The following is a 72,089-nucleotide window of genomic DNA, read 5'->3' on the forward strand; positions in this document are numbered from 1 at the left end:
GATCCAACCTGACCATGGTATTGTTAACAGTGCACATTATCTTCTTCTCCACCCCCAAACCCCTGGATCTCCCATACCCTGCTCTACTCTTTCTTTCACCCACAGGACTCCCAGTTCCTGATAAACTACTATATAGTGTTCACGTTTGTGGTTTACCAATTGTCTCCTTTAACAGAATGTAAGCTCCACTACAGTTAAGATCTTTGTCTATTTTATGGACATACCCCAAGTGTCTAGTGTGATGCCTGACACATAGCAGATGCTCAAATGTATTTGATGAATACATGAATGTGTAAATAGATTATACTATGCATATCATTTGCACCTTAACTTTTTCACTAAATGACATATTCATTCATTCAACAAATACATTTTGAAATCTTGGAAATTTTTTATCAGCGCATACATTCTTTCCCTCATTCTTCTTCTTCTTTTTTTTTTTTTTTTTTACAGAAGCTTATTATTTCATTGGAATTACATCATTAAAAAGAGGTACCATAATTTACATAATTCATATAACTGGTTCTATTTAGATTGATTCTAGTCTTTTATTTTTACAGAAGAATACTGTAATGACAATCTGGTTCATGTGTTATTTTACATGTGTAAGAATATCTGCAGGATAAACTGCTAGAAATGGAATTGCTGGGTCAAGGGCTATTTGCTTTTTAATTTTAATAGGTACTGCCAAACTGAATTCTACAGAACTTGTACCAACTTACGTTCCCTCCAGCAATGTATGAGAATGTTTGCTCACACTGTCATCAATGCAGCTTATAATCTTATTATCTTTGCCAGTCTGATAGGTAGACAATGAATTCTCAATGTAACTTTCATTTGCATGCCTGCTATTTTGAGTGACAGGAACATTTTTCCATATGTTTAAACAATGTTTGAGTCTTTTCCATTTTCTGTGGGGTTGTTGATCTATTTCTTATTGCTTCCTAGGAGTCCTTTATATAGCAGAGAAATTAGCCCTTTGTGATAGGAAATGCAAATATTTTTCTCTGGCTTGTGTTTTGTCTTTGGGCCTTCTTATGATTTTTGGCCTAGCAGATTTAAAGAAAATGTTTTTATGAAGTTGAATGCACCATGTTTATTCATGCTTTTTTCTTCTGGGTTTTGCATCAGACATAGATGGCTATCCTCGATCTGATTTATTTGAACATTCTTAAATGGCTTCTTCTAATACTTCTGCAGTTTCATTTTTACTTTTGAACCTTTGATCCGCCTGGAATATCTCTTGATATGTTGAGATAGGAATAGCTAACTTTGCTATGACTACCCACTTACCCCCAAGCCATTAATTGAATAAGCCATTTTTTTTTTTTACTACTTCAAAGTGCCATCTTTGCCCTAAGCTAAATTAATAAGTGATATTAAGGAGATTCAAAATCAAATATTCTGTCATTTGGGACAGCATCCCTAAGTTTTCCCTATACCCTTATATTTTATTCTTTTTTTTAAAGATTTTATTTAATTATTTACGAGAGAGAGAGAACACCCAGGGGGAGAAGCAGAGGGAGAGGGACAAGGAGACTCTGTGCTGAGCACAGAGCCTGATGGAGGGCTCCATTCCACGACCCTGAGATCATGACCTGAGATGAAATCAAGAGTCGGAGCCCAACCGACTGAGCCACCAAGGTGCCCCTATATTTTATTCTAAAATTCTATTCTGTACCATTGCGTCTTGTGTCTATTCATGCCTCAGGATTACTATTTCAGTTTCTAATGGCATATAGTGAAAAGGTTAGTGCCCATCATCATAGGTACTCTCAGAATTTCCCTAAATATTCTTGCTTCTTATTTTTCCGCCTGAAATTTATTTTTATTTATTTATTTTTAAAGATTTTATTTATTTATTTGACAGAAACAGCAAGAGAGCACAAGCAGGGGGAACAGTAGAGGGAGAGGGAGAAGCAGGCTCCCCTCCGAGCAGGGAGCCCGATGCGGGGCTCGATCCCAGGACCCTGAGATCATGACCTGAGCCGAAGGCAGACGCCCAACCATCTGAGCCACCCAGGTGCCCCTCTGCCTGAAATTTAGAAACAACTTGCTATCACCTCTCAAAATAATGCCAGGACCAAGCCCGAGATCAACAACAAAAGCAACACAACAACATGTGATATTTCTCTGGGTTTCTATTACACTCATGCTCTCCAGCTCCAACCTTCACTATTGCCTTTAGCATATTGAAATCACTGGAAAACAGTCTTTTCCTGGTCTGTCTCTCAGCTAATTCTTACTGGAGTTTTGGTTGCAGGGTCACACATAGTTTCATCTCCATAACTGCCTTAGGCTGTTGTTCTGGGTTCTGATCCTCAGCCATCCTGATATCCTTCTATTCATTTTTTCCTTATCAGTTCATGCTATAGCATAATTTAAAGTGGTTTGTTCAAAATCATAATTATAAGGGACTTACCATAATACTCCTTTTATTAACTTCTTTCAGACGGAAGTCTTATAATCCTGAAACAATCTTGCAGTCATTCCAATTCAAACTGTATGTTATGACTCTGTCCTTTAAATTTTAAAGTGTATTTTCCACTTGAGTTCTTAAAGGTTCAGAGACAACTGGTTTCTATGCAACCACTCAGGTGAAGTACATACTCTATCTTGCTGCTTTCCATTCCTTAGTGAAGTGCTTAACATCTGTAGTCAATAAACATACTCTCTGGGATGAAAGAGAAAAAAAGAATTTAGTAAAAGAATTTTAAAATAGCTGTCAGCAGGCTTTTCATAAGATTAAGTTTTTAAAAGCTAAAATAAAAAAAGTTCTACCCATCACAGACTAAATATGCTTTAAAATATACAAGCAGTAGACTATAATTCACACACACAATGCACACACAAACACATAAAAAGACTGAGGAAATAAAATGTAATGAAATCGGTACATCCTACAATTTAGAATAAATGGGCTTTAGGATCTGCATGAGAAATGCAGAACCATATATGTCTTGTGGGCTCATTTTTATAGGGATGAAAAATAACTAACATTTGGAATACTTCCTTTCTCTCAAGAACTATGCTAAACATTCTATTGAATCCTCACCAAGACCCTATGGTCCAGGTTCAATTATTATCTCCACTTTGTGGAGGAAAAACTCTGAGGTTTATAAGCAATTTGTCTAAAGCCAGCCAGTTACCAGCTGGTAGACTAGGATTTACTCCTAGGAAGCCGGACCCCAGATCTCTATGCTGCTACTAGGCACAAATAAGATGCTAGAATGGGAGAATTTGCAGAGTTCTTCCTAAGTGGGGTAATTATAAATGATTTTTAAAAATCAGCTTTATAGAAGTTTAATATACATAATAAAATTCACTAATTGTGTGCACAATTAGATACATGCTAAAAAAATGTATTCAGTGATGTTATCATCACCAAAATTATAATATTGAAAATTTCCATTACCCTCCAAAATTCCCCATGCCCCTTTGCCCCATACTCCCTGGCTCCTGGCAAATCCCACTGATGTCCTTTCTGGTATGAGAGTTTTGCCTCTTCTAAAAGTTCATATAAATTAAATCACACAGTAGTTGTCTTTTGAGGATGAATTTTTTTTTTTTTTTTTTTTGAGAGAGAGAGGTGGGGAGGGTGTAGAGGAAGAAGGAGAGAGAGAATCTTCAGCAGGCTCCATGCCCAGCGTGGAGCCCAATGCAGGGCTCGAACTCACAACCCTAAGATCATGACTTGAGTCGAAATCAAGAGTTGGACGCTTAACCGACTGCCCAGGTGCCCCTTGAGGATGAAATTTTAAATGTATCATAGTGCATCTGAGACTCATTATGTTGTTACACGTATCAGTAAGTTATTACTTTTTATTGTTGAGTGATATTCCATTGCAGGGGTATGCCACAATTTGTTTATTCACCAATAAACATTTGGGTTATTTTCACTTTGAGGTAATTACAAAGAAGGCTGCTATGAACATTTGAATACAAATCCTTGTTTGACATATGGTTTAATTTCTCTTGAGTAAGTACTACAAATACGACTTCTAGGTCATATGGTGTCATGTAGTCATCTGATAAGGTTATATTTATCTTTACAGAAAACTTCCAAATAATTTTTCAAAGTTTGTGAACCATTTTGTATTTCCCCCAGCAATGGGTAAATGTTCTAGTGACTCATATCCTTGTCTACCCTTGGTATTGTCCATATTTAAATTTTAGGCATTAGTGTGTGGGTGTGTGTGTAGTGGTATTTCATTGTGTTTATTGCAGGCCTATTATTTATCATGCATCATGCTATCCACAGGGAATAAAATGGTTAGTAATACAGAGTTGATCCCTCATAGAGTTTAAGGACCAGAGGAGAAGACAAACAAGCAATTATGACAGAGAATGCTAAGCAGTATTGTATTAGGGTGCCTCCTAACACAAACATCTGCCATTTTCTGCCCATCAGCTCTTCTTTTCCATAATCAAAACATTTAGATAAAGTTGCTTAGAGAAATAGAAAAAACAAAAAGACTTTAGTAGAGGTGATTTTAAATTCCATATCGAACACATTCTTACACACATTAGCTGTTTTGTCAGTATTTACATCCTGAAAATCAGTTTGAAAATACACAACTCTTTTAGAACTCTGGAGACAGGTAACCTGATGTTCTTTAGAGCAAAGAACCAAAAATATAAACACAGCATTATTCCTGATCTGTGCTTCTAGGATCCTATAGAATTAATTCTTTGTACGCTGATACTACTTGTGAAAAATCTTTGAAAAGACAAGAGAAGTGTGGTCAATTTTCCAAACACTTATAAATTAGGTTCTAAAGATACACAAGGAGATCTACAGCTTTTCACTCTGGAAGACGATGAAGACACACTAACAGATCACTCCCTTACAGCAGTTAGTATAGTACTACCTGAGCAGAGGTGACTGCAAAGCATAATGTGAACCAAAATGATGGCATTTCTCCCACGAATGGAGAGGACTGGGGAGGATTTCACAGAGGTGGCATCAAGGTCCTGAGTGATGAATTATCAGGTCCAGAGGTAGGATGGAAGAAGTATCCAGGTAGAAGTAGTCGGGTGTATGGCCACTTGGCCTTTATTAAGACATAACCTTCCCAGAATAGCAGACCAGTACCTCTCAGATGTCATAAAAATGATCTGAACCAATAAAATAATGATAAAAAATCTGGTATCTAGAAATTCCTCCATTCAAGCAAAGAAAAGGAGAAAAGCCCTCCCAGAAAATATGGAACTAGGTGTAGCCCCATATTTTCAGTTTACCAAAGCTGGTATTAATCAGCTCTGAACAACTGAGCAGGAAACTAGTCCATTGTTTAGTAGGAAAGAGCGAAAAGATAGCAATCAGTGTGAATAATAGTGTAATTAAGAGAAGTAAACTTGGCAAGGGTACTTAATTTATACTTAATTTGAAGTTTACAAAGCTCTCCTTCCAATTTGGAGGACTATAAAAGGAAAGAAGGTTAAGTTTTTGTCTTGAACGAAAGGACCCTGGGTTAGGAAAGAAAGGGAGTAGCCTAATTTCGTAAGGAAACATAAGCTTTAAGCCAATTCTCCTAAAATTTCAACAGAAGCCAGTGCAATGCATATTCCATTCCATTAAGCTAACATCCATGATGCTTATGAACTGGGACTTACCAGAAAACCCCCTGAAATGTCACTCCAAGTACCATTACTTCTTTGTGGAATGGCTTTTCTTTCACTCTTTAGCCTCAGGGAGGTCCTCAGGCTTGAAAGACTAGCTCTTGTCATTTTACAAATTAGAGGCTGTGTGAGCATAAGCACTGTAAAAGACTAATTTTCCCTATCTGTAAAATGCAGCTAGTACTATCTACTTTGTAGGATTCTTGTAAGGTAAAGTATGTCGAGTACATTGAGTTCTCAGCACAAAGCTGGCCCCTATAAAAAAAGAAACAAGCAAAATGTATTAATCACCAGTCTTTCTGGCCAGGGTACTGCAGGCCTATGATCTGCCAAAAGATACCCTTCAGCAGTTTGACTTATCTCGGAAAGCCGGTTCCCCGGGACACACCCTCCATAGAATCATCTTCTCACCAGTAACATATCTGTGCATCTCAAGCTGTCCTGAAGCACAGGCGCCTGGGTGGCTGAGATGGTCAAGCGTCTGTCTTCGGCTCAGGTCATGATCGGGGTCCTGGAATCGAGTCCCACATCCGGCTCCCTGCTCCGCGGGAAGCCTGCTTCTCCCTCTCCCTCTGCCTCTCCCCCTGCTCATGCTCTCTCTCTCTCACTCTCTGTGTCTCAAGTGAATAAATAATAAAAAATCTTAAAAAAAAAAAAGATATCCTGAAGCATTATTTTCTTCTTACAATAGGGGCTGGGGTTCCTCAAGGTAATTAGAGAAAGAAGGCACATGGGAAGATAATTTAACTGGGAATAAAATTTGCACTATGAACAAAACAAAACACAAAATTCAAATCCTAATCAGTATGGAAAAATCATTTTGATAGAATAGTCAAAAGAGAACAAACCTGAGTTGCACATTGTTCCTTTTATTCAAAGGCTGAATGGTGAAGCCACCTGAGACTTCCAGATTTTTCTTTCTTTTTCCTGTGTAGCCTCTGGTTGTTCCCATTTCAAAATGGCAGTTGTGGCTTTCCAGAGAAATGTTCAGGAGGGCAGCTGACTTGGAGGTAGGTTGCCAGGATTCCTCAACATTAAAACATGTACATAAAGACTCCAGAAGGGAATGTCGGGGCGAGAGGCCTCTGCTGGCTGTTAGAGGCAGGCAGGTCCACGGCTGCATGCTGCCCTGCCTCTGTGCCCCAAAGTCAGTTTTTGGCTGTCTTTTAAAAAGAACCCCTCAACAGATGCTCTATTGAATAACTTAAAAAAAGGCAAACCACTTGTGGTCATTTAACACAATCTCAAAGCCTTGATTGCAAATGATAGTGAGATGGCCAAAATTACCACATGCTGTATCCAAGTTCTCAAGGTACACCACCACTTTTTTTTTTCTCCTGGTGGTCCCATAACCAAGCAGTTGATGTGGTGTTGGGAACTATCGGGGCCCATTTGGAAGACCCAGGTGCCCAGCAGCTCAGGGTCAAAGTGCAGCTGACAGGTGTGGAGTAGCAAGAGGGTGGAGAGCAGCCAGTGGGGCCAGGGACCCACAATGGTGGGGCCCCAGAGGAGAGGAGGAGACAGCCAGAGCCAGAGAGCTGCAGGCTGAGAATTTCACTGTGGCTTTAATTTGCATTTCCCCAATACTAATTTTGAATAGCTTTTCATGTATTTAATTGCCATTTGTATATCTTCTTTAGCAAAGCGTTCACATTTTGGCGGAGGAGGATTGTTTGTCTTCTTATTGAACTGTGAATGTTCTTTATATATTCTGCACTAATGACCTTAATCAGATATATATTTTCCAAGTATTTTCCCTCATTTTGTGGCTTGCCTTTCTAGTTCAAAATATTTTCTAATTTAACTTATGCTTTGTTCTCTGATACATGGGTTCTTTAGAAGTTGTTTAATTTCCAAATATTTAGGGATTTTTCAGATATCCTTCTGTTACTTCTAATTAATTTAAAGAATATATTTCATATTCTTTCAGTCCCTTTAAGTTTATTGAGACTTGTTTCTTGGCCCATTTTATGGTCCTTATTTATGAATATTCCATATATTTTTGAAATGTTAATTAGGTCAATTTTCTTCCTAATGTTGTTCATGTCTTCTACATCCTCGCTGATTTTCTGTCTTCTTTTTTTATCAATTACCAAGAGAGGACTGTTGAAGTTTCCAACTATAATTGAGGATTCATTTATTTTTTTCTTTCTATTCTATCAGTTTTTGTGTCATATAATTTGAAGCTGTGATACTGAGTGAATCCACATTTAGGGTTGTTATGATCTCTTGATGAATCAATCAATATCATTTTGAAATGTCCCTTTTTTCCCCTGGTAAGATTTCTTGTTATTAAATCAACTTTGCTGGTTATTAATATAGCCATTCTACTTTTCTTTCGACTAGTGTTTTCATGGTATTGTCATTTTCCATCCTTTTACTTTTAACCTATCTGTGTGTCTTTATACCTAACTTGGATTTCTTCTGGGTAGCATATGGTTGAGTCTTGCTTTTTATTTTTAAGATTTTATTTCTTTATTTATTTGAGAGAGAGAGAAAGAGAGAGAGAGCATGAGCAAACAGGGGGAGGGAGAGGGACAAGCAGACTCCATGTGGAGCGCAGAGCCTGACAATAGGGGCAATCCCACTACCCCAAGATCATGACCTGAGCCAAAACCAAGAGTTGGATGCTCAGCCAACTGAGCCACCCAGGCTTGCTTTTTTTTTTTTTTTTTTTAATCCAATCAGACAATCTCTATGTTTTGATTAGAGTGTTTGGACCATTTACACTGAATGCAAGTAAATCTGCCATATTGATATTTGTTTTCTATTAATCTCACCTCTTGTTTCTTTCTCTCTCATTTTTTGCCTTATTTTGGATTAACTGAATATATTTTGTGAATATTAATTGGAAACATTATTGGCTTAGTTGCTATACTTATTTGCCTTTCATTTTAGTGGTTGCTCTAGGCTTTACATTGTACATCCTGAACTTCTCATGGTCCACCTTCAAATATTATACCACTTCACACAGGCGTGTAGGGCCTTCCTATGGTATGCTTCCATCTCCTTCCTCCCATTTGGTGGAATTGTTGTCATACATATTACTTCCACATATGTTATAAATCCCACAACACATTATTTTTTTTCTTTAAGTAGTCAATTATGAAGAGGTTAAAATGAGGAAAAATATCTTTTACCTTTACTCACAGATTTATCACTCCCAGTGTTCCTTATTCCTTCACGCAGATCCAACTTTTTATCTGTTATCACTTCCTGCTGCCTAAAGAACTTTCTTCAATATTAATTATATTGCAGATGTGCTAACAATAGATTTTCTCAGCTTTTGCTTGTCTGAAAAAGTCATTATTTTGCCTTATTTTTGCAGAACATTTCACAGGGTGTAACTGGTTTTACTTTTCTCTCAGTACTTTATAAAGATGTTACTACACTGTGGGCGCCTGGGTGGCTCAGTTGGTTAAGCGACTGCCTGCTGCTCAGGTCATGATCCTGGAGTCCCAGGATCGAGTCCCACATCGGGCTCCCTGCTCAGTGGGGAGTCTGCTTCTCCCTCCGACCCTCCCCCCTCTCATGCTGTCTCTCTCTCTCTCATTCTCTCTCTCTCAAATAAATAAATAAAATCTTAAAAAAAAAAGAGATGTTGCTACATTGTTTTCTGGCTTGTTTCTTTTCTGCTGAGAAGCTTGAAGTCCACTGTTATTCTTTACTCCTCCACAGGTAAAATATCTTTTTTCTCCGGTTGCATTTTAGCTTTTTTTCTTTATCACTTACTTTCAACAGTTTGATTTAGATGCTTCAGTGTGGATTTCTTTATATTTTTTTGCTTGGAGTTTATTAAACTTAATAGATCTGTGGCTTTATATTTTCCTCAAATTTGGAAAATGTTCAGCTATCATTTCCTCAAATATTTTTTCTGCACCTCCCACATTTTTTCCCCCTGCGACTCCAATTACATGTGTTAGACTTTTTTTATGTTGTTCCACAGGTCTTTGAGGCTCTTTTAATGTTTTCAGTCTGGTTTTTTGTGCTTCAATTTGGATCATTTATTTCTCTTGCTATAACTCCAAGTTTATCTTTTCCTCTTAATCCCACCCAGGGTATTTTTCATTTTAGATATCATATTTTTCATCTCTACATGATTCATTTGAAATACGCACATACACACAGAGAGAGACAGACAGATAGACACTTGTACCATATACCAGTCTTTGAGAGATGCCTTAGGTGATACATGCACATGTCAGCTTAACTCAAAGGATGTTGAGCTATTCCACTGTGGTCTCAGGAGACCATACTGCTATGGCAGGCCCTTAATCCCTGTGTCCATTTCTCCAGGGTAAACCACTACCTTCTCCCCATTGCAACAAACCCTCTTGCTTTTGCTCCTCCTTAGTGCAACCCCACCCTTATGCACCCACTTCTGTACCCTTCACCCTCTTCCTTAGCCTTCTGGTATCTCCCTTCTCCCCAGTTCTCTGCTCTCACACTCCACTCTCAGGCCATCTTTCTTCAACCCAGCCTCAGGTACTATCTCAGTTCCCAGCCTGATGCTTCCACCAGCCTCCTATTTCCTCAACTTGCATCAACACCTTCTTTTCACTCTTCTCCCAGCACTGAACATTCATTCCTCAGGTGCTCGTAACCCCAGTCAAACTTCGGTCCATTACCCCAGTTCTTCCAAATCAACCTCAAGACCTCCTGACCACCTAACCTCCAGATTCTTTTTTTTTTTTTTTAAAGATTTTATTTATTTATTTTGTCAGAGAGAGAGAGAGAGCACAAGCAGGGGGAGCAGCAGGCAGACCAGGTAGAGGGAGAAGCAGGCTCTCTGCCAAGCAAGGAGCCCAATTCGGGACTCGATCCCAGGACCCTGGGATCATGACCTGAGCCGAAGGCAGACGCTTAACCGACTGAGCCACTCAGGAGTCCCTAACCTCCAGATTCTATTCATACCTCTGTATCCAGCCTAACCTTTCTTTCTCAGGCTGATGTTCACTTTGCTGAGGTTCTGTACCCATCCCTACCGGATTCCTGCCCACTCTTGTTCTTAGCCCTCGGGGTCATCATTACCTGCTCAGACCCTCTTCTCCCCATCTGGTTTTTGCATTTCCACTCTGCCCTGCCAGTCTCTGTGAGGCCATGATGCTTCCTACCTTCTCTCTTTCTTCCCAAAGCATGATGTTTACAAGTAAAAAGTGACTTAAATCAAATACCAAGAAAATACAAAAAACAGTTCTGAGATATGGAGAAATTATGATGATAGTATGCAAGGATTGCCTTTTGTTAACTGATCCAAGGAGTCTACAAAACCATATGAATACAAAGGGGTATCTTTTATTATCAGTTAAGGATTTCAATAATAACTTCCTTTATTTCTTTCACCTCTTATTTGGAAATAAAGAATACTAAATTGTTTTTTATTAATTGTTCAGAAATTAAGGGATAAAATGCAAAACAAAATGAGTGATAATTCTGGCATTTCCTTAACAATATATTGTGCATATTTTCTATGTTGTGAAGTTAAGGTGAGTCATAAAGTCAAGATCAGATACACACTTCAAGTAAACTGAATTACCAAATCCTATTTGTTTGCCGAGAATTCTTCTCAGGGTATTGGTGTCCTTATGGAGGCAGATAAAGGCCTGGAGATGAGACACATGGTGTGACTTGGACATACCCCTTGGAGACCGGCTTGCCTAAATTCCTCAGCAATAATACAGTGGGGTTTATTCTCACAACTCACCAATTACGTTTTCTTTTTAAAAGATTTTATTTGCGGGCGCCTGGATGGCTCAGTTGGTTAAGCTACTGCCTTCGGCTCAGGTCATGATCCTGGAGTCCCAGAATCGAGTCCCGCATCGGGCTCCCTGCTCAGCAGGGAGTCTGCTTCTCCCTCTGACCCTCCCCCCTCTCATGTGCTCTCTCTCTCTCAAATAAATAAAATCTTTAAAAAAAAAAAGATTTTATTTATTTGAGAGAGAGAGAAAGAGAGAGAGCATGAGCAGGGGGAGGGGGAAGAGGAGGGGCAGAGGGAGAAGGAGAAGCAGACTCCCCACTGAGCAGGGAGCTGGACACTATGCGGGGCTCCATCCCAGGACCCCGAGATCATGACTGGAGCTGAAGGCAGATGCTTAACTGACTGAGCCACCCAGGTGCCCCACAATTCACCTATTATGTTTGGGATACTCCCTGGCCAAAGTGCCCTGAGTGTATCTGTGAGACAAGAGAGCATGAAGCCGGACTATGAGCCTCTGGGGCTGCCTGCAACTGAGTGACCATAGTTGCAGGATTTTCTTTTGTATCTTCCTGAGGCCTTCCCCAGAGGCTGGGATTCTCCTTGGATTTCAAAGATTCCAGGGATCATATTTCATCAGATAGGAATCTGTTGGCCTGAACCAACAGAGGAAACAACTATCTACTCTTGGCCACCTGACAGCTTTGAGAAGAACAAATCATGTGAAAACTAGGAAAATTTATCCTTTGGATTGTAGAAGTCACTTTGCTGGGAACAAAATTTGCATCACGCCATTCCTTCAGTAATGTGGGCAGGACTTAGCGCTAAGCAAGAACAGGTGCCCCGAAATATGAGATTATTAAATGATATCCCTTCCAATGCACCAGTGATACAAATAGCCCTGCTTGGGAACCCTGAGTTGGGAGTGAGGGGACAGTATAAAGTGGTACGTCAGTGCACCTGGGTGGCTAGGTGTCTGCCTTCAGCTCAGGTCAAGATCTCAGGGTCCTGGGATCGAGCCCGCATCGGGCTCCCTGCTCGCAGGAAAACTGCTTCTCCCTCTCCTCCCTACTTGTGCTCTCTCTCTCTCTCCCAAATAAATAAATAAAATCTAAAAAAAATAATAAAGTGATATGTCAAGGATACTGTCTGGCTCTGGAGTTTGTTATGGGTTCTCAGCAGAGAGTCCTCTACGGTCTTTAGTCCAGCGGCGGGAAATAGACACCCAAAACAGGTTAAGAAGTAAATAGAGCTGTGAGAAATAGGAAATAACACATATGGTCAAGAATTAAAAAAAAAAAAAAGGCAGACTGAAAGACTTGGATCCTCGGAAGTTTTAAGAGCTAACATGCAGTTGCTATGTACAAACGGATAATTTTAACTTCATTCAACTCAATATTAAAGTGTTTATATTGGGAACTAACTAGAGTAAAACCCACTTATTTTCAATCCTGCAATTTGGAATCAGATAGCAATGGGTTGAACGCATCCCAGCTTCTCAAATAGTGTGACCTTATGCTGAGTGCCTAACCTCAAAGTGCCTGAAATTCTCCACCTGGTTGCTGCGAGGCAGAAGTGGAATAACACAGGTGAGGCACTCACACCCTGCCTGGCTTTCGATAACTGATAACCGATAACTGGACAACAGACGATGATGCTTTCTTCTTTCCTCTTCTGGGTGATCTCAGCCAAGCAAGAAGAATTCGGTCGAACTCCTCTGATCTGTAAGTGAACCTAAGTTTTGCCAAACAGTGTCTACCTGGTGTCTGTGTAAATCAGGCCCCCCAAACTAAATGTATTTAAACAAGCTTTAAATAGGTCACATGGAATCCAAGTTAGAGCGACTTCTTTGTAACATGAAGGTCCACTGATTACTAACTAGCCCAATTCCTGTGCTTTGTGACCAAGCTGGCTGGGGGCTTCTCCACCTTTCCTAGAGGTACTATGCATCTGTTTTCCAGCCTACAGATCTATTTTCTCCAAAAACAAGATTTTTTTTCTTGGTGGAATGACTTCTAGAAAATTAAACTGAAGTCATTTCTTAGGATCCCCAGATTAAGTTCCCAGATGGCCTCCAGGAATTAATATATCTTCCTAAATGTCAGAAACCATGGGAACAGCACGCACTACTATTGTACAGGTAGCGTCTAAGGCAACTAAGAAAAATGCACTCTTTAATTTCTCCTTAAAAGAGTTCTCCAAAATGTTCACAATTTTAATAACTTACATGGGGCTTAGTATCTAAGGTCTATAATGGTCTCTTTAGGTATTGTACTCAAAGTAAATGATACCAGGAGAGTTAAGTGTTATCAAGTTAAATTATGCTTAAAAAAAAATTGGTTCACTCAAGGAATCTTTCATTTTGAAAATAGCCCAATTTAGTCTCAATCAAGTTTCCCTAGAAAACCTTGGAGTAAGGCTCCCACTGAGATTTCAAAAACATACCTCACTTTCAATTTTCACTTGACTTGGAGAGTCTCCCCTTTGAGCTACAGGCAATTGATCTCCGTCCGGAACCCTAGGGGGGATCTTTCCTTTTTGAATTTGGATTGGTGGGAGGGAGTATGCCCCTCCATAAATTCACCCTTGGGGCTTGGTTTCTGGGATAGCTCATCGAGCACGTTTGGGGAAAGTTGTCCAGTTCTGCTCCCCTTCATTCTTGGCTCTCAGTCATGGCCACTGGAACTGTCAGGGTTCTGCACAATAATTCAGAATTGCCCTGATACAATTCCAATGTATTTTGAAAGCAACGCATCATTGGTGGCTACTCAGGTCCTGGGATTGAGCACGATTAGGCTAACGTGCTGTAATTGTAGAAAACACATAGGCTTGCAGCCAAACAATTCTGTGATCTTCAGCAAGTGACTTTGCTTCTCTGAGTCTCAGGTTCCTCATTTTCAAAATGGGGGTCCTCGTAGGTACCTTACAGAGTTGCTGTGAGATTTCAATAAGACAAGGTTTAGTAAGGAGCCTAGTGCACTGATGCACAACCCATGCTCAGTAAATGGTCATTGCTATATATTTCCATTGTGTCATTTTTTAATGCATCAGGATCATCCTTATCAGTGCCATAGGAACAAGAGACTACTGAGAGGGCCCATTGAATGTGGCACTGGAAATATGAGTGATATCTCATTTTTAGTCTACCATCAGCCTTTCCTGATTTTTAGGGCAAATTATGCATCCACTTTGAACTCTAATTCTCAGGGGTATATTATCTGGGAAACATTCAAACTAGGAAGAACTGTGGGTTGAGATGACCAAATCAGGGTGAAGGATTTAGGTAAGAGCAAAGATGATGTTCCTTCACTGTGACCCTGGGAGAGGTAAATCTGAGACCCTGAGTGAGAACAAGAGAAGTGAAAGAAGACCCTCCTCCCATGGTTGGTGCTGACTCCAGACTCTAAAGTAAGTGGCAAATGGGGGCCTGGGATCAGGCAGTCTGTCCTGATAGGCTCCCCTGTGATTACCCCCATGACAGGGGGATGATGAGCACTTTGGGGGAGTGGGCAAGTGAGTCCTCTGGTGGATCCAAATTGCTTTAAAAACTCTAAGGAAGCTGTTGGTTGGGATTGAGGTGGGAGCAGGGACAGGATTATGGACAAGGAAAATACTAAAAACACAGATAATTTAATTTCTTCCAATCAAGTTGAAGACTGAGAAGCTAAATTCCTTTTTTCAAACCCAAAATACATTGTCTGCTTTCTTTTCATATTACTATGTCACTGATGCCAAAGAAGTCATGCTTAACCATGGCCATAGAGTGAATCCCTTCAGAGGACAGTTGCCTTCTGTTCCCCTATGGTATGTGCTCAGATTTGAAACTGGTGGATGACTCCAATAACTCAGATACCACCAATCTTAGGTACAATTTCCTTTGACTTCTATGAGACAAAAATGATGCATGACAGAGAGGACAGACCACGTCCTTCTTGTCCTCATCACAGAACCCACAAAGACACACACTCACAGAGTACCAACCAGGTACCAAGGCCTTGATGTTCAGGCTGAACAAAATAATGACTAAAAGTGTGGACTGAAGACCCACACTCTCTGGCTGTGATGATTACAAGCTGTGTGACTTTGAGAAAGTGACTAAACCTATCTGTGACTGTGTTACTGGTTTGTACCTTTCACAGACCGCTGTGAAAATGAAAGAGTCCTCTTGTGTACCATGTTCAGCGAGCCTGGCACACGCTAGCGCCCCCTAGTGTACTCGATGATGAAAAACTTTAGGTCTCTTAAGCTCTGCATCCATGTGCCTGTGCCTTGTAATATTTTGAACTCTGGCTCTGTCATTAGTTGTGTGCTCTGGGGAAAATTCCTAAACCTCCCTAGCCTAGCTTTCCCTTCCTACAAATAGGGGACAATGATAATTACTTTCAAAAGTCATTGTGAGGATCAAATATCAATGTTCTTAAAATGTTTCACACATGTAAATACCTTGAATACATACATAGTAGTTTTTGTTATCTATTAAAAATAGACTAACAACAACCCCTGTCCTGTCTCATGGATTGTTGTGAGAAGAATGGACATAAAAAGGCAGCATAAAGCACTATATAAATGTTATTACATCCAGCAGGTAGGCAATCAATCAACAGGGATTGTTGCAGTCCTGCAATATCAGGAAGCTAAATACTGAGGAGTCTGTAGTCCATTTGCAATTGTAAACAAATTGCTACTTTTACCATTAGGAAATCGAAGAACAGTCATTGTAAACAAATCAACTTAAGGCTTGCTCAAGAACAGTACTTTTTAATTTACTGAAAAGTGCTTTCCAAGTTTTTATTTTAAAGCCACCAACACAAGGTGGTGATGAATAATTTAAGGATGTTACATTAGAGTGGATAGATTTTTGAAGTTTTTATGGCCTGGGTTTTCTTTCATTTTAATTTAGTAGATGTTGACATGTGTTGGTGCTGAGCATTGTGGTACTTAACAGTCTTCTGCGTTTTAACCCAAAGAAGGTGGGTTCAGAGCGCTCCTGGGCTGGAGTATAAACACAAGAAGACTCCCAATCCCTGAAGCAGGAGACTGCCCTCTACAGGCATATTTTTTCTTTCACAACTGGCCAATATAAATGAGCCCTCTCTGAATTAGTTTATATAGAATTCCCAGAATTTAAATTTTATCCTATTGAATTAGAAGGAAATTGCTTTTTTTCCTACAATGCTATTGCACTTCACCAAATATTAATCTTTACTGGAAATTAGCACACCTCTCCACAATGGGAACAATCTAAAAACATGTCCATTTACTTGTTTTCAACTGCAACAAACACTAAAATAATTACATGTCTGATGTAGACATGAATAAAGCCAGTTATAGAAGTTTGTTTGAACTTCTTCCAAGAAACCTTTTCCCCTCCTAATTAGTTTTGTTCCCTCTCACTGTTTTCTCTCCTCAAATAGACTTAGAACTCAATGTAGCCTGGAATGTGCTTTTTGAATATTTTGGTTTTCCATCAAAATGCCTGCAGCCCCATAGCACCCTATATATAACTGGGGATCAATAAATGGTTTTTGAGTTGATTTATTTAGTCTTTGGAACATTGACATTTGTAGTGAAATTTCAGTCAAAGATTTCTAATCGAGAGTTGTTTCTTTCTCCTGAATAACAAGACTGGAAGGTGTTTTCTTTCTTTCTGGCAAAATAAAATCTGCATGTCCTGGCGAAAGCTTAGGAAACGTATAATTGATATATTTTTGAAATGCTTCCCTTGTTTCCTGTAATTCCTCCTCCAGGAAATCTTTCCAATTTGTCATAATGCGTAGTTGTTTCGCTATGGACAGCAGCTCCCCCTCAGTGTTAACCAGTTTATCCATCACATTTCCAAGCGTGGCCTGATGTGTCTTCTCTGCTTCTTGAAGCACTTCCTGGACCTCTTCTTGCTTCTGCCTCTGAGCCATGCAATAGTACACATTCATTTCATGTTCTTTTTCTTTTATCATTTGGTTCACACTCTTGCTCTGATCCTTCATAACTGTTATACCAGTATTCAAAACTTCCTCCATGGCTTTTCTACAAAAGAGAGGGATTTATAAGTTAGATGGGTTAGCCACTAAAAACAAAAAGATGTTGTCTTTTGCCCCAGATGTATGAGAAACTGTTGCATTGTTTAGATGAGCCATCAGTCTGAGAGAGGTGGGTAGAGATGAGCTTTTGGATTGCAGTAGCTGTTAACAATCCAAGAACATTTTTCAAGCAGGGAGACTGCCCACTGACTTCCCTGCTGGGGACTAGGGTGAGGCCTACTAGCCTAGTGTCTGATGGTAATTTTAGGGACCTGAGTCCTCTGTGGCCAGGAAAATATGAATGCAATGTGATTAAAAATGAAGAAATAGGGTCAGAGTTCTAAACCCCTAGAGAAAGTATTTCTGTGTATCAATCCAGCTACTTCCCTTTAGCCAGAGGGGAGGAAATTGTACTCACAGTTTTATCTGAACAATACTCTGATAGCCACCTCAAACCTTTTGGTCTCAAAACCCCTTTTCACTCTTAAAATGACCAAGGAACCCAAAGAACTTTTGTTTGTATGGGTGACATCTAGTGACACTGACAGTATTAGAATTAAAAGTGAGACATTAAAAAAATATTTATACATTTATGTAAGGTACGATTAAATCTATGGAATATTAAATGTAATTAACTTACCTTTTATGAAAAATACATTTTCCAAATTAAAAAAAATTTGGTGAGAAAAGTGGCATACTTTCACATTTTTTGCAAAACTCTTTACTTGTCTGGCTTAACAGAAAAAAAGATGGATTTTTTTCATATTGTTTCAATCTGTTGTGCCATCACACATCATAAAACTCTGGAAAATAGCACTCTGTACTCATGAGATAATGAGAATGAAAAGGCAAATAATATATTTGTATTATTAAGAAAATAGCTTTGACCTCAGGGCCCCCCTGAAAGGATCTCAGGGACACTGAGCGTTCCTTGGACCACACTTGGAGAACCACTGCTGAATGAGTTCACAGACCTCTGGTTGTAATGTACGAAATTATATGTAATTTATAGCAGCCAACTGTTTTGAATTCTTACCATGTTCCAGGCAAGTAAGTGGATGAGCATCCCATGCATACATTAGCTTAATGTTTCCTCAAAATGAGTCCATGAGGTGGGTTTATGATTCTGCCTATTTTACCGATGAAGAGACTGAGGCTCACAAAGGTTAAGTGACTTGCCCTATTTCACTTTATCAGTACAAGTGGCAAAATGAGCAACCCAGGCAGTCTGAGTCCAGGTCAAAAGCTTTTAGCCACTGTAATGTAATTTTGATGGACATCTCTGCTAAACCTAGTTTCAAGACCTCCCAAGAGGTCTTGAGAATAAAACCTCCCCAAGATTTGAGAATAAAATAATTTATAAATGTTGATTCAAATACTTATGATTGCTCCTGAAAATCCTCCCCCTCTGCCTCCGGGTCTATTACAATCTTCCCAAGACTTAGCACCTGTCCTATCTCCTAACTTCTAACCTCCAAGATGCAATTCTCTCATTGTCTCCGATTCTTTCAACTTGACTTTCAAATGTGATGAACTTCCCTAATCATGAAGTAAACATCAGTTGTCCTTAGCCTCTGTGGCACTATGCAATATTTCTCTCCTTCCTTTTCCCACCAGTCAGGCTACATCTATGACTAATAACAAGGGTTAACATTTACTGAGTACTTACTGTGTCCCAGGGACTGTGCTAAGCATTTGACATGCATTACATCTCATTTAATTTTCACAATAACTGAAGATGGTACAATTTTTATTTATTACCTCTTACTATTCCCATGTAACAGGGGAGGAAACTGAGGCTTAGGGAGATTTAGTTATTGTTCAGTGACACAATTGAGCAAGTGGGAAAGCTCCCGCCCTTAACCATTACCTGCTGCAATAGTGTGAGAGATCATTATATATTTTTTATCGGGAGAACAACACAATGAAAGTAATTATGTTTTAGAATTGTTATTCTGGTAATAGTGGTTAAATTGAAAAATAACGGGGTGAAGTAGAGATATGAACTGGTACTATTTTGCAACATTCTGGGTGTGCAATGATTAGGGTCTGAATTAATGATGAAAAAGAAAGGGGTAGGTAGAGGGAGAGAAAAGGATAAGTCCAAGAAATATTACAAAGCCGTAAGTGCCAGAATTTGTGTTGGCTAGGTTAAAGGGGAGGCAGAAAGAAGAGGAATCAAGACTAACTCCCCGATTCTCAGCCTGGGTCACAGGAGAATGGAGGTGCTATCAGTAGAAATCACACCGAGGCTAGAGCCGGGGGTGAGCCTCTACACACACCCTGAGGATTTAGTCTGATGTTTTATAGAATCTTTGGGATATTGGAGAGTCTGTAAAGGTGGCGACCAGGGACACTGGTGCTTTGATTAGAAGGGACTGAAAGGAAGCTTCCTTGAGCCTGCCTCAAGTCTCCACAGGGGAAGTGGTGCTTCTTCTCGGGAACCGCAGCTCTGTCCCATGCAGGTGCGAGCTTCCTGCTGGCTTCGCCTGGCTTTCTCCCGGCCCACACAGAGGATGTGTTCATCTGTGGGGCCAACTAGAAGGCTCCACCAGAGCTGGTCCTAGGTAAAACTGCTCAAATGAGGTGCATCTTAGATGACTCCAGCTTCCACCCTCTAGAACAGTCGCCCCCGCCGCCCCGGCCCTTAAAACACCTTGCTCTCAAGATCTGTTCTCACTAAAGGGATCTGGTATTTTGGGGGATGTCCCTTCCAACTCCTCCCAGCCGGCATTAGAGCCTGAATTTTTGATCCTGTGGGATTCACTCCTTTTGGTGTAAGGTCAGAGTATCTCTGATCTTTATTCTGATAATTTCCTAGAAATCATGGAATTGAAGCCAGGAGAAAAGTGGGTGCAGGGCATAGAGAAATGGTCTGGAGCACCCGTTCAGCTTTCTGTCTCCCCTGTCTGGCATGGTGCCTGGTGTGTATACAACAGGTAAACAAGAAACAGGTGACTGAATGGGTAGGAGAGATGTAGTTCTCTCCAGGACATTTTTTATGCCAAATAATACTAATTTAAAAACAGCTAAATTAGAGCATTATCAAAGCCTGAAACAATTCATGCTTAAAAAGGATTCTTAGCATAAGCAAAATATTCATCATAAAAAATAGTCACTTCTTGTGGTGTCTCTAAAATATTTTTTGATTTATACAAATTACCCACAATTTTTTTTCTCAAAAGAGGGCCTAGAAATCATATCATATGAGGAAGGACTAAAGGAACTCGTTTAGTACTTTTTGGTTTTTTTTCTTTTCTCCTCCAAATGAATACTTGGAGAATCTTCCTCTCTTCTCAAATATCTGGAGGATCACTATGCATCGGGGAGGGGAGGCAGAGCTGGAAGCCAAGTGTGGATGTGAGGATGAGACCCAGCACATTCTGGATGCACATTAGGAAGCACATGACAAGTAGAGGCATTCAGTATTTTAACCAACCACTTCAACCAGCTGTAAAATTCCTGGAACAGAAGCACTCAGGAGGCTCACCAATGCTTGGCAGGCATCCAGCAGAAGGAACAGCAGGTTCAACGGCCTCCAATGCCCCTTCTGACATGACGCGAACATTTATGCTTCCTTCTGCAAGTGGTGAGGTCCATCTGCCATCTTTCACTTTATGAGGCTCTAATCTTGGGATTTCAAAATTACACACCATATTTACGTGCAGTGCTGGCCACAAATTGAGATTTTTTTGAATAGTTTTAGTGTGTGTCCATATATATCCATAGGATTCAGTCTGATATTTTATAAAATGGGTTCTCAGAGAAGAAAAATAGATTAGTAAATAAAAATAGAATCTAATATATAATAATTCAACCTCATTAGGCTCTTGAGGAAAAAAATAAAGCATGGAAAACCATACCAGCAACTGATTTGTGCTTTGCTCTTGAGGGACTCTCTTATCTCTCTCTCTCTCTCTCTCTCTCTCTCTCACTGTGTTCGAGAGGCTATTGAAATGATTCAAGATACATTGCTCACAGGTTTAAAGAATAATATCTGGCTGTTCCTTGCCTTCTACCTATTAAGTGAAGTTTTCATTTTCCCCATAAATGTTGCTAAGAGCACACTTCTCAATCTCCTTTCTATGTCCATCAGTAAAAGTCTTGGTTCTTAAGACAGTAAGAACCAATACTTCATTTCTCCATTTCTTCAATTCCTAAATTATAAAAGGATTTGTTCCCAAAATTCATTTGTACATCAAGTATTTAGAGTGATATTAAGCATTTGCCTGATGAGCCCACAGTAAACTATTAATCCATTTTTTCACTTGAACTATAGCACTGTTAGCACTATTTTATTTTTTTTAAGATTTTTTTCATTTATTTGATAGAGAGCGAGAGTGCGAGCACAAGCAGGCAGAGCAGCAGGCAGACGGAGAGGGAGAAGCAGACTCCCCACCGAGCAGGGAGCCCGAAGTGGGACTCGATCCCAGGACTCTGGGATAATGACCTGAGCTGAAGGCAGACGCTTAACCGACTGAGCCACCCAGGTGCCCTGGTAGCACTATTTTAATTGGTTATAACCACTGTGTTTGAAGGAAAATATATTCTGACTTTCCACCTAAGAAACAGGGAACCTACTGCACCCAGTCTTGCAGGAGGATTAGTGATACCCCAGACTGAGGTGACAGGCATTGTATAGATTTGGTGGGGGGACATCTCCAGGGCCACCCCTTAGTGGTGCATCTATATCTCAGGGTCATTCATATTCTTAACCTTCCCTTGGTTCTGCCTCATTACACTATCCACCTTCCCCTCTACATGTTTGTTCATTCTGTTCTTACTCTTCCCAGTCTTTCACAAATAGGACCTCCTTCCTTCTCTCTAAGGCCCAAGCCAAGACTAACTGCCTCCAACAAACCCAGCTCACCACATAGCTCACACGCTTGTTGCTTGATCTTTCCAGGACTTTCCCAGTACTTAGTGTTCTTTGTACCCGTCCATCTAGCCTTGGTCTATGGGGTAGCCATGCTTTAGTTACTACACATGTTGAGGAAACACCCTTATTTCCTTGCAGCAGAACTCAAGACCACATCCACAGAAGGCACTTTATAAGCTCTGGTGAAATGAGCAGGATAGTGTAATGGAAGGTCATAAACTTTGGTATGGTATAGACCAGGGTTCACATGGGGCCCTGTCACCTCTTCTCTATGTGACCTTTGGCAGGTTGCTCAATCTCTCTCTTAAAACTCAGGGACTTCATCTGAAGGTATGGAGGATGATAGAATCCCTCAGGAAGGGATACAAAAATTCAGTGAGAAGCATACAAAGGGTCTTGCATGTGCTGCATGTTAAATAAAGGGTAGCTATCATTAGCAATTATAGACATGAACACAAAAATTCCTGAGCAGTCACTTCATTCATGCCTTTGTCTTGGGCTAGAAAACACCTAGAACCTTTCTAAGCAAAACTTGCCTGCTTGCTCTCTTCTCTCCCTCTCCTGCCTCTCCTTCCCTCCTTCCTTCCTTCCTTCCTTCCTTCCTTCCTTCCTTCCTTCCTTCCTTCCTTCCACCTCCCTCCTTCCTTCTCGCCTTCTCTCCCTTCCTTCTTTCCTTCCAGAAAAAGAATACAGTGTTTCCCAGATAATCTATTTAGAATCTAATCACCCCAGTCCACAAAATGTTTTCTGTGAATTTGGCATATTTGTCATAATATGTAAATGTTCTGAATCCTTAATTCTTCAGTGGAAGTCTATAGTCAAATAAAAGATCTACAGTCGAATTCTAAAGAGTGGTCCCTCTCCATATATTCATTTCTGCAAATGCTCTAAAGAACACTGGAATCCAGCAATGTCTAGAAATAAGATCTGATGTGCGGCAGAGTGGGTTCAGCTAATTGGAACAAATTCGAACCTTTGTTTAATAAATATTTAATACATGCATACCATGTGCCAGGCTCTCTTCCAGGCATTTGGAATACATCAATGGACAAAATGGACATTCTAGTTGGATATCCTTAAACAACAGACATAGCAGTTCCCTAATTTTAGTCAACTGACTTAATAAAAGGCAGAGAGGAAAGGGCCAGAGGTGGGGGTGGGGGGGATGATGAAAGCAGCAGAGTGAGGGAAGGAGCAGACACTGTAAGTGTGTGAGGAGTAGACCCAGAAGCTCCTACAGGAGAGGCAGAGTTCCTGCAGATGGAGGGCGGGGAGAAGGGAGAGGGGTACCACCTTTCACTGTATTGGACTACAACTCATTTGGGCATTACCACCTTCTCTAACTTTCTCCCAGAATCCTCTTTCACTTTCCTTTTCAGTCTCAACAATGATTTATAGCCTGTGCATGAAGGAAGGTACCGCTGAAACAGTCACAGCTGCAGCCCTCGCTCTTATTTATCTGCAAAATAAACATCCTACAGGATTTGACCTTTGGCCCTGTTCTAAACAGTTCTAACAAAGAAGATTTTACCCATTAATCACAAACAGATTTGTTCCTTAAGTCAAAGAGCAAAGCAAAAGAGACAAGTCCTAGACTGGAAGGCCAAACACAGAGGTTTCAGTCTTGGTTCTGCTGCTGAAGCTGCATGATCTTGGGCAGGTCACTTAATAGCTGGAAACTGTTTTTCTCTTGGTTCCAATAATCACTAGGGATCCTGACTGCTGTCCTATAAAAATTGGCCAATTCCATCAAATGTTCATTGCATACATAAAAATGGTTACTTTGGTATTCTTTAAAAAAAAGTGATCTGATTTGTGTAGAAATTATTTGTGATCATGTACAAATATAAAGCTGTAATGACATCAAAAGGGCATGGAAGGACAAGGGGCCCATTATTTAAAAATGAATGTCCCTGGGAGACAGGGAAGGTAGGGAAGCAGTGAGTCAGGACTTAGCAAGTTTTGCCCTATATATTTCCAAAGTGTCCATTTCATTTACAGCATGTATGACTTGTGTAATAAGGAAAAGACCAAAAGTAACACATCCATGCTGGTGTATGATATCAGCTAGTGAATGTGAAGATTGACTTTTATGTGTTTATGGGGAAATATTTCTTGATTCCTCTCCTCAGCCTCTTAAAACTGGAGATACAGAACGCAAAGCACATTATTTAGGATGGTAGTTATCTCTTGAGAGTGGGGAGAGGAAGGAAATGTGATTGAGGAAGCGTCATGGGAGCGTCAGAAGTGTTAGCAATTTTCAATCTCTTCAGATGAGTGGTAGGTCTTTGAATATTCATGGTATTTTTTCTTTAAACCACACACACACATACACATACATTCTACAATATATTACATATTGTTCTCTATGTTTGAAATATTTCATAATAAAAATATAAAAACACAGAACCTGGGAAATATCCACCTATGCGCCTCAACCTTATCCCTTGCTTCAAGTTGACTTGGCCAGAGTAAGATACTGATTTGCAAATGTGTTCTCTGGAATACCTTTTCTGGGCCTGGATTGCTTCTTGGGCCATCTGTCTCTCTTCAGCCCTGGCCTTCTCCACAGCCTGGACCTTCTCCCTGTGGCACTCCATCATAATCCTTTGGATTCTATGTACCATGCGTTGTTCTGCAGCCAAGTGTTCTCTCTGTAGTTCATCTTCCATGTTTTGGTGCACCTCAATCTTGGTTTTGGCTGCCATTTCCTTAAGCAACAGTTAAATAGGTTTAGATGTTATAGCTTTTATTTATTTATTTATTTATTTATATTTATTTTTTTAAAAAAAATATATTTTTCTTTTTCTTTTTTAAGTATGGAGCCCAACCCAGTGCTTGAACTTGTAACCCTGAGATCAAGGGTCAGACGCTTAACTGACTGAGCCACCCAGGTGCCCTTATAGCTTTGGTGTTTAAAAATGTACACTAGAAGGTCATGAGTCAGTCTCAGTCTCATAAAAATGCATATTAAAAGGTTATTCGTATTTAACCCAATGGAATGTGCATCTATCAACACTGATGATTTAAAAGAAGAGTGTGGGGGTGTCTGGGTGGCTCAGTCGGTTAAGTACCTGACTTTGATTTCAGCTCAGGTCATGATCTCAGGATCGTGAGACAGAGCCCCGCCTTGGGCTTCACGTTGGGCATGGAGCCTGCTTAAGACTCTCTCTCTCCCTCCAGCTTTCTCTCTCTCTCCCTCCAGCTTTCTCTCTCTCTCCCTCCAGCTTTCTCTCTCTCTCCCTCCAGCTTTCTCTCTCTCTCAAAAAAATAAATAAAAAGAAGACTGTGTATGATATGGAAAACTTTCATTTATACAATGCTAATACCAGAAATGTTGCAAACCACAGAGCATAAATATTTATATAAGTAATATTGGAATATTCCCTAATATGCCAAAAGGGAAAATAGGTCTTTTTTTCCTTGATCGTCCAAATGTTCTATAGTGTCATGTTATCTTTATAGATAATTAGAGATACATAATATGATTCTCCTTTAGGAAGTCAATCCTGGAAAATGACAGAAATAATGACTATGCCTCCTGAGTATCTTCTGGGTAGGAAGGAACCTGAAGCTCAGACAGCTAACAGTTGCCCATTACTGTAGTCACAGAAGCTTGTTTGTCTGTCGTCTTGCCATCTGAGCATTCCAGCTCATTAGCATTGAGGGGTCCTTTCTCCTTCACCAAGGGGACAGGAACAAGTGCTCCATCACTCCAGGGTAGAAGGACCTGTGGATGCCTTTGGCCAAGTAAAGGGAGGAAGCACTAGTCAAAGCAAGACTCAAGAAAAACAGATTCTCAAGGAAAACCCTGTAACCATTTTGGAAATGCCTACTGACCCTGCCATGTGCCAGGCACTGTGCTAGGCTCACGTACTACAAACACAAGAAGGCTGGGATCCTCCTCCTCAAGAAACCAGCAACTTAATCGTGCAATGAGTGTTTTAGTAGAAATGCAAGAAAGGAGGAGCAATGAATTCTGCCTAGAGTTTCAAAACTTTCATTTAAAAGTAAATTTTTACCTCTATTTTAGGGATAACAAGAGAGCATAAAGAAATAAGTTATTTCACATAGTGAGTCAGTGGAAGAACTAGGAACAGAAACAGGATTCTCAATGCCAGTTTCTTGCTTCATCGCTGGCTGTGATGCTAGGGTCTTTCAAGAGATTCATCAATTTATTTTCATTCCAGAAACGCTGTACAATCCTCTAATCACAGTGAACATGTCTGCTTGCTTTCTCTTTCTTTCTTTTGAACTCTATGTCTCAATGGAAGCTGAAACCACTTTAGCTTTTTAGAAAAAAAGTGCCTTAACAATTAAAATATTTGTTAGACTTCAGTTTTTTCAAGAGAAGGAAAGTTTTCGTCTTCTCACTTCGGCTACTCCAAAGGTGACAATTTTAAAAAAGAAATAAAACAACAAAAACAACTTTAAGAATCTCTCCAGAGTGGCCTCAGTTCATGTATTTAGCAAGAAATGTTAAGGAAAACACTGGCTGTTTAGAAAGGCCACTAGGTTTTCCATATGCAGAAGGCTTTGCCTCAGAGAGGACTAGAACTTTTTGACGATAAAACATTTTGCATGGAAATATTTCTAAATGTCTTTAAGATTTATCTTACTTCATAAAAAAAGAGTATAGTGAACATCCTTTAACCTTTCTTGATGATCCAGGCTGGTAGATAAAACAGAATGATTGTATTGAGCTAAATATACTACACTTAGTAATTGTTCAAGTTATTATAGGGCTACTTGTCTCTGTTATAAATGACCCAAGACTACTTTGCTTTTTGAGATCTGATATCTGATTTTTTAAATTTTTCTTATTCTTCACATGCTATTGTGCTGAGGACCCTCTGTTCTCACGGCTGTCTGTAAGCTCCTTTTTGTCATTTCTAGTTTTTGGCATTTAATCTATTTTGGATTTGTGACACTGAGCAGCCACATCTGTTGGGCTCAGGCTGTCAAATAAGTGTAAATAACATTTGAGTGGGGAATGGAAAGGTTCTGCTATGAGTAAGAAGCCTGAGTTTCTGTCTTGTAGTCAGAGGCCTTTATTTAAATTCCTCAGGGATATTTTAAATTATTTCTGGGTTTTCAAGTATATTCTCAGTAATTGAGATTGCTGAATGATTGAGCTTTAGATAGATGAAGTAGTATCATAAAATATTTGAATCACAGAATTTAAAAATGACACCCCAGCCCTTTATTTTGGCTGGGTTCTGAACTGGGATTCAAAGAATTAAACCAAGTCCTTCTTTTATGCAATGATGTATTAAAAGCAAAATCATTTTACTGCCTCACAAAGCATGTGGAATATATATTTAAAGTCACAAAAATAATTCAATGACTGACTGTTTGGCAATGTTCTTATTCAATGGAAAGTCTCCCAGTTAAATTACTTTTACTGAAATACATTTTGAGTAAATCAGCTCATATATTGAGATATTTTAAGAAACAGCCTCATGAAATCCATCATATTTACTGCGCTGATGTGTGACAGACATTTATGACACAATGTCTCCCTTAGGAGAAGTTTCTCTCAGCTATCCCATGTAGAAATATCTGGGCCTCTCTGAGTATCTCATTTGTTTTTGCCTTATGGACATGGTGATTCATGGCATTTTCCTTTTTGCACTGACTGCCAGAAAGTTCAAGACCCAAATAGTGATAATTGTACAGGAACTCATGCATATATACAATTTTAAGTTTTGTTTTTTTTTTTTAAGATTTTATTTATTTATTTGAGAGAGAGAGAATGAGAGAGAGAGAGCACATGAGAGAGGGGAGGGTCAGAGGGAGAGGCAGACTCCCCGCCGAGCAGGGAGCCCGATGCGGGACTCGATCCCAGGACTCCAGGATCATGACCTGAGCCGAAGGCAGTCGCTTAACCAACTGAGCCACCCAGGCACCCCAATTTTAAGTTTCTAATTCACTCCTGACTTCATTATATTTTCTACTCTAATTTTCCCTCAGCTTCATTTTATCATTTGCTCTTCAATATTATTGTATTTGAAAAAGTTAATATAAACATCTTTTCAAAATACTACCTACCTGCCCATTGGATAAGATCTTGAAATTTTGTTTAACGGCAAGCATCTGAGACTTATGCCAAATTCTTAATATCATAAAAGAGTAATTAATACCTGGTGAGATCTACATATCTGAATTTAATGGTATTTGGTTTTAGAATAGCTTGGTTTCTGCTCTACATATTGGCAATCTCAAACTGTAATACGTGTGAGAATCAGATGGGCTGCTGGTTAAAAACCTTGCCCCTGATGGTGTAGGTCAGGTGGGGCCTGGGAATCTGCATGTTAAGCTCCCAGGTGAGTAGATTCTAAAGCAGGTTGTTCATAGACACCACTTGAGAAGCAATAATGATGTGTATGTCTGGGTATCCTAAATTGAAATAATCCTATGCATCCCTCTTAGACAAATCACTCCTCATTACACTAAAAATATCCCTGTACGCCTGGGTGGCTCAGTCGGTTAAGTGTCTGCCTTCAGCTCAGGTCATGACCCCAGGGTCCTGGGATTGAGTCCCATGTCGGGCTCCTTGCTCAGAGGGGAGTACGCTTCTCCTTCTCCCTCTGCTCCTCCCCCCACTTACGTGCTCTCCCTCTCTCAAATAAATAAATAAATAAATAAATAAATAAAATCTTTAAAAGATATGTCCCTGAGATGGAGTATAAATGTGAATTCCCAAACCCTAGACAAATATTTTAGAAAGGTCAACCTCCTTCTAACTTTTCCCCTTTACATTTTCTTAGGACTTCTAGTTCAGCACTAAGTGTATCAACTCCACCCGAAGACCATACGGAGTACAGTCAAACGTGTGCTCCTTGAAACTGGCCTCACAGCTCGGTCATCCTTGTATTTTCAGAACCCAACACCAGGAGTGATGTTCAAAATGTGTATCCTCTGGCTGCAGCAATGGGGCAGGGGCCTGAAGTTCCCCATCACTTTAAAGGGTTGCCCCTTTACACTGCTGGATTGGGGGAGGTCTTAGAGTCTGGGGGAGTGGCCAGGGTGACGAAGAGGTGGTTATCTATCAACTGATAGAGAAGTATTTAAATACTTACGGCCATACCGGCAGATGCCAGTGGTGCAGCAGGTCCACGTAGATTTGCTATAAATGTTCTTCATGTTTTGAACTAAAATAGGGAATGGGCAGTGAACCCCTGCAGCCAACTTCTCGGGGACCATGGCCACTGGAGCCAAGCAGGGAGGATCCCACTACCCTTCCTAAAGGGAACCCTGGGGCAGAGCTCCCTTTCCTGCCAACAAGTTTCCTGAGGACAAGGACAGTCCATTTAATCTTATCTAATACCCGTCTGATACATGGTAGGTGTTCATTACCGAAACAATGAATAAATGGGCCGGTGGTCCCTGAACTGTTTATTAGTTCTGTTTTTATTAAGTTAGGCCGAATCTGGGGCCAGACTTCTGCCACTTTCCCTCCAGCCTCTGCCCATGAATCATCACATCTACACCATGTCTCGTCCTGTCCCTCCCGTGGCTGACATGTGAGAACAGTCCTTTTCCTTTGATCAGATTTGGTAACTGGGGTACTGAACGAAATAATGAATTCCTGCCCCTCTGCCTGGGATGTTGGCCAGCAACCTACAAGTTCCAGGTTAGAAAGGGGACCCCTCTTTTTATGACCTCTGGTGCTGCAGGAAATACTTCAGTAACAGCTCAGAGTCCCCATCGGCACTGCAGTAAATGTAAATTGAGGGGAGAGGAGGCCATCAGAGAGCCCGGGAGAAGGAAGAAAACAGCCTGCTTCCTTTGTTCGGCCACAGCCTGAACATTTGCTAAGCCAAGGCTCTGCTCTGGACACTGGGCTAGAGTGGGAATGAGAGAGACATGCCCTACTGGAGGCTACTGTCGTGTGTGAGGCACAAGTAATCACGCGGTCTATTTAACTGCAATGCTGATGGGTGACGACCGCTATCAAAGGCGACAGGGTGTCAAGGACAGAGCACGGTGGCAGGGCAGAGCTGATCAGGTAAAGCTTCCCTTGAGTAGTGATGTTTGAGCTAAAACCCTTGAAGTGGGGGAAGAACATTCTGGCAAAGACCCTGAGGTGGGAAGAAGGCGGTGCATTCAGGTTTGAGGACCTGAAAAACGGCGGTGAGAGAGAAGGGCTGGGGCAAGAGACGTGGAGGGTAAAGCAAACGGGGTGGCTCCTTTGGGCCTTGAAACCCCATAAAGGTTTGGATTCATCACATCAGAGACCGTGGGATTCTCCCACACCCATCCATCACTGCTGCCTCTCATCTGTGAGTTCAGCATCTCTTCTGTGAAAATCCTGGGTCTCCCAACCAACCTCCATGAAATACCCATCGAGGTTTTACATATTTTGTTTTTTCTCTTATTCCTTTGCCAGAGCTTTTTACTAACCTATGTACCCTTAAAAAGACAACAAACAAGCCATTATAAAAACCTGTAAATCTTTTTGGTGTGCCTCTTCCAGAATCTGAATATTAATTTTGTGTCGGTCATTTGCTTCTTCAAGTGCTTTCTCGATTGCTTGTTTTTGACGTTCATCAGCCTTTGAAAGAAACAGCCCATACTTAATATTTATATATTAATGTATAAACTTATATTAACACAAATTTTTCATGTTTACTGAAAATTAGCAACCGCCATGGGGCCCCTAATTACTTGCTCTGTTCCCATCTCAAATCTCCCACAGCCAACTGGCTGCCTCAGCCAGAGATGCCCTAACACATTCTAACTGACAGCTAACATCACTGTTTTGTGAACTGCTTAAGAGAGTTTTACTGTAAGCTGCTGGGTTGTCTTTTCTTTGGCACTTTATTTCTTGCTTCTTGGTTATCAAAGTAATGTGTGCTCATTGCAGAAAATCTGGAAAATACAGAGAAGTGGAAAGATGCACAAAGCTAGACCTTGCTGAGAAACGAGGCTGAGCACCATCCCTGACCTCCTGAATCAGGCATTCAGAAAGAGGTTTTATTATTTTATTTGAAGAGAATGCCCAGATCATTAGATATGCTGACATTGCTTTGTATTAGGGTGTATAATTAACAGTTTGCAATTGATTTGTATTTTACTATTATTGATAAAGAGAGATGACTACTAAGACTTTTATTCATATTACCCTTTGCACTTGGAGCATTTTGCACTTTCAAAGTACTCTAATACCAAACTTGTGCGGGCACAGATGCTGGACAATTCTAACACTCTTTGCCATGATGTCTATATTATAAAGACACTGAGAAATAATGTTCCAAGCACTGTGTCTTGTCCTGCTCTCACGGAGCATTCATTCTCTTTGGGAAGTTGTTTACATTATTCTATCTATGACTGGAAGGAGGAGAGGCTGGAGGATTGAGATTTTGCTTCAGTTAAGTGTCTGGGATCTGACTGTGAGTCCCAACACACTCAAATTGCCCCTACAACCCTCAGCAGTCATAGGGACAAGGTAAACAAGGACCTTGGAGAGAAAGAAGGAGAGCAGACCATAATACAGAATTTGGCAAAAACAGGCACTTGGTCAGGGGTGTTACAACACCACACAAATGGATGGTCTACATATGAAATAGTAAGCAATAATAAACAATTATTAACAAGGATGTCTTTTTTTTTAAGTTTTAATCCAGTGAGATTAAAGAGAGCAGGAGTCATCCACACAGAGGGGCAATTTAGAAGGAATGAAACCCCTAATGGTGTCTGCTTCTCACTAAAGACCTCCTGTGTGCCAGACACATTATTTCATTGAACTCTTTCAACAATCCTATAGAATCTTATCGTTCCTCTTTTACATTTGAAGAAGCTGAGACCGCAGAGTTGAAGAATTTGCCCAAGGTCCCACAGATAGCCAGGATTCAAAGTCAGTTCTGACTATTGTTTTGGACAAATCCAAAAAGTGAAAGAACTGTAAAGATGCATTTAGGTTGATATCCAACTTCTTTTACCTGAACCCATACGTCAGCTTCTGCTTTTGCAATACGTTCTTTGAGTACTGCCTCTTGAAATTGCTCTTCTTTATTCAGAATATCTGCCCCAATATCTGTGTATTTGAGGAAAAACAATCACAAGAATCCACAGACTGTTTTTTCCTTTTCACTATCACCTAGTTACTTATTAATGTCCTCTAAAAGATATTCTCTTTTATAGATGTCAATCTTTTCTTTAAAGATACCGATGAAAGGGGTAGGTTTTTCCCTAATTAGTGAGGAGGGAGCTCACAGCATCGTTGGGTCTGGAGACAGGCTGTTCCCTTCATCACACTCAGGCCACACAATAAACAACTGGGGAAGTAAAGTGGCAGAACAGCGCACATCCTGCGGTCCCAGAGCAGAACAGTGAGAGAATATTCAAGCTATGTTAGCACATTGTCCTGCTCCCCACTCTCTGCCCTGATCTGGGTGCTGGCGTTGCTTCTCTCAAGGAAGGGGTAGCAGAATGCTCTCTTCACTCTGCTGCATGTCTTTCTTCATGTGTAGGTCTTCATAGGTTAGCTGCTTCAGTTGTGGAGTAAGGGGGGTAGCTGTTTAGTACTTCTCAGTCAATGATCTCATTTAATTTCCACATGATAATATTCCCATAATAGCCTCCCTACTCGGACAAGAAAATAAAAGCCTAAAGAGGTTAGAGGACTACACGGTACCAGATAGCTAGGGACAGAGCTAGACCTGCAGCCGAGCTCCATCTTCACCTGCCAGAGCAGACCGTCAGAGGTGGCTCAGGACCTGTGTGCAGGCGACGAGCCTTTTCAGTGCTCATGGCACACACAGTCATCTTTTCCCCAATCTAAACTCTTATACTACTTACTCTTCATTCCATTTATTTCTCACATCTTAGATTTGTTGAATTATTAACTTTTCATGTGATTAGGTCTTGACGATCAACTTCTGAAAATTACAAAGCTTATCTTATATTGCGGTGTCTCTCTCCCGATACCCAGCTTGGCGATAAGTACAGAGAAGCCATTGTGGACATAGGTGTCTGCCAACATCTCTGCTCTCCCCCTGGTAACAGGACCCATTTCTCTCAAGAATGTTCCTCTCTCACTTCAGGTTGTTCTGGGGGGACTGGGGACTGCACATCTCAGCAGCCAACCTGCTTTGCCCATCATATTGTCACCATCCTCCAGGCCATAATAGTTGGCCCAGGGTTGGGCACATGCTCCAGCCTGGCCAACCAGGCTCTTCTTTACGATTTATATAAGGATGTAAGGAGAAAATACCTTTTTCCTCTGAGATTTCTAAGCTGGAGGTAATAGCCACTTAGAGCAGTTTGGGACCACTTCTACTCTTTTCCCAGCTGCTGGAGTAAGCCTGGCTGGTAGTAAACAATTGAGCCAACTCACTGAGAGCAGGCGTGGATAGATCGAAAGCCCTGGTACCAGATCCCTCTTGGGTTTCTCTGTTAAAGGGTCAAGGAATTCTCTTTTATGCAGAGTCTGTCTGAGTTGTGTTTCTGTCACCTGCAACTGAAAATCCATGTTTGATAGCATTACAAGTCTTTGCTATTAGATTATTAGTGACTCTAAACACATAAGGCAGTGAATACTACAGTAGAGATGGACATATACTACATAGGCTCAACACTGTGTAGATATGATTATGAAAGATCTAGGAAGAAAGGGGACTAAGCATGGACCATCAATGTATTAAACTTCATAAAAATGTGATACAACTGTGGGCTGCTAGTACTCTTTCTTATGCTTAAATTCCATTATTTGATATTAGTTTTTCTCAACCCTGATTGTACAACAGGATTCCTGCATAGCTTTAGAAAAAGTACTCAGGGAAAGCCTAGTAATACAAAGGACAACGTGGATGGATCTCAAGGGCATTATGCTGAATGAAAAAAGCCAATTTCAAAGAGTTACATACTATATGATTCTATTTATATAACATTCTCAAAGGGATAAGATTATAGTGATGGAGAACAGATTAGTGGTTGCCAGGGGTTCAGGGTAGGGTGTGTTAAGGGATAACACAAGGGAGTTCCTTTGTGGTGACAGAACAGTTCTCTGTCCTGATTGTGGAGATGGTTACATAAGCCTACACGTGATAAATTTTATAAAACTATACACCAAGAAAAAAAAATGCATGTAAGGTCTGCACCTGAGTTAACAGTATTGTTCCAATACCAATTTCCTGGTTTTGACAATATACTAGCATTTTGTAAGATATCAATGAGAGAAACTGGAGAAGGAGTACAAGGGAACTCTATTCTGTTTTTAAAACTTGTGAGTCTTAAACAATTTCCAAATAAAAAGCTATTAAAATATGAAACAAATATAAAAAAATAAAAACCAACACATGCTGAAGCCTGATTCTGAAGGTTCTAAGTTAGTGGGTCTGTGTTAAATTAACATTAAGTCCTATGACTCTGTATTTAGATATTTGTAGTAAAAACAAATGTTTTAAAAGCTATGTGTGCTGAGGCACCTGCGTGGCTCAGTCGGTTGAGGGTTTGACTCTTGATCCCAGCTCAGGTCTTGATCTCAGGGTCATGAGTTCAAGCCCCATGTTGGGCTCCACGTTGGGTGTGGGGCCTACTTAAAAAACCAAAACCCAAAAAAACCACAAAAAATAAAAGCTGTGTGCACTGCTAGCGTTGAGGACTACTGCCCTATGCAATATTCACTTAACATTTATACAGACATTCCCACATGCTCCTGAATTTACTTATAAAGAACAGAGAATTTTGACTCTTTCGACTTAAAATAGTCAATGACAAATACAGGTCACTGAATATAAAATATTAATTTCTAACTAGATTTAATTTATCCACATAAGGAATCAATCAATAAACACACATCTAAGAATGGATATCCACTGACCTGGGCGTAAGAAGTCAAATCACTCTAGACATTATAATTAATAAGTCATACTAAACATGTACTGAAAGTTAAAATCAGTTTTGGTATTGATTATTTGTAGAGAATGATTCCAATTTGATCTCCCCTATACTGTAATGTTTTCAAGACATTCTCCATTCTTTACCTTCTCATATTTTCCAAGATCAGGAGTGAAATCAAATCACTAGTTTACCAGGTTACAGGAAGAGAGCATCAGAGAAGTATTTTGAGAGTCCTTAGGAATGCATTTTAAGGTTCAAAGTTAGACTGCAAACTCTGATAGGAATAAGGAGAGAAGTAAACCTGTGATGACAATCTGATTTGCTTAGACAGCAAATAGTCTCAGGTCATCTCCATGTTACCTACATTTATGTCACCAGCTACTAGTAAAGGTTATAGTGTCACCCACTTATTAAGGTGTTACTTAGAGGTGTTTCCTCTCCTATGTGTAAGGAAGGTGGCCAAGTATGGGCAAGGGCAAAAAGAACTCCCATTTACTATTATGTGTCAACAAATATTTCAGTAAAGCCTCATAACCAACCTGCAAATAGGGATTAACATCCTTATTTAATATAGGATCCCTAACATCCCTATAAGAAAACAGATTGAGAGGCTAAGTGTACTGTCTAAGGCACACAACTGGTCAGTGGAGAAGCTAGATTTCAACCCATATTCTTCTGGTGCCAAACAGACACCCCTGCAAGACAAGCAACTTTGATCAGAAGAGCTGATAAAAGTATAGCAGAAAGAATGACATATAATGCTATCAAATATTAGAACAAAGGAAAAGAGCATTCACTTACCCAGTATATCTCTGTGAGTGTAAAAGCGTGTCTTAAATGGCTTGTATTCATGGATCCGTTTGAAGGTTTCCCCAAAAGGGGCTGGTGGAATTATTTTATTACAAACAGCACAGCAAACAAAGCTTGTGTAATTCGGATTTCTGATCATAATTAAATTTTAGATGTCTTTTACTATGTGCAGTTAAATTACTCTTATGATACAAAAAAAAAGTTTTAAGAAAAAGCTAGAAGTTTAAGAAAGCTGGAAGAGGTTCAAGGTTTTAGGACAATGTTAGAGGCTGGTAAGTATGAAATGATTCGCCATCATTAGGTAGTGGTTATGTGCCTAATGGCAAAGAATGGTACTGAAAGCCTTTGCCATATAAAGTATGGGCACTGGATTTGGGAAGATTTAAGCAGTGGCTCTCCTCCAGATTCTAGCATGAAATTGTTAACTTACTTGGCAACTGTTGCTAGGTAAGACAAGCTTTGCTCATAAAAGCAACTAGAAATAATGACCAAAGGAGCATGTTATAGCCATTCATTTCCCAGATACTCTCTGTATGAGTTTCCTTTTGCTGCTGTAACAAATTACCACACATTTAGTGATTTAAAACAACACAAATTTATTCTCTTGCAATTCTGGAGGTCAGAAATCCAAAATGAGTCTTATGAGGCTAAAATTAAGGTGTTAACAGGGCTGGTTCCTTCTGGAGGATTTAGGGGAGAGTCTTTTCTTGCCTTTTTCATTTTCTAGAGGTCACCAAATTCCCTGGCTCATAGTCTCACATCACATAGCCTTTTCTACCCCTGTGTGCATGGTGACATTGCTTCTTCCTCTGATCTTCAGCCTCCTTCTTACAAGTATCTCTGTGACTATATCAGGCCCATATGGATAATAAAGGATAATTTCCTCAGCTCAAAATCCCTAACTTGATCACATCTGCAAAGTCCCTTCTGCCATATAAGGTAACAGTCACAGGTTATAGGAATTAGGATCTGAACATCTTTGGGGGTGGGGTGGGACAGGGGAATCATTATTCAGCCAACCACACTTTCTTTTCTCTGTTCTTTTCTTTTCTCCCCTTTCTTCCATCCTTCCTTCCTTCCTTTCTTTCCACACTTTCTTTTAAATGGTTTATTTAAAGAATTGATTTCTTTTAGGCCAGAAAAGGAGAGAACTTAATTTTTTTTCAGGTTATCTATAAATGTGATGTTTCAGTGTCATGGCAATAAAACTGGGAAACATCACAGTATCTTAAGGGAAAAATTACTTTCCTTTAGTCAGAACTCAAAATTAATAAGCCTGGTTTTTAAAATCACATAGTTAAGTAATTCGTTGTCCTTGTTTTAAAATGGAAAGTCCTGCATCCCAAGAACCACCTCCATGCCTGAAAAACTAGGAAAGATTGGTCACCCTATGGAGCATAAGGCTACAAACCAATAAATAACTTCACTGTTTATTCATGAAATTCTTGAAAACCAATTTATCAATTGAACAGCTTGCTCCTCTGGGAAAATAGCTCTTCTATCAGAACAGATTACTTCCCTGGGCAAAAAGGTCACTTACCGCTTATTAATAGTTTACTTACTGAGACTTGCTTCAAGATCTAACCTATTATGTTACTGAGTTTGGCCAATCTCAACCAGATTCCCACACTGAAAGACCTTCCTTTAACCACTTGAACCCTGACTCCAAAATGCTGTACATCTCATGCCCAGACCATTCCTTTCTTAGACACAACTGACTTTGTCAAAGTGGCATTTTCCCTTAGAGAATGAATGAGAACATCAGTACACAGCCAGGCAGCCTTTGACACTCTGTGTACACAAAGCCTGTGTTGTAACTTGTAACCACCCTGTAAAAAGTATCACAGTTAGGTTATTTGTTCCTAAAATTCAATGTGATTGTTCCCTCCCATTATTTTTCACAGCTGTGCACCTTGCTGAATCTACTGCATAAGTGGCAACAAATATTTCATTACAGCCTCATAACCAACCTGCAAGATAGGGATTATCTATGAGAGAATAACCCAATGCAATTAGAGTTTTTCTTTGGGGGGAAAAAAAGTATATTATACTGAGGTATGATGTTTTTATTTGATTACAACCAAATGTTATCTATTTAAGTTTTTGTAAATTAATGTTACAATGATATTATAAACATAAAATCCAATTTTCTTATGGTTATTTCCCAATAACCAGAAGCAACGACACAATCCTATTTAATATAGGATCCCTAACATCCTTATAAGGAAACAGACTGAGAGACTAAGTGTACTGTCTAAGGCACACAACTGGTCAGTGCAGAAGCTAGATTTTAACACATATTCTTCTCATGCCAAACAGACACCCCTGAAAGACAAGCAACTTTGATTAGAAGAGCTGATAAAAGTCCATATAGCAGAAATGACACATGTGAATATGTATGTATTCACATACATAGATGTCACATGGCTTAAGGCTGCTCTATGCATTTCCCACTGCCCTTCTGTGCTGTGATGGTCTCTTGATAGTTCACCTAACTACTATCTCCCCCCTGCCCCGCCCAAATATCAACTTATTTTGTTGAATAATAGAGGAATTCTAAAAGATGACAGTGTGACATTAAATATGTAAGTTAAAAATAGAAGAATTCTAGCTTAACAGCCAAAGTACACAGGGAAACCAAAGGCAAAAGATAATACTTTAAATTAAAAGGCATTTTATACCACCTAAGTGCATTTTAAACTGATGAAGTGTACTATATAGAGAGATGTAAGAAAGGAATATTTAGGGCTCAGGAATAAAGATTTGATTTAGTTGCCTATACATAACTCAATTAGTTAAGCTCTTTAATATCTACAAACAAGACAAAATTGCATTGTCACATATCTTACACAACCACAATAAAGTACTGGAAATTAAAAGCTCACAATATGATGATAAACCCTGCCATTGTAGTTATTGTTACTTGGCAATAATAAATGAAACAAAATTTCATAGGTGAGATTTATTTCTGAGCCCCAATTTCAGGGATTTGGAAAACTGTAAAAATCTACAAAAATGAAACATGTCCAAAATCCTTGTCAGAAAATTCTAAATTATATAAGGTAAACCCAGGAGAGTAAGAAGACCTTCTTTTCTTATCTGTTGAATAGTTCTAGTTTTAAAATAACCATAAGAAAATTTGTTTTTATGTTTATAATATCATTGTAACATTAACTTACAAAAACTAAAATAGATAACATTTGGTCGGAATCAAATAAAAACATACCTACGTATAATATACTTTCTTTTTCAAAGAAAAACTCCAATTGCATTGGATTATTCTCTCATTTACTCATGTTAGTAGTTGAGTGGGACTACCTTATCAAAGGAAATAAAATTCTGGACCAAAAATAGCTGAAACGGAATGCCAAAATATATGAGTCATCTGTGACTCTGTAAAAATTATCTGTCTTGAATGTTGACTGCAGGCTTTATAATAATTTACAATTTTTCTTTCTTTTTTTCATAAATACAGGTTCTGTGCCAGGAAGAAAATGAACATTGCCTTTACAAATAACAAAACAAAACAAAACCCTCACAACAGTTACAAATGCACAATTCACCTTAAAATATTAAAAATACCCTGCAAATTTGATAGCACTGGGTACTTTTATTATATAGAACTTAATAATTAACAAGATGATTTCCATTCTCCTGGCACTTTGATACGAGGACTTAATAAAAGAACAATATTAAGAAGCTCCCGCTGTGGAGAAAGAATGAGGTAAGGACTGCAGCCTCAAGGCCTGGCTGCAGCTGCTACCTTCTCTCCTCATCAACACGTTCCAGAACAAGAAGCTGATACCAGGCACTCACAAAGTCTTTCCTTCAAAGATTTCAGAGCCCTTTACGAAGCTCCATCTGCGGTATCCAGCACTGTTAATCCCATTTAGATGTTCTCCTCCTCATGTAACTGTGTCCCTCACTATCAACAGCTTCGTATAGGTCCTTTGTATTCTCTTGTGTTGCATGTAGATAACCAATATACGCCACGCAAAGTGAAAGGGTTATCAATCCGAAAGCCATTACAGGTTTGTTCTGCCAAAGAAAAAAAATGATAAATCCTCATTAAGACTAATAATTTGAGAAGACCCAAATATCTGTTGCACTTTCCTCTTGACATACCAAGTCTTTATTACCACACTAGCATTCCTATGGTAATATTTTCCATTATAACAATTTATCCAGTTCCTTATTCAATTAATTCAGCTCCTGATAATTCAGAGATTAGAAAAGACTCTTGCTTCTCCTCTCCAGTCTCTCTCCTGTGTACAGCCTGGATCTCAGGCCTCCACCTTCAGGATGGTGGTGGTTGGGAGAGGGGTGAGGGAAATGAGGCATGAAAATGGGTCTGGTGCTCAGTTTTCACTGTTATCTGGGTGACATGGAGAAGTTGCTTAACTTGCCTGAACCCGAGTTTCCCCACTGACAAACCTTCAATTAGTTAATCTTATTAGGAAGTGAGGAATGAAGTATATATGCTGTTCTTCTTGCCTGACTCCATGGATAACTAGCAAAAAGCCTTTCATTTTCACGTCATATATTAAGTGTAGGAAAAATGACAATGTATACATTCTTCTCTGGGAACCTACTCTATAACCTCAAGAAATTTAGTGATTGAGGCAGATACTATGCTGCTATAATAACCTTGATTAACTGCTGAAAAATCCAAGACCCTAAGAGACAAAGTGATGTAACTTTGAAATTGGAAAAAAAAAATAGGAAAAGATGTTCACAACTCCACAGAAATGTTTTGTCCTGTCTATAGTATAACTCAGATCTTCCTTTTTGTGTGTTCACATTCAAATTAACCTTTCTTAAGGTCAGTGTGAGTGCACAGTAGTGATACAAGTTTCAATTAGTATTTTCTGCTTCTGTCACATCTGTTGTATTACTATTTCAAATCTTAATCATTTGAAGAATAAAGGTCAAATTTTTTTACTTGGATGGACACATAAGAAGGGCCACAAGCTCAAAGGGGTTTAAATCTACAAATTTTGAAATGCACTTGACAATTAAAACAACACATTTGTTCAAAGGTTTTTAAAACATTCTACCTTGACTTAATGATTTGATTAAGTTGACCTATTTAACTTTAAAACAGTTTATACTGGCAACTATGTTATTAATATTCTAACCAAATTCAATATATTTAAATATATTACATAATATTTGATTTCATTTACATTTATTTTAAAATAAATTTATATTTACTTAAAAATAAAATTGGTCAAATGTATTCAATAATCTGCAACAAGAATATAAATAATTAGCTAACTCCCTTACAATGTATGTTTTAAACTTTTCATAACATTTGCAATATCCCTTAAGTAAGAATATTATAATAAAAGCTGGAAGTGTAGTCTATAAGAATGATCAGATTTTCACTTTGTTTTGTTTCAATGGAAGATCTTATTTACTTAATAGTACCTGATCAACAAATATTTCCTTCAAATTAGTGCAACCATTAAAATAAAATTTTAAATAGGAACTTGAGAAGTTGATCTATTAAAGTGCAACTATATTCTGTTAAAGTTCTCAAATACCCTCAAAATAATTAGTTTTATGTGTATATTTACAGAAATAGATAGCATTTAAATTTTTCCTTCCACCTGCTTTTACTCAGAGAGGTCTTATTAGTCAACATAAAATTTTCATGATACAATCAAATGTTACAGGAAAATAAAAACTTTCTATTTCTGATAGCCTAGTTAAACTGAACGTAATGTCTTATCCTGGATATATTTCTTACAGGTTTAATGAAGAGCTCTGGATTCACAGCTCGAAATAAAGTTGTTGTGCGGACCCCTCTGAGCCCTGGGTTTCGAAAGTCTTTCTCCTTGGGTGGTTCCTTTTTGAAGCCAGGAGATTCCGGTGCTGAAGACATCTTCTTGATTAATGATGATTTATTACCTAAAAATAAGAGACTTTTTTTTCCTTCATGACCATGTTTTTTTTTTAATAATGTTCTTTAAAAAATCATTCTGTATTCATTCATTTTTTTGAATTCCAGTCCAAATACATACCAAAGTCATTGCCAATTATATTATTACTTTGTATAACATGTACTTTATAAAAGGTGCTTTAAATTTTGTTTGGTAAAATAGTTATTTTATTTCTCATCTCTTAGAACAAACCAGTGAAGTGGACAAAAGTTGTTTTCCTACTTTCACAGAAGCCTGGAGAATTGTTCCTTGGTCTGAGTCACATTGTATCTTGTTATATGAAAGGCATAGCGGGGGTAGGAGGGGTCGGGGGTAATCCATATCCTTCTTTATTTCCTCCCACTTTCATTCTTCCTCACCTTCCAACAGCTGAAAATGCCGCTAGCATTCCTCAATTTCTCCCACAGCTTCCCCCCTGGCCCATGCTCCTCAGCTGTCTGTTGGCCTACCCAAGCATGAGCACCAAACAGTAAGGGCAAGTAGTTATTTTCACTCATTTGCATGTCAGTGACTTTCTGGGAAGGACTGCTCTGCTATCTTCTCAATCTGAATATCCTTTTTTCCTCTTAATTACTCTAACTCTATCCTATCAAATCCAAATGTGTCTTTTGGCTTCCGGTTCTCCCAGCTGGAGTGTCATTTTGTGAATATTCTCTTCTAGGTATTATTAGGCAAATCTTATTCTTATCATTCCTGCCACCTAACGCTGGGGAGGGATGGGAGAGGGTTGGAAGGAAAGAGGTAGGCAAAGAGACCTTCCAAAGGCTGAAATTAATGACAATACTATAAAGTTCTCTGGGGAAATGCTGTAACCCTACCATATAGTAAATGTTACGAAACAAGAGTCAAACATTCACATTTAAACACTCGTTGCGGCTTTGTTCATACAAGGACTCTTTAAGTCTTCCATTTTACGGACTTTATAAAAGCAGTATTTCTGTACCTTAATTACGGAGAAAATTAGTTCATTTTTTCTTTTATTTAAACTACTTTCTTTCTTTTTTTAAAGAAGAATTATTTGAGAGAGAGAAAGAGAGAGAGCATGAGCGGGAGGGGAGGGGCAGAAGGAGAGGGAGAAGCATACTCCCTGCTGAGCAAGGAGCCCGATGTGGGGCTCCATCCCAGGACCTGAGCTGAGGGCAGACGCTTAACCAACTGAGCCACCCACACGCCCCAGGAATTGTTTTTTCAAAACTGTTTTTGTTGAAGTGGTTACTTCGTCTATACCACTTAGTTGGATAAACACCTCGTCAGAAACACCTACTTGAAGGAAAAGGATTCTCAACGCTCCCTGTATTTGCCAGGGCTTCTGAAATGTTCAGTGTTCCCTGTTCCATCATCCACTGGATGTTATGGCTGTCACTGCTGTCATCATCATCACTTTCTGGCTCCACTCTGACATTAGTTAGCACTCCTATAGCAATTTTTGGATTTGCTAACTCTTGGAAAATAGTTCAACTGCTATCTCTAGCCACAAAGTCCTTAAAATCAAACTGGTTTGGGAGACTAAGAGAGTTACCAATTAAGTACCAGACTATTTCAAACACCATGCTTGGTTTGCAGTCTTCCAAGCTGACCTCAGGGGATTCCACAAGAATCATGCCTGTTTTCTGCCAAAATTTCACTATGTGGATGGCTCTACAGATCACCAGATCTCAGCAATCATTCCAATAGCTAGCTTCATTCAACTTTCTCAGTCTTCTCTTCACTATCTAAATTTAGAAAGAGTTGTTTCAGCAGTGTGCTTACACTGTGAAAATTATACCCCCAGCTGATGGCTTTAGAATGGCTCATGTAGTTCAATGGGAAAAACTCAACACATGCATGATCCAAGCACAGGAGTGTGTTTAGGCAGAGCGACTGTCTGCCAGCAGGAGGATATGGCGTTTTGTTCCTTCCATTCTCTTGCCAACATTTCCCAGCTATTCATTAAACAAACCTCTCATCCTTCAGGTATGTGTCCTGGCTTTGTAATCACAGGGGAACAAACGAGCATTTCTGAAGCACTGAGGGTAAACTAACTTGCCAATGACAAGTAGTCTCACCCTTTCCGTCCCAGATGCATTACAGCAGAATAGAGCAATAATCAATCTTTATTTCTTTTGCAAAGTCCACCTTTGCCCATGAAGTATATGAGATAGCAACTCATAAAACACAATTCATTAGCATTTCAAACATCATTCAAACAGTAACTAGCAATTGTTTTTTTTTTTCATTTCTCTTATATGCAAGTTACTCATTTTCTCCACTGGAACACTGGTTTTGTTTTGTTTTGTTTTTCCACTACAGACAACTTATGAAACCATTCCATAACATGCCTGAAATTTGTTCAGCCAGAATACACTTGCTTGAAACTCATCATGACCAAAGCTGACAAAAAATCCACTGCTTTCTGCTGACCAAGAGGTCCACCTATGTGCCTGAATCCTGCACTAACTTTTAAAAAAAAATTTTTTTATGTTTATTTATTTTATAAGTAATCTCTACACCTAACATGGGGCTCAAACTTACAACCCTGAGATCAAGAGTTGCCTGCCCTTCTGCCTGAGCCAGCCAGGTGCCCCGTCCTAAACTAACTTCTTGATACCACACAAAAACAGCTATAATAGGGACCTGGCATTTGCTTCTGCTTTAGGTCGAGAATCCCTTTAACTTCCTCTTCATTTACAGCCTAATCTTTCAATAATGTCGACAATATAGGAGGAGGGATGGTAAATTCCTTTGCTACTCCTCCTTTCTTGTGGCAACAACCTACTCCTATTGCTTTCATTTCCTTCTATGAAAACTGCTGGCATTTCATCTTTGCCTCTCAGCCATGAGAGCAGGGTAGATGGCATGTACTAATGCATTTAGAATTTAAGTGACAAATGTTGGTCACCAGATGCCTAAGCTAAGTGCCAATGATGTTTCTACTCAAGTTAATAACATGACTGACTGTAACATGGGGAAAGAAAATTCTGAAAGAAGCAATCATTAAAGTGGAAGCAATATTATAGAGGGTAAATCGGCTATGCCCATAAAAAAAAAAAAAATGTGAGGCAGGAAATAGTTAGCACAATAGCCATGTTAGGACTAAATCACAGCCTGAGTGTACTGCTAATTGAAACTGGGGCATTAGATAAAAATACTAGGAAGGGGGCGCCTGGGTGGCTCAGTTGTTAAGCATCTGCCTTCGGCTCAGGTCATGATCCCAGGGTCCTGGGATCGAGCCCCGCATCGAGCCCCGCATCAGGCTCCCTGCTCAGCGGGGAGTCTGCTTCTCCCTCTGCCTCTGCCTGCCCCTCTGCTTACTTGTGCTGTCAAATAAATAAATAAAATCTTTAAAAAAAAAAATACTAGGAAGGCCTGAAAAAGCAAATACACAAAGGTCAGTCATTTTAACCATAAACTGACAAACTGGCATTTTCCTTCAATTATTGAGAAACTGCTGCATGTAATTAAAACAAAGATATTCAGTAGACTATGGTTTAAAATTGTTTCTTGGGAAGAAAAACAAGGTAACGGGGAAGGTGGGTAAAGAGGACACATACTGTAAAGCACGGAAGGGTCCCCCGATCACAGTTAATCACTTATATTCTGTGTTGATGAAAATGTGCCAAGAATTGGGCACCTGGGTGGTTCAGTGAGTTAAGCGCCTGCCTTCAGCTCAGGTCATGATCCCAGGGTCCTGGGATCAAGCCCCACATCGGGCTCCCTGCTCCGCGGGAAGCCTGCTTCTCCCTCTCCGTCTCCCCCTGCTTGTGCTCCCTCTCTTGCTGTGTCTCTCTCTGTCAAATAAATCAAATCTTTAAAAAAAAAAAAAAAAAGTCATTTGAAATCTGGGACAGAGCACTTTAAAAATTTAAATTAGAAGAAACAAGTTTGGGATAGAATCAGAGGGCTTTATGTCTTGAGGGAATTCAGCATAGCCTCAAATTCCAACTTTGCTACATATAGGCTGGAGGTCTTGGAGTAAGTGACAACCTCTGCGGGCCTCAGTTTCCACCTAAAGGGGTAATGTTATCTATTGCATAGAACGGCTGTGTGGATTAAGTGAGATAACACTTTTTAAAGGATGTTAACAGATGTTCCATAAATGATAGCTATTGTCATGCTCACCATCTAGTCCAATTCCCTTTTTTAAACAGAGAAACCTAGGGGCACCTGGGTGGCTCAGCCATTAAGCATCTGCCTTTGGCTCAGGTCATGATCCCAGGGTCCTGGGACCGAGCCCCACATTGAGCCCCACATCGAGCCCCACATCGGGCTCCTTGCTTGGCAGGAAGCCTGCTTCTCCCTCTCCCACTCCCCCTGTTTGTGTTCCCTCTCTCGCTGTCTCTCTGTCAAATAAATAAATAAAATCTTAAAAAAAAAAAACAAAAACAGAGAAACCTAGACCCAAAGAGATTGTCTTTGCCAATGGGAGTGAGATAATCCAGGTCTCTCAATTTCCAGCCCACCCCTATTCCATTACTTTACCCCCACCATACTCCAAAATTGATAAGGCGCTGCATTTACAAGTTATCACCAGAATTACGAAACATAAAAGCGTATCACTTAAATTTTTTAAATGGATTCTGTATTTGTTGTTTTGATGTAAAAAAAATACCGTTTAAAAAAGTGTCTTTCCATCTCTTGAATTTACTGTACCTGTGTAAGGGAGAAAGGTTTTCACAATGGCTGTTACAATCTGCGGGCTGTCAAGTCTTATCGAGGTCTACTCCCCTCCCCATATTGTGGTACCTACACTACAGCTGGCTATTACTCAAAGACAGATGCATTTGAAGTCTCCAGAAAAAGAAACTCCATTCAATTAAGTTCCAGACACTGTGTTGGGGAATTGCAAGGGGAACACGTGACTTTTAACACAATTACTGCTCAACAATAACCCACAAGCCTCGGACCAACTTAAAACAATTACTGAAGAAAAGAGGCACTTCATGTGAAAACAATTGCAACACCACTTCCCTCTAAATAGGAGTTTGGTGAGCTGGGACACCAAGAAACTGTCCAGGAAATGGTAGGGTGTCTGAGGTGGAGGGTGTCCATGACCAGTGCCAGGATCTTGGCACGTGACGGGCGGGAAATGGGCCCTATGGGGTCAGGGATCCCAAAGACCGTTCAGGGCACCCAGGAGTGGCGACGGTTCGGGGTGCTCGGGAGAACGCCGTCAGGTCCTACGCACCTGGGAGTGAGGCCCGCAGGACGGCCGCCCCGCCAAGGCCAGGGACCAGAGCGTGGCGGCGGGGCGGCCACCCTGTTCCCCGCCGTCACCCCTCAACCGCCGCCGCTCACCTGCCGCGAGGTCACCTCCCCTGCGCGTCCTCTCAGCTCCGCCTCGTCTCCGCCTGCGGAACAGAGCGGCCCGCCGCGCCCAGCAGGCTCAGCGCTACAGCGGCCCCTAGAGCCCGGAGGCTGAAAACGCCGGGGCGCGTGCACTGCGGGACCCAGGCCAACGCCGCTCCTCGACCTCCCAGGCCCTGGCGCCGCCCACGGATTCACCTGCTGGAGTTTGCAAGGGGCGTTTTTAGTTTCTTCCTTTTTTACCTTTAGTTTTCAGCCTCCCAGGGTTCTAGTTTCGTGTGTCTGTGTTTTGTAGAAATAAAAGAAGACATCTAGAAATATATATTTATTTAATGGAAGGGGTAAGCATTCTGAGGTGGGAAAGAAGGCTGGGATCTGCCCGGATTTTAGAGGCACAGTCATTCAAATGTACAATTAATACTCTGTCATTCTATTAGTGTCTTGACATTCCAAGATGCAAGGTGTGTGTAGCTATGGTTGTGATAAGAATAGATACAGTTGGGCGCCTGGGTGGCTCAGATGGTTAAGCGTCTGCCTTCGGCTCAGGTCATGATCCCAGGATCCTGGGATCGAGTCCTGCATCGGGCTCCCTGCTCGGAGGGGAGCCTGCTTCTCCCTCTGCCTCTGTGTCTCTCTCTCTCTCTCTCTCTGACTCTCATGAATAAATAAATAAAACATTAAAAAAAAGAATAGATATGGTTACTGGTTTTTACATACTTTACTGATGTTAAAGTTTGTTGGTATACCAGTTGCATTAAAACAAAACGGGGTGCCTGGGTGGTTCAGTTGGTTAAGTGTCTGATTCTTGATCTCAGCCCAGGTCTTGACCTCAGGGTCCTAGTTCAGGCCCCATGTTGGGCTCCACACTGGACCTGGAACCTACTTAAAAAAATAATAATAATTTAAAAAATAATTAAAAAAAATAATAAAACAAATGAAAGAGAATGCAGGTGCCCAGATTTGAGCAGGAATCTGTGTAAAGTTTGGGCAAATAAATTTTTTTTTTTTTTTTTGGTTTTGAACTGTTAATGAGAAAAAGAAATATATTGAGCTCAAGAACACGGTGTTTCGTGTGTCACTGGGTCCAGGTTTGGGGATACACGACAGACCTAGCAAACAGGATATACATCAACAAAAACATTCCTGGTTACAGACTGAAAAACTAGCGCCTGGCACGATTAAGTCTCGGTTTCCTCATCACTCAGCAGCATGTTGGGAATCCCGCGACTGATGGGGAACAGACGTCCAGACTCTGGGCACTGCAAGGTGCCCTCCAGCGCATCCACCTTCAGCAGCACGTGGTGCATCTGCCTCAGGAATTTCTCATCATGCTCATACCCTTCAATCGGCCCTTTGGGCACCTCGACCAGATGCAAGGTATCCGCCGCCTCCAGAAGCGCCACCCACTCCACCTTGGGTATCATACGCGCCACGAAGTCGGGGTTGAACTCCACCGGGTTGATGCGGACCTGAGTGGCCTGGAGGCGCAGTGGGAAGCCACGGGGCCCCACCCCCCGCACATGCGAGCTCAGCAGGTTGTGCGTGAGCAGCTTCATGTCGCCTCAATGCGCTCTCAGCAAGCCTGGGCAAATGAATTTTTAATTTCAAACTTGTTCATTCAAGCCGAATTAACTTTATATTCGACTTGAGGTTTAATTTCTAAAAGTTCATCAGCATCTGGTATTACTAGACAATCTTTCCGACAAAATAAGTTAAATTTTTAACTAAAAAGCTATTTGTGACATGAAAAGGTGCTCATTATCACTAATCATTGGGGAAATGCAGATCAAAACCACAATGAGATCACCTCACACCTGTTAGAATGGCTATCATGAAAAAAGACAAGAGATAAGTGTTGACAAGGATGTGGACAAAAGGGAATGCTTGTGCACTGTTGGTGGGACTGTGAATTGGTGCAGCCACTATGGAAAACAGTATGGAGGTTCCTCAAAAAACTAAAAATAGAAATACATATGATCCAGCAATTCCACTTCTGGATATATATCCAAAGTAAATGAAATTACTATCTCAGAAAGATATCTGCACCCCATAATGTTCATTTGCTGCATTTTTACAATAGCCAAAACATGGAAACAACAACCTAAGTGTCTGTCAATGGGTGAATGGATAAAGAAGATGTGGTATTTATGTACAATAAAATATTATTCAGCCCTGAGAAAGAAGGACATCTTGCTGTTTGTGACAACATGGATGGATCTTGAGGACATTATGCTAAGTGCACTAAGTCAGACAGAGAAAGACAAATACTGTATATCAAGTATATGCAGAATCTAAAAGAGACAAATGTGTAGAAATAGAGACTAGAATGCTGGTTACCAGGGACTGAGGGCATAGGAGAAATGGGGAGATACTGGTCAAAGATTACAAACTTCCAGTTAGAAGGTGAATAATTTCTGAAGATCTAAAGCACAGCATAGTGATTACAGTTAATAATACTGTATTTTATACCTGAAAGTTGCTAAAAGAGTAGATCTTAAATATTCTCACCAAAACAACAACAACAACAACAACAAAAACCAAACAAACTAGTTGATGCTATGGTGGTTATCAGTTTGCAATTTATATATGTGTTAAATCAAGACATTATACATCTCAAACTTGCACAATGTTATATGTCATTTATATCTCAATAAAGCTGGGGTGGAGGGGAAGTTGCCCACAAAATCAGGCAAAGGACCTACATACTAAACACAATACCAAACTTCCAGATGATGTTCCAAACTCTTTCAAAGAAAAAAAAAAAAGCTATTTGTGCAGTAGCCACACAACAACTGAGGGTTACAAAATGTTCCTGTGCTGCATTATCAACATACCCATATTTTCTCCTTATCCCTTAGGGTTGTCCTCCCTAATCAGTAAAATGCCAAGTATCACTATGGAAACAAAAGTACCTTTACTGTCATGATCAATCCAAAATGATCAGGTAAAAGAAAATGAAACTTAAGAATGTAAAAAAAAACGGGCGCCTGGGTGGCTCAGTCGTTAAGCGTTTGCCTTTGGCTCAGGTCATGGTCCCAGGGTCCTGGGATGGAGCCCCGCATCGGGCTCCCTGCTCCGCGGGAAGCCTGCTTCTCCCTCTCCCACCTCCCCCTGCTTGTGTTCCCTCTCTTGCTGTGTCTCTGTCAAATAAATAAAATCTTAAAAAAAAAAAATGTAAAAAAAAAGAGCATAAACTGTAGGTAAAGACAGTAGAGAAAAGCCTAAAGGCCCTGCCAATGTCATGAATATGAAAACAATGCAAGTGATGTGAATAAACAAGAGTTCTTTCTATTTTATCATGCTTTTAAGAAATTACTTTGAAGAATGAGGCCAGTCTGAAATCAGCTTTTATAATCATTTTAAACAGAACCATCAATACTTAATAATATTTAACAGGAGATTTGGTATTTGCTAGGATTAGCGATTTTATATTTGATGGGATTAGCTGCATAAAACAAAAGTTTATCTGTGTGACACTGCACTCAAATTTTCAAAATATATCTACTTTCATCCGGAGTTCATTAAGTGTGTCAGGGACAATACTGGTGGTCTGGGAGCCTTCTCAAGGGGATCTCTGATGTGCTGGTTCTTTTCTTTTCAGGACATGAATTAATAGTTGACTTACAATATTTAATAAAAAATCATACATTAATTTATTGGTGTTTTATCAAAAGCAAGGGTTGCTTTGTTGTTGTTGCTGTTGTTTTTATAAAACAAATGCTGGCTTCTTTTCCCTAGCATTAAGCCAAGCCAAAGTAGGTGATATAATTAATGTGGGCCATGGGGATATGACTCCATTGAATGAATTATTAGCTGAGAAACTGGAAAAAAATTAAGCATGTGTGGTATAATACAAAAATGATCCCAATTCTCTACTCCTCTATACCCTCCCCCTCACCCTTGTGTCCACTCCCACTCTGATTCTGGGATCGGCCTTGTGGCTTATTTTGGTTAATATGACATTAACAAGTATGACACAAGCAGAGGCTGAAAAGGTGCTTGAACTGGTGAATATGCCCCAACTAGCCCACTGGAGATGAAAAACACATAGAGCCAAATCAAGTCATCCTCAACATTCCAACCGAGGCCATCCTAGGCTGGCCCCCACACATGTGAGCAAGCCCAGCCAAGATCAGCAAAGCTACCTACCAAGATCAGACAAGCCTGCCCAGATCAGCTGAGCTTAAATAGGTGTGTTGGTTGTTGTGCAGCTTCACTGTGGCAATAGATAATTGACACAATGTCCTCCATTGCAAATTCTCTGAAATCAAAGAGCATTTGATTTGCTTGGTAGCTTGAGGAGTAATCCGCTTCCAGTGGGAACTGTAAGAAGAACAAATGTTTGTTATTTGTAAAAACTATATTGTGGTCTAGCATCATAGAAATATCTGCTATGGGAAGGAAATGAAATCTATCAAATGGTAGGAAACATAAATGAGTTAAAAAAATTGAGAATGGGGAACTGATATTATTTCTTCCATATAATATTTTTAGCAAAACTGGTTTTGATACTTTCCATGTCAGGTCATCTTATATTTATTTTTATCCCATTTCCAAATACTAGAAAAAATAATGATTTATTCAATATTAATTTTTCTAAAATCTCATAATCTCAAAGCATCTTAAAAAAGAAAAATTAAAAACATTTTTATTCCAATTTTTTTTCATTGAGTGAAGGAAGCATCTCAATATAATGTGATAAGTGATAACATAATGATGTGCACAGGTTTCTTTGGAAGCACAGAGAATGGTATGTAGCTTGGCCTGGAAGGGCTGATGACTGAGCTGAGAGAATCAGAAGCATTAACTAAGGCAAGGAAGTTAGAAAGGATGTTTCAGGGCAGGGGAAACAGAATGAACACAGTCTTCAAAGCATGAAACCATACAATGTGATGGGGTGTGTTACGTATTCACCAGAGAGTGAATAATAAAATGGAAAATGGGAAGAGATGAGATTGGAAAAACAGATAGGGGCCAGTCCAGGAGGGCTCACATCCATGGTAAGGGACTGGTAAAGTATTCTGAAGGTCATGGGAAGTTACTGAAGCCATTTAAACCCGGAGCTACATGATCAAATGTATGTTTCACATAGATTTCTCTGAGAACAAGGTGGGCTAAAGGGCAGAGAACTCATTAAAAAGCCAATGCAGTATTCCAGGAGAGAGGGAATGAAGGCCTGGATTAGGACAGTAATAAGAAGTATAGAGAATATGGGATGGATTTTGGTGATATTAGCGGGCAAAACTGGTACGACTAGTGATTGTTTTGGGTTGGGGTAGAAGAGGTAGAAGGTAAGGGGAAAAAGGAAACTAGGAGGATGTAGTGGAGCCCATGGTGCTCTGCCCAGAATCCCCCTCTTTGGGGCAACATGGAAGATCTGCTGCTGACACCCTCCAGCTGCTCCCTCCAGCTGGGCATTCTCATGGCTTCAGGAAACTGTCTCATCCAGTGCTTCAGGGGTTGCCTGTGACCAATGACAGGCTGATATGGGTGTTGGGTATATGTGTCTGAAGTTCGGGGGGAAGGGAGATAAAGATTTAAGAATCATCAAATACAGAATAGGTAAAACCATGAGAGTGGATGTGAACATGTAAGGAGAGGAAGCAGAGAAAGAACGGTGGGCCACAAGACACTGGGAACATCAACAGTGCAAGAGTGAGCAGACAAGAGGAGATCAGGAAAGGGTTTGAGAAAGGATGGTCAGAATGGTGTGAAGAAAAACAGGACAGGATTGCCTTGGAAGCTAAGGGAGTTGAGATGATTAAGAAGAGAATAGATTAATGCACAGGTTTCTTTGCCATCAGCCAAACTCCCCTCCAAACTATTGGCCTTCTTTCTAAAATACAAGTCTAATCATGTCACTCTTCTGCTCAACATTTCCTGCTGGGATGCCCTTTCCTGTCCTTGCCCTTTGCCTCACTCCTTATTCCATAAGGTTAATCAGAGGAGACATCACACCCACAGCTCAGCCATACTTGAGGTGTAAAAATTATCTTCCTGGAAGCTGACTCTTGGAGAAGAATCATACCTATCCAGAAGAAAGATTCCCCTTTTTGGATTCTCGGGTAAGGCTAAGAGGCTACATTTATTTCGTTTATTTTATAAGCCAGAAGTCTAGCAGGATAATCTTGAGCCCCTGCAAAGACTGAGCACAAGGAGCCAGCAAACCCTGCCCCCACCCATCTAAAAACTCTGGTGTCAATATGTAGGAGGTGATACGTAAGAAGATTGTCTTTCTTGATTAAGTGGGAAGGATGAGATTTGTGCATCAGCTCCTAGATAGAGAAGAAATGGAAAGAGCAGGGTTACTTGTTCCGTGGCCAATAAGAAACAAGATCTGACCCCCTGGAGACATGGTAGAAGCAGAAGGGAGGATTTTTTGGATATAGGATCCTGGGAGACTCAGCATACAACTGTTATTGCAAATCACTGAAACTAGCTCAAGTGCAAAAAGATCTGTATTAGGTCATGTAATGATAAGTACAAGGAGAGAATTGGTTTTGGGAACATTGAGTTATGGGACATCCAAATACATCAACAAGGCTCCCTTGTCTCGCCTCTTAGATACACTTATTCCATATACTGGATACATACTTGCTGGCAGTTTTAGGCACCTACCATGTTGAAGTACATCCAGCTAGAAAGGGAGCTTTTCTAATCATTCATATATCAAATCTTATAGAAGGGCTCTAATTAGCCTTCATGACCTTTGGGTCATGTGCCCTTTTTCAGGACAAATTGCTGTGGACTGGAGGAAGGGGTGCCATGGCTGGTCAGGGCTGAGTCAAGTCATGTTATCATAGTTGTGGAGGAGCAGTTGCCTGGGGGTTGGGATGGCATAGAGGTGCTAGGAAGACAAAATCAGCAGATGTCCTCCCAACAGGTGGACCTGCTTTCCAGTCCAAGTTATGCACAGCTGGGGCAAGGAGTGTGCTCCTGAAATACAGCAGCCAGCAGGGACCATAGAACAGAGCTTTTCCACTGAGTGGTGCTGCTGCCATATTCTCACATGGTGGTAAAGAGAGACCTTCTTCCTATCATGGCTAATGACAGGAGATGGCCAGAATGGAAGAGATAGGTGGGCTGGTGCCAAATGCACATGAGAGAATCCCAAGGGACTTTATTTATTTATTTATATTTTTAATTTGACAGAGAGAGACACAGTGAGAGAGGGAACACAAGCAGGGGGAGTGGGAGAGGGAGAAGCAGGCTCCCACCAAGCAGGGAGCCCGATGTGGGGCTCGATCCCAAGACCCTGGGATCATGACCTGAGCCAAAGGCAGATGCTTAACGACTGAACCACCCAGGCGCCCCCCAAGGGACTTTAAAAGACAGTGTATCATGGGGTGCCTGGATGGCTCAATCTGTTGAGCATCCACCTCTTGGTTTAGGCTCAGGTTGTGATCTGGGGATCGTTGGATTGAGCCCTGTGTCGGGTTCCGTGCTGGGCAGGGAGTCTGCTTGGGATTCTCTCTCTCTCTCTCCCTCTGCCCTCTGTCCCCACCCCCATGCTCACTCACTCTCTCCCTCTAAAATAAATAAACAAATCTTAAAAAAAATTACCTGACATCACAAAGTTTATTTCTTTGTTGTCTTTCTTCTCCGTTAGGATGCAAGTTCCATGAAGGCACAAACACTCCATGAAAGCTCCATGAAGGCTCCATGTTTTGCTCATAGCTATATTCCCAGACACATTGAAAAGCTCTGGAAATATCCGCTGAAGCAGTGCTGAGTGAACTAGGGAGATGTTCAGGAGGAGATATAATGAGGAAGCAAAGCCAACCAAAGCATTACTTTGGGCCTATGGACCATGAGAATGAGGGTGGGAGTGAGATATTGTGAAAGGGAGCCCTAGTGGAGGAGAGTAGAGCTGCCAGGGTAGGTCGGCAGGTGACAGTTGATTCAGTCTTTAATAGCACCAAGGGCTACAGAAACAACTTCTCTCTAGATACTGAGGCATAGATCCTTTATTCCTTTGTCAACCTGCTCCCATCACTGAACAAAAACACAACCCTTCAAACTACCCTTCTTAATCTTCCACCCCTGCACAAACCCAATTTCCAGAAAAGAGGGAGGGTCTTAGACATAGAGTCTTTCTGAGTCTCCCCAACACTCTGTTTGCTATTCTCTGCCACTCGTACTACCCAACAAACTTCTTCCACTTTCTCCAGCTCACGTTTGATTTCTATCCTGAGTGAAGCCAAGATCTGTCCTGGCTGGTCCTGCGCCCCCTCAACTGCCCCCAAGTCCTCTGATCCACCCTGTCTGCATCAGTTTCTACTTTGGGGACAGGGATGTGTGACATTCTAACTTAAGAAATTCCTCTGAATATTTAAATATCTGACCCAATAGATCAGACTTAGCAAAGCACACAAAACAACCATTTCAGATGATGGAGATTTAAGTATAGTTGGTATTTATCATAGGTCAGTATGGATTATGATCAGTGAAAATAAAACTGAGTGGGACAATTTTATTTGGGTGCAATGATACTTAATCATGAGAAGGTCCTTCCTAAGACTTGAAAAATACAGAGATGTTAGGAAATTTAGAGACTCTCTTCTAATTATTTTTACCCCCATCCTTTTAGAACATAAAGCAAATAATTGAGTTAGTTGGGTGTGTAGCCAGGGCACTGGGTTGCAAGAGCACCTGGCTCCGGGGGTCCCACACAGACCAGGTTCAGCCACTGGCCACTAACAAAATCAAAAAGCAGAGAAATGAGTGGTAGTGAAACAAGAAAGGAATTAATTTCAGTGAGGCTGACACCAGGAGGACATCAGACTAGTGTTTATAAGACTGTCTCCAAAGTGCTGAAAATACTTCCAGGTTTGTATGAGGAAAATGTGGGACAAAGGTCAGTGGGCAGTGACGGTCAGATGGATCATTGTCATGGGCGGGGTCTTGCTGGCTCTGAGCAGTCCTTATTGCTTGAGGGGTAGTTTTAGTTTCCATCAGGGCATGCTTTGCCCACTGGGTCTTTTGCCTGAACTAAGACATGAGCTGGAAAGAACTTAATCACTTAGAAAGTACAGACTGAGGTCAAAATGGAGGTATAGTTGAAGTCTTCTTTCAGATGCATAAAATATAATAAAGGCCTTTACTGTAATAGTTCTATAGGATGTCCTGCAATGCCATAAACAACAATGAAAGGTCTCTTTAAATTCAAACAAGTAATAAAGATTCCCTTGTCTTCTATTTTCCTTGATTTTCTCCCTCTCTTTTTTTTCTTTTCCTCTTCCTTCTTCCCTTCTAAAACACTTGGGAGCTTTCCTCAAGTCATTTGGAAGGTGTTCTACAACAGACGATGCACAAGGCAGGCTTATTTGTGGATTACAGTTAAGTGTTTGTATTTACAAGAAAGCTGCAAATGTGCTGAATTAAGGTAACCTGCTGACAAGCTAAGTGCTTTTCTTCATTAATGATAGCAGTCGTTAAAAATCCACAGTAAAAAGATTAAAATCTCCAGAAGAGGAGCGTCTCATATGTTAACAAGAGTCGGGGTTTTCTATCCTGAGCAAGATGCTCACTCTCTTTTTGTTTTAGATCAATAAACCTCTACCACTCACTCCAAGCAACCAAGAATGTCTTCCAGCCATGTCTCATAAATATATTTTACGCTTGTTTTTGTTTTTGCAAGAGGTAGAGTTTTGATCAATACAATTTGAAAAAGCAAGCAAGGAAAGAAAGCATTAGCCCATAAATGCCTGATGGAGGGAGGCAAAATGACACAGTCACAGAATAATGGAAACTGGGTGAATCAAGTCAAACAGGGTAACAGGATTTTGTAATTTTGAGGAATTACTTCCTTTTGTTCAAATTTTCTTTAATATTGTTGTTGCATTTATTTTTAATTACAATCATTTAAGATATAAACTGGTACTAGAATTTAGGCCTTTCCTTTACCCACCTCTATTTTTTAAGTAATCATTTTGTTTAATTGAAGCATAACATAAACAGAAAAGCATGTAAGTCCTAAGTGTACAACTTGATGGATTTTCAGACTGAACACCCTCAAGTAACCACCACCCAAAATAGGAACTAGGACTATCACCAGCATCCCAGAATCCCATTATACTTCCTCTCAGTTACTATCTCTCCCCTCTGTTAAGTGCTATTTTGATTTCTATCACCATATTAATTTTTTAAACTTTATGTTTTAAAATTTATTCATATTGATGCATTTATCAGTTTTTCATTTCCATTGTTACAGAGTATTCCACTGTCTTAAGAATTGAGATTACCTGCACCAACATAAACTTAACTGATGGGACTGATGGCTGAGACCACCTATGTCAAATTACTGCCTTTAAGCCCCAGGGAATTCTTGCCTCAAAAGAGACACAATAGCAGATCAATAAAATACTTCAGTGTTAACATCAGGATGACTTTGCAAACCAATTCTTATAAGCAAATAGTTTTCTTATCTGGGTAAACAACTCACTTATCAGGACAATAGTTTGCTCTTCATAAAACTCATCTCCAGATTGTAACCTTGCTATGACCAACAATCCTAAAATACTGTGTCATGAACTTCACCCAGTCCCAAACAGTTCCCTACCATGAAAGACCTGCCGTAAACCTGAGTTCAGAATCCCCAAACCTACAAATACTCTTCCCGAACGCCCCCTTTTAGAGACACTACTGTCACCAGCTAGACCCTAAGACTTGACCTTTAATGCCCACCTGCTTGTACTCATTGATCTTTGTCCCATATTTTTCCTTAAGCTCTTGCTTCCAGTTTATCTCTTAACTCAGGCAAATGGAAAGCAAAACCACCCATGAGCAATAGCGATTGTCCTGACAAGACCTCCCAGCCAGCCCAGACCAGCCAGATCTGTGTGAGCTAAACCTCTGACTCGCACCTGTGCAGGTGGACCATGGCGTGACCTCTAGAATGGCCGATGACGACCTTTACCTCATCATAATACTAAAATCTTTACCCAAAGAGAAGCCTCAGCTCCATTTACGTAACACACAATGTGTGTATAGGCATGTTTCCTTAAGGCACACATGCAGCCTTATGTCCTCTCTACTTACAAAGACAAGGCTTTTTGCAAATCCTCCAGAGAGGTTGTTTTTTTTTAAGCTTCTGAGACTCAGTTAAAACAGGATCCTATTATCTTCATCTAATAAGGAATTGATCTGATTCAGAGTTGAGTCCCAGCCTTTTAAAAGCCTTGTCTATTTCTTGTTTCCTTACTGAAAGTCTGGGAGTCCGCACCAGGACCTCTATATCTTGGCAAAGCCTGAAGACTAATTTTAACTCCCTATAACTATGAGATGCCAGTAGCTCTGGTTAGGTTCTCAGTCTCATAAAACTTTCTTTACAGTTCTCTTTCTCCTGGTCTGTGCTGCTTCCATATCACTACCTGGTCAAGGGAAACAGAGAAGTTGAATATTGACTTACCTCAGTGAGTGTCCTTTCTTTAAGGGATCTTGGCTCCTTAAGTCGTGGTTACGTTGGTGGTTCTCTGATGCCTTCAGATAATTTCGTCTGTTTTGTTTTTGTATTGAATTCAGCTTTCCAGCTGTTCTCAACTAGATGGACGATCTGCTACAAATTAATCTGCCATAGTTGAAAGGAAGAGTCTCCTGCTATTTCTTTTGATTCTGTCTTTGACTCTCAGTACCTGCATTTCCTTGGTTGGAATTGATCAGAACCTTTAATTCTGGTGACAACGTTGTACAGACACCTTTTATCTCCTCCCCTTGTCCATGGCCACCTCTTCTCTGGAGAATCTTTATAAGAAAAATAAATAAACAGAAAAAATGGCCCTGCATTCAAGGGTCAGTTGAACTGTCCCCACAAAATTCTTAAGTCCTTAACCTTGCCTGTCCAGTAGCAATAAGGAACATCATTGACTCAGTGCTTATCTCTCATTACACTGTAATCATGTGTGTAAGCCTGGGAATGTCTCTGTCTTCCACTAGACTGAGCTCCTTAAGGAAACTTTATTGTCTGCATACTCTTCTGTTGCCTCTCCCTATGACAATAACTTCAATTTTCTCCAGATAATACACAGAGACAATCCAATCATTTCTCTGGCATAGTTGTTCAAAATTTGCTTTTTATTATTGATAATTTAGAAAACTTAAGTAATCAGAATTTTTCTGATTACTTTCTACTAATAGCATATACATTAGAGATTATTGCCAATTTGCGGGAAAGCCTCCATGAGGTTTCTTCATATTTAGAAGAATTTTCCAGACCAAAATCTGCCCTGATATATTTCAAACTTCATTTCTCTTCCAAAACCCAAATCCTTCTGGTCCTGGGTTTTACTAGACATATTCAGATTGCAATGAGACCACAATCTCTGCACCTTTGGCTATAGCAATGGGTGAGCGGGCACAATGGGCAATAGGATGATTCTTGAAAACTATCCCTACACCAGAACACTTTGTAACAACTTAACTCTAAACAAAAGTGAATGTGAACTACACAAATATATTTCACTAAACCAAAACTAAGTCTAAAACAACATTCCTTAGCTAGATCCTCAAAATATCCACAGCCACTCCAAACTCTGATAGGAGGGGAAGTGCAACAAAGGAGATATTGTAGTAGTAGAAGGAGACAGCAGTCTCAATTGATTATCTTATCAGTTAATACATCTTAAATTTGCAAATTTTATAGAAACATATGCCTATGAAAACATGTTACTGGGGCCATTTCCAGGGCCTTGGAGGGAGCTATGCTGGTGAGGAGGGGCTTTGTTAGCTTCGGAGTAAATCTACCTTGTATTTAAATATTATTTATTTAATCACCCCCACAGGGTAGCTTATTTAGAATGTGGACTCTGGGAAAAAGGAAACTTACTGCACTGTTGCTGGGAATGCAAACTGATACAGCCACTTGGAAAACAGTATGGTAGTTCCTCAAAAAAATTAAAAATAGAATTACCATATGATCCAATAATTCCACTACTGGGTATTTACCCAAAGAAAATGAAAACAATAATTTGAAAAGATATGCACCACTATGTTTATTGCAACATTATTTACAATAGCCAAGACATGGAAGGAACCCAAGTGTCCATCAACAGATAGATGGATAAAGAAGAGATGGTACACACACACACACACACACACACACACACACAATGGAATATTACTCAGACATAAAAAGAATGAAATCTTGCCATTTGCAACAACATGGGTGGACCTAGAGGGTATAATTCTAAATGAAATAAGTTAATCAGAGAAAGACAAATACTATATGATTTCACTCATATGTGGAACTTAAGAAACAAAACAAATGAACAAAGAGAAAAGAGACAAACAAAAACCCAGACTCTTAAATATAGAGAACAAACAAGTGGTTGCCAGAGGGAAGGTGGGTAGGAGGATGGGTGAAATAGATAAAGGGAATTAAGAGTACACTTACCATGATGAGCACTAAGTAATGTATAGAGTTGTTGAATCATTATATTGTGCACCTGAAACTAATATAACAATGTATGCTATTTATACTTCAATTTAAAAAAAAAGATAAAAATAAAACAGCTGAAATTAAAAAAATAAAGAATGTGGACTCTGGAATAATCATAGACAAAGAAAGGAAAGCTCAGTCCTTGCCCTTTATATAATTTCATACACATGGTCTTGGGGAGATTCAGTACCACATCAAACCATATCCCCTGTCTCATTTCAGTAGGGCTTTCTGAGGGAAGGAGTAAGAGAACAATAATTGTTCTCCATATTCCTTCTCTCTCTCTAAATGTCTAGTCAAATATACTGCCCCCACCTCTCTTCTTTCTCACTCTCAAAGTTCTCAGAGGACAAAGAGTGATGAGAGTATTCTGAAATACATTGTCCTTACAGAAGACTGGAGTGAATAAAACCCTGCCTCCCTCTACTCCCCATTTTCCCCCAAACCCACTGGAATAGTCTTTAATCCTTCTTCTTTCTCTAAAATGTCTGATGGAAGACTATTTAATACACTGGGTTTACTTCTCCACTTTTCCAATAAGCTAAAGATGTTGAAGTGTCTGGGATTCAGGGTGTGGCTACAAAGTGTTGGCTCTGGGTGCCATTGTCTTAATTCTATGTACAACCATATGAAGGCTGTGTGCAAAGTTAGCTGTGTTTATTACACCACAAGAAGCAAAATATAAGCATCCTTGGGCATTAAAACTTAGAAGAACGGATGGCTATGTTACGCCCGTGTTTACAGAACACCATCTGCTGAACTGTATGTTATGGCAACATACAGAGTGGTGCAATCCATAGACCTTAAGCCCTGAATGGGATTTGAAGTGTGTGCTTTTCATCTGAATTACAAAAAGAGATGTTTAAGGTACTTTTTCGTGTTTTTTTTTTTTTAGTTTAGTCAAGCACTGGAAGAAGCATTTGACCTAATTATTTCATCTTCCATAATTATGTGTGTTAAGTATTAATACTTTTGCCCTTCTACCCCATTGGACTAACCAATGGCCTGAAGAAATAATGCTACTACTTTTAACATATTGTGATCCTTTTTCAAACATGAATCTCAAATTACTTTATCAGCTATTATTCATTACTTTGCCCTTTCAACCTTAAATTGCAGTAACATTTATCAAATGCCTGTTATATGTTGGGCACTATTACCCAATAATTTCACATTATTGCTAGATAATCAGAGCCAATAATTCCCAAGCACATAATGAAGTTATAGTTGCAATGAGTCCAATCTATTCCAACCATCCTGGAATAGGAGATCCTTACTTACGTATATATGTTTCACATTATTAATCTCCAGGCTACATTTACAGAGTTATATATATTTTCTATACAAAATGGGATTTTATTGCCTATATTTATGTCTCCATCTAAAATTTAACTATAAAAGGGGTGCCTGGGTGGCTCAGTTGGTTAAGCAACTGCCTTCGGCTCAGGTAATGATCCCAGGATGCTGGGATCGAGCCCCATATTGGGCTCTCTGCTCAGCGGGGAGCCTGCTGCTCCCCCCTTGCTTGTGCTCTCTCTCTCTCTCTCTGTCAAATAAATAAAATTTACTTTAACTATTAAAATAATATTCTTGGAGAAGGCATGTAAGTGATTAAATTAAGAACTTTTTATTTGGCAAAAGTTGGTGGAGAAGAGATAAAATTTGTTGTTTAATCTCCAATATCTGCAATAACATCTATATGCACACAAAACCATTCATATTATTTCTTTTAAAGCAGATTAAAATAAGAAGGGAAGAGAGATAAAAATTTAGGCTTATCTGTCACACAGGTGTAATAACTGTTATATTGTATATACTGTGAACATATCAGTTGAATCTAAATGTTTTTCTTTTTTTTTTTTTTTTAAAGATTTTTATTTATTTATTTGAGAGAGAGAGAATGAGAGAGAGCAAGTACATGAGAGGGGGGAGGGTCAGAGGGAGAAGCAGACTCCCTGCTGAGCAGGGAGCCCGATGCGGGACTCGATCCAGGGACTCCAGGATCATGACCTGAGCCGAAGGCAGTCGCCTAACCAACTGAGCCACCCAGGCGCCCTAAATGTTTTTCAATACTGTGCACTTGTTTTCTTAAGTAAAGGTGCACAAAATACTCATAGGTAAAATATGGCCTTTTATCTCTTGATCTAACAACGAGAAGAATTAACTAGAGCCAGAGTCACATGCATCTATCAACTTCGAGCCCTGAAAGTTTTGAAAGAGTGGTGGCTACACTCATTATAGGTAATACGTGAGTTTCTTTTTCTTAGCAAAACAATATTGCAAACATTTCTTGGATGTGGAAAGTGGGTAGAAAGTATTTGATGCTTTAAGTGCAAGTATTGAAAATGTGAGCCCTTTCAATGACCTGGGAAGAGACATGGTATCTGGATGGGGCTGGCACCGTGGTTCTACTGGCAGCCAGCTGCGATATGGGGCAAGCTCGTCATACCACTGGGTCCAGAAAGAGCTAATTAAAGAGAGGTTAAAATCAAGGAGACAATGCTCACATTTTCATTCTAAAAATGTTAAAAACTCATTTTAGATATAGAAATGGTGCTGAAATGTGACCTTTTCTCTATCCCTCAGGTATTCTATACCAATGAAGCATTTTCCCTTGATCCTTTCCTACATCAGTCAGAAGAGGAATGAATCACTTATGGCACCAGAAGACACAGCAGTGGAAGGCAGGGAGCCCCTCAAACCACTCTTACCAGAACGTGAAACCTCAGAAGCACTTGATATCACAGACATCAATCATTATTAAGTAATATTTAGTGTGTCCCTGGACTTGTCCCAATGCTACAAATCTACAAGCTTCTGGTGTAACTGGGAATTACTTCTTCCTTCACGAAGGTGTCTTGGGTTCACAAATGGTACTGAAAACCAATTGCTCTGAGATGTGCAGGCAAGTTCCCCCCAACACAAAAGGTAACTTTTGTGGTTTGTCAAGTCCATGCATATGTCTCTCATTTCTGGTGCCATTTTTTTTTTTTAACAGGAAATTTCACAATCCAAGGTCAATGCTGCTTTCAGTAGACAAGGATAATGGTGGTTACAGTTTATTGAGCAGTTATTATTTCATTTAACCATCATAAGAACCCTGAAATAGGGAATTCCTTTCTATTTTGCAGATGAGGAAACGGAGGCTCAGAGAACTCAAGCATCTTGGGCAAAGCCACAAAGTTAAGTAGGAAATAGCTTCAAGTTTCCAACCCTGGTTTGTCTGAACTCAGAGTCTATGGGATCTCTACTATTGCAAAAAAAATCTTGAAATTGACAGAATTAGCATCAAATTCTGATAAGTAACTCCCTGGGACCTTGTCTTTCCAGGCTAAACACCTCCAGTTGCTCCAATCCTTTTTATGCATGTTTAGAGACACCCTCTCCACCCTGGTCAGTCTTCTAGACCTACTCGAGTTTGTCAAAGGTCCTACTGAGACCAGAACAAAACACAGTGCTCCAACTGTGTCTAAACTGAGCAGAAAAGACTCCTAACCTCCCTTGGAAGAGACATGCTGAGACACAATAAAGGTCAAGTTCAGAGCACAGTGATCTGTGTGTGATGGTCCCCAATGTATAGTAGTGTTTATTTTGCCATCACTGCAGCCAGCTGTGATGGTAACAATCAGAATCTTGGTCATGTTCTTCTCATATGGTGTCTGCACTCAACACACCTTTGTGGTCTTTCTTAACAGAGTGATCACCAAGATAGGCCTTCCTGAGCCCCCACCCTTATGCAGTTCATCCAGGGGGACACACTGGACATTTGAAAGCTCTGGCATATATAGCCTTTGCTCTGGGCTCTGCTCTTGCTGACATTTCACAGGGGCCAGAGTCTCACACTGAAGAGAAAGCTATCGAAATCCAAATCTTAGAGAAGGAGAACAAGGTTTACAGAATTTATTCCGTTCTTTTTCTAGTTCTGCCTTCTCTTATTTCTCCCCACCCTTAGCTTTCTGACTTATAGATGCTGTTATTTCTACTACAATACAGCACACTTTTTGCAGTTTTTATTATGTCTGTTTCTTCCAAATGAAAAATGGTGATGGAAGAATTAAATCTCTTTGTCAAAAGCATAGCAAGAGTCATGAGTGTAACTGAGAAGGTGTAGGGTTCAGCAGAGACACTTTGTCCAGAACACACCCATGTTCCTATTTCTCATTCCATAAAGATTCAACCCATGTCCCACCTCTTCTATAGAGCATTTCCTGATAGCCCACTGCCTCCGGCAATTTCTCCCTCCCCTGGCTTCTGTGTCAGGTGCTGCAAGATCCTTGAGGACAGGGACCTTTGTCTAGAAAACTGTCAAATTCTACCTTTGTTTGGGTTAGTGCTAACATTATTAGAAGGCTAGGATCCTCTGAATTATTAATGCTCAAGGATTCAGTATGTCTTCCCTGAAGGTCATCCTAAAAACGAACTACCTCAATCCAACTGCTCCTGGCAGAAGGTGTCTCAGTACAAAGACTTTCTATCCTGGCTCTGGGACCTGAGGCCCGCTGTGCTCTGTGGTTCTGTTTTCTCATCTTTAAAATGAAGGCATTAAATTTCATGACATCCAATATCATTTCCAACAATGAAATTCTATTTGTAAGCTATTCTTATTCTAAGAGAAAAATGATTTCATTTTTATTTCCACATATCTTTAATTTTAGCTGAATTCATACCTAGGAATAAAAAGATAAAGTACTTTCTCTCCCCCTGCCCCCCGCCCGTCCCCGCTTCTCCCTCTCTCCCTCCCTTTCACATCTGTTTGTTATGTACATACAAAATGTCTGTTATTGATGCTTCCTGGTTTTGTGAGAGTGATTTTTACTATGTCTTCTTACTTTCTGAATTTCTAAGAATAGCGTATATGATATGAAGTTAAAGTAAGTTCATCAAAGATACATTGACTTAAATTGTTCTTTTGCCTATTGTTTTTGGTAGATAGGTTCTGATAAATAATCTTGGAAAATCCTTTAAAGAGATGAAACACCCTCTCATTGTTCCAGCTTCTTTGTGTAGATGATGACAAGGTTTTATAAAAAGAGATATTCAGTGAACTGTGTGTATGTGAATGGCTTTGAGTTAGTTTTTCCAGTTTCAATTCTCTTTTAACATATATTGTAAACAGCAGAGACCCAAGAGTTCTCATCTAAGTTATGAGCCAAAACAAATGATCGGGTTACACCTGTTTGGCTTATGCTCCCTTGGAAACCACTAGACTCCATTTGCCCGAGCTTAAAGCACTAGTTTCCTCTCAGGGAAATAATATAATCAGCTCATGATTTTTTTTTTTTTAATCAAATGAGCAACTGACTGGCTCTCTTCTTAATCTCCACATCTGTGTCAAGAGGTAAGTTAAGCTTATTTCTCTTATGATAGGATTTGTTTATTTAATGGGAAGATGGCATTTCTTGTAATTAGGTAGTCATTACCTCTTTCCAAAAAGTTTTGGTGAGAGAAGTGATCCTAATTATTACAAGCTAGATGTCCTGCTATCCAGTCTTGTGCCGCATCACAGATGCCCCTTCTGGATAAGCTTCCTCTAAGGAAAGTTGCCCATGTGGAATGTGTGATGGACCCGAGGACTTTGCGGCTGTGGCCAAGTTGCAACGCCTGGCCAGAGCACAGAATGTGAATGAGTGGAGGAACAGCCCAGGACCATTTGGCTCCTTCTGTGTGGCTTGAGGACAAACTTTGCACGTTCCTAAGAGGGGAATCTCTAAAAAATGGCAATGCCTTGGGGCACCTGGGTGGCTCAGTCAGTTAAGCGCCTGAATCTTTTTTTTTCTTTTTAAAGATTTTATTTATTTATTTGAAAGAGAGACAGAGCACAACCAGAGGGAGAGGCAGAGGGAGAAGCAGACTCTGCTGAGCAGGGAGCCTGGCATGGGGCTCAATCCCAGCACCCTGGGATCATGACCTGAACTGAAGGCAGATGCTTAACCATCTGAGCCACCCAGGTGCCCCGTAGCATCCAAATCTTGATTTTGGCTCAGGTCATGATCTCAGGGTCCTGGGATCAAGCCCTGCAACGGGCTCTGTGCTCAGTGGGAAGTCCGCTTGGGATTCTCTCTCCCTCTCTTTCTACCCCCAACCACTGCTCATGCACACTCTCTCTCAAATAAATAAATAAATCTTTAGAAAATATTTTAAAAATAAAAAAATAAAAAATAAAAATGGCAATGCCTTTCTTCATACAGGACATTAAAATACCAGGCAAGAGTTGTATATATATATATATGTATATGTTGGCATGTGTCGGTACTGTTCTACTCAGTATTGTTCATGGACCCCCAGTGTTGACAATTTATTTTTTTAGTACACCATTATTTATATGTATGAAACCTAAAATTAGATGTGAGATAATTTTACATCCACAGGCTAATCCTTAGACTTACAGCTCTTACGCAACTATGTTTACAAAAGAAAAATCAAACATCACAAAACCAATAAAATTAAAATTAATTAAAGTTTAGTGGACAAAAGATATGGTTTGGCTGAAATTAAATTACTACTCATTAAGAGAATAAGGTACTGACTGCAGAAGCCCAGATTCTTTGAAGTTGGTCCTACTGTCCCACTGTGGGTTGGGTTATGGCTTGTTCTTCCACCACTTGTCTCCATTCAAACCGCCAGCAGGCTTCATTCATGCTGCACTGTCCATGTGCCTTCATATAGCTTTTTTTTTTTTTTTAAGATTTTATTTATTTGTCGGAGAGACAGAGAGAGAGAGCACAAGCAGGGGGAGCTGCAGGCAGAGGGAGAAACAGGCTCCCCGCTGAGCAGAGAGCCCGATGCGGGACTTGATTGGGATCATGACCGGAACCCAAGGCAGATGCTCAACCGACTGAGCCACCCAGGCATCCCCTTTATGTAGCTTTCTGTTGAGCAGGACCCATCATGTGTTGTTTCTCAGAAGCCCAGATAATTAAAGTTCTGCAACTTGGTTCCAATATAATTTCGAAGACAATATAAATATCAGAGGTCTGCAAATGGCCTTTGCAAAGGCCAGATAGTAAATAGTTTAGGCTTTGAGGGCCGTACTATCTCTGTTGCAACCAGTCAACTCTGCTATTTTAGCATCAAAACAGCTATGGACAATAGTAAATGAAAGGGCAGGGCTGTGTCCCAACAAAACTTTATTTACAAAACAGGTGGCCAATTGGATTTGGCCTGAAGCCTGTGTAGTTTGCCAAATGCTGGTAAATATGAGTACTGAAATCCTGTGGCAGTCCTTGGTTATGAGCTAGTCATCCAGCATTGTTTTGTTTGTTTAAGATCATAAAAATAAAATACACACACATAAACTTCTCATAAACCCTTGAGAATCTAATGACAGACCCTCAGGGGTCATAGATCCTGGGTTGAGAAACACCTTGGTTTAGGGATTTTCCAAACAAGCTATTGCTAAAAATGAAAATGCTTGTATTCAGACAGGGGGTTTTATGGAATTTGCAAGTGTCAGCAGGTGGTGGAAAGAGACCCTTGAGAGGAAACTCTATTCTTTGGAGGTTAAATAATTTGTGTACGAGGTAGCACAGAGTTATTAATGAACCAGAAAACCCAGCACACTGCAGGGAGCTGGAGACCAATTATTCAGGATCTGGGTTCTGCTACTGGGTTTTCTACTGATTTGGGGGAGTCTTGCACAAACCCTTTCCTTCTCTGAGTTTCCCTTTCTTCATCACTAAGTTGGAGGTCATACCACCGACCTTACCTACTTCAGAGGATGGAGGTGGGGGTTACATGAGATGCTGCGAGACACTTCGGAAATGCTCAGGCACTACCCAAGGGCAGGCACCGTTATTATTGAGACGTGAAAGGAGCTGGGTATGGAAGCTGACGCCTTTTTCAGGACTTGTCACTGGTGGTCTGCAAGGAAATTGGAAATCCAGTGCCCCTCAAACACAAGTTTCAAATAGCTCTTTTTGATCATTTCAGAGCAGAACTCTGCCTCCTGGCATTGTTTTAGTGCCCATTCAGAGCACAGAGAAGGCACTTGCTTGCGGATGGCTGAACCACACTGGAAGTGAAGTTTGGTGTGGGGGAAGTTGCTGGATAGCAAAGGCTCATTTTGCAATAAGTGAAGGACAGGTGGGCTGGTGCTCAGTACCAAAGGCTCAGAAACTCGGTGTGATTCACCCCAAGGTGAGTCAGCTCTAAGGGACTCATTAACCAAACCCAGAGGAGAGTGATTTAGAAGGTGCCTCTCCTGGGACTGGAACTCTTGTATGTAATCTCAGGAGAATATCCTCACACAGTTTAGGGAATCTCCTCAGCAAGAAAATTATTATTGCCTGGTAAATTGGAGGAATGAGAATCAAATGATTGTAATGACATTTAATCCAGGATGTAGAAAAGTCAGATGTATTAACTATCCTTGCTTATATTGTATGGTTATTGTAACTCATTTTCTCAACCTAAAACTTGTACATGTTCTCATTAGTTCTGACATCAGTATGTTTGCAATAGGGTTGTCCTAGAAAATCCAAAATCCTTGGCTGAAGAAGAGAGTGATGGAGTATTTTATATCTGTACATTATAATCTTTTCCCCGTATACAGAACTATGTAGACATTGAGAAGGTCTATGTAGTTTCTGTTCACCTAGCATTCATACAGGGCTCTACTCTTCTGTTAACTTTGTTGCCATGTCATTATGCCAGTCACAGGCCCACATGGTTGATTAACTTGTTTCTTCGTTTACTATCCACTTTACTTAGGTGCCCTCTGGTTGCTAAGTTTCCAATTCTCACTTTGACGTTTAAGGTCTTACATAATTTTACACCCTTTTATCTACTAACATTCTAGTATTTTCCAGGTTATCTCAGGAATATAGGACAGATGATCTTTTTGGGATAGTTTTCTTCTATGAATTACTAATTCTTTCCCTTGATGGTTTTTAGTCATTTCACACTCAAAGGAGGTATTTGTCTCCAAATTCTGAGTTACATAATTTGGTCTGATTATGCTTCTTTTCTTTTCTTTTCTGTTCTTTTCTTTTCTGTGTGTGTGTGTCTGCGTGCTTTATGAAATTCTTATATTTCATCTTGACTTATGATCACAACAAACATCATGAAGTCAGCTTGGAGAATATTAGTATCCCTCTTTCATAGAGAGGGAAACGGAGCCCTCAAAAGAGTGAACTTGTCTATAATGACATAGCACAGAACAGCCCACTGTGACCTCTAAGGCTCTCTGTGACCTGGCTGGGCCTCCTTTTCTAGCCTCATCTCAGACCATCCACCCCTTACTCACTGAGGTCCAGTCATGTGGACCTTCCTTCTGTTTCTCAAACACATAAATTCATTCTGTCCAACCATTCCATTTTCCTAGGACGTTCTTCTTCATAGCTTCATGTAGTTGACTTCTTGCCTCTTGGGGCTCCATCCAAAGGCCACCTCATCAGAGAGGTCTCCCATGGCCACCCAGTCCAAAGAGGCTCTCCTGGTCCCATCAAAATTACATCATTCTGCTTGTGCTTCCTCACAGTCTTCATCATTATCTGATATTATGCATTTCTTTCTTTCTTGTTTATTGTTTCTCTCCTTCCTTAGAACATAAGCTCTACGAGAGAAAGGCCCTTCTCTATCTAGCTCACTCTTATATCCCAGCACCCAGAGCATATACTTGTCACAATTCTTTTTTTTAAGGGAGAGAGAGAGAATGAGAAAGAGAGAGAGAGAGAAAGTGCGGGCAGGGAGAGGGAGAATCTTAAGCAGGCTCCATGCCCAGCACAGAGCCCAATGTGGGGCTTGATCTCACAACCCTGATATCATGACCTGAGCCAAAATTGAGTTGGATGCTTACCCAACTGAGCCACCCAGGCGCCCCTTTATTTTATATTTTAAAAACTGTACTCATCCTAGTAAATGTGAAGCAATATCTCATTGTAGCTTTGATTTTCACTTTCCTAAGACTAATGATGTTAAGCATCTTTTCATGTATGGACTGGCCATTTGTATGTCTTCTTTGGAGATATGTCTATTCAAACATTTTGCCCATTTTTGAATTTTCTTTTGTTGTTGAGTTTTAGTAGTTCCTTACGTATTCTGGATATTAAAACCTTACCAGATACATTACTTACAAATATTTTTTCTCACTTTGTGGGTTGTCTTTTTGCTTTCCTAATAACGTCCTTTGATGAACAATGGTTTTTAATTTTGATGAAGTCCAATTTATTTTTTCTTTTTTGTTGCTCATGCTTTCAGTATCATATCCAAGAATCCATTACCAAACTCAAGGTCATAAAGATTTACCCCTTTGTGTTCTTCTAAGAATTTTATGGTTTTGGCTCTTTTATTTAGGTCTTTGATCTATTTTGAGTTAAGTTTTTAAATGGTGTAAAGTAGGGATCCAACTTCATTTTTTTCCATATGGAAATCTGATTGACCCAGCACCTTCTCACCTCCACTTTTAACTCAGATCAAATGATTGGGGAAAATTTGCAACTCCCCAAAATTATTCCTGATATTGGCAATATTGAATATTTTACTTTCTGAGAATATTTGATTAATTGAATTTTCCAAACTAAATTCCTGTGCCGTTAACTGCTAGTTCTTACAAGAAAAGAGAAAGTCATAGGAGAATTAGTACATTAGAATTGGCAAGTAGAAACTATTCAAAAATTGGTAGTTATCGGGCACCTGGGTGGCTCAGTCGGTTCAGCGTCTGCCTTCGGCTTGGGTCATGATCCTGGAGTCCTGGAATCGAGCCCCGCATTGGGCTCCCTGCTCAGTGGGGAGTCTGCTTCTCCCTCTGCCCCTCACCCTGCTCGCGTTCTCTCTCTCTCTGTCTCTCTCTCAAATAAATAAATAAAATTTTAAAAAAATTAAAAAAATTGGTAGTTATCCTTAGTGGCTTAAGAAAAGGGATAAATTAAAGACCTTTATTAAAAATAGACAATCTGAACTATTATTAAGAGATATGAATGTTCTTTGTGTTCTTCTAAGAATTTTGAGTGATGAGCTAATGACTTCAAACCAATAATGACTGCTTTCAAATGCTTAAAGGACTATTATATGGAGATTCTTAATTTATCGACCTTCATAGGAAAAAACCTAGAGAAAAAAATATACTTAACTTACAATTGGAAAGACTTCCAATTTGACATCAAGGGAAGGCTTTTAATGGCAAAATAATAATGATGATGATAATAATAATGCTTGTGGATCACCTACCATGTGTCAGACTCTGTTTTAAGCCCCACGTGGCTGGTTCTGTTAACATCAGAGGTGAACTTGGACTTGAACCCAAGGAGTCCAACACTGTGCCCAGGCTCTTATCCATTATGCTAAACCACCTTTGTTAAAATTGAACTAACATTAGAAAACCTCTCTCTCCTGAGAAAAGCCATTACCTTTCCATCAGCAGAGAACTTCAAAATAGGATAGACATCTATCAGTCAAATGAAATTCATAATCCTGTCACATTTGATGGTATCAGTCTTCCAATTCTACTCAAACACCAGTTGCTTTTTTACTGCTTTCCTTTTAGCAAAAAAGTCTGAACCTACTCTTACCTTCCTCCCTTCTCTAAAACGCCCAACAGGGTACTTTCAAATGTTTTGTA

At 40.0% G+C, this 72,089-nt stretch overlaps 2 protein-coding genes and 1 pseudogene across 4 annotated transcripts; all 3 read right to left on the reverse strand.

The window, feature by feature from the left end:
* Positions 1–16,023: 16,023 nt before the first annotated feature.
* On the reverse strand, positions 16,024–36,306 carry C9H6orf163 (chromosome 9 C6orf163 homolog). The gene is made up of 5 exons (XM_036094792.2): positions 35,861–36,306; positions 32,158–32,252; positions 30,663–30,770; positions 24,722–24,924; positions 16,024–17,341 (listed from the first exon to the last, which is right to left on the reverse strand). The coding sequence occupies exons 1-5, from the start codon at positions 36,006–36,008 to the stop codon at positions 16,906–16,908; spliced, it is 990 nt and encodes a 329-aa protein (XP_035950685.1). The 5' UTR covers positions 36,009–36,306; the 3' UTR covers positions 16,024–16,905.
* A 134-nt stretch (positions 36,307–36,440) lies between these two features.
* Positions 36,441–47,189, reverse strand: SMIM8 (small integral membrane protein 8). 3 transcript variants are annotated; one of them, XM_036094788.2, is made up of 3 exons: positions 47,089–47,189; positions 41,622–41,782; positions 36,441–39,907 (listed from the first exon to the last, which is right to left on the reverse strand). In XM_036094788.2, exons 2-3 carry the CDS (start codon positions 41,754–41,756, stop codon positions 39,749–39,751), a joined length of 294 nt encoding a protein of 97 aa, XP_035950681.1. In that variant the 5' UTR covers positions 41,757–41,782; positions 47,089–47,189; the 3' UTR covers positions 36,441–39,748. The 3 variants fall into 3 exon arrangements, with proteins under 3 accessions (XP_035950681.1, XP_035950682.1, XP_035950684.1); XM_036094789.2 differs by having other exon boundaries at positions 46,979–47,126; XM_036094791.2 differs by lacking the exon at positions 47,089–47,189 and adding an exon at positions 46,444–46,937.
* An 859-nt stretch (positions 47,190–48,048) lies between these two features.
* Positions 48,049–48,674, reverse strand: LOC118537426 (multifunctional methyltransferase subunit TRM112-like protein pseudogene; annotated as a pseudogene).
* Between the last annotated feature and the right edge of the window lie 23,415 nt (positions 48,675–72,089).

The sequence above is a fragment of the Halichoerus grypus genome, chromosome 9, assembly GCF_964656455.1.
Source record: "Halichoerus grypus chromosome 9, mHalGry1.hap1.1, whole genome shotgun sequence".
Lineage (NCBI taxonomy): Eukaryota > Metazoa > Chordata > Mammalia > Carnivora > Phocidae > Halichoerus > Halichoerus grypus.

Coding starts and splice junctions, on each gene's coding strand:
- C9H6orf163 (XM_036094792.2), bottom strand. CDS start 36,008: ATGATCAGAAATCCGAATTACACAAGCTTTGTTTGCTGTGCTGTTTGT. Junction 30,771..32,157: donor AAGCTGACGTATGGGTTCAG/GTAAAAGAAGTT, acceptor TTTCTTTCAAAG/GCTGATGAACGTCAAAAACA. Junction 17,342..24,721: donor GCAATCCAGGCCCAGAAAAG/GTATTCCAGAGA, acceptor TCTCTTTTGTAG/AAAAGCCATGGAGGAAGTTT.
- SMIM8 (XM_036094788.2), bottom strand. CDS start 41,756: ATGTCTTCAGCACCGGAATCTCCTGGCTTCAAAAAGGAACCACCCAAG. Junction 39,908..41,621: donor CAGAGCTCTTCATTAAACCT/GTAAGAAATATA, acceptor TTTCTTTGGCAG/AACAAACCTGTAATGGCTTT.